A 72089-nucleotide genomic window follows, 5' to 3' on the forward strand; every position below is an offset into this window, starting at 1 on the left:
TTGAAATACTTCTTCGAGCATAAAAAATTGAATACGAGACAAAGGAGATGGATAGAGTTGATCAAAGACTACGACTATGATTAAGTATTACCCGGGAAAGGCTAATGTGGTTGCTGATGCCTTGAGCTGGAAGCATGAAGAAGTAATAGCAACAGTAAAGTCCTACAAGCTGATTGTTAACACAGACCTCTTTACAGAAATCAGCAAGGTCCAGACAGAAGTAACTACAGATGTAGGGTTAATGAAGAAGGAAAGGATCTATGGGCAATAGACTGAGTTGATTGATAATATGCAAGGCGTAAAGATCAGATTCGATCGTATGTGGATTCCGCACCAGGAGAATCTCAGAAGTCGAATTCTGGACGAGGCTCATAAATCTCGATATTCGATTCATCCAGGATCCAACAAGATGTATCAAGACTTGAAGAAGGACTATTGGTGGCCTGGTATGAAGAATGAAGTAGTTGATTATGTCAACAAGTTAAAGCAGAACACCAGAAACCGTATGGGAAGCTACAGCCTCTAGAGATACCCGAGTGGAAATGGGAACACATCACCATGGATTCATAACTACGCTACCGCGTACAGCTAAGAATCATGATACCATCTGGGTGATTGTGGACCGTAGTTCTCACTTTCTGCCAATACGAGAGGCCATCTCGTCAGAAACGTTAGCAAATGTTTTCATTAAAGAAGTCATAGCAAAGCATGGAGTGCCATTATCGATCGTATCCGACAGAGATACTCGTTTCACTTCCCTATTTTGGAAGAGGTTCCATGAAACAATGGGGACTAGGTTGAACATCAGCACGGCGTATCATCCTCAAACAGATGGGCAGTCTGAGCGGACTATCCAAACCCTTAAGGATATGTTACTTGCATGTGTGTTAGACTTTGAAGGAAGTTGGGATGACCATCTTCACTTAGCAGAATTCTCTTACAATGACAGCTATCATTCGAGCATTGATTCAAGATATTGTATGGTAGACATTGTAGAAATCCTGTATGATTGGGAGAGATTGGTCAGAAAGTGTTGGGTAGTTTGGAAGTGGTGCAAGAAACCTCCTCGAGGTTTGATCAAATCAAGGCAAGGATGAAAGCTGCTCAAGACCGTCAAAAGTCTTATGCCGATAAGCGACGACGACCGATCGAGTTTAACGTTGGCGACAACGTGATGCTTGAGGTCTCGCCGTGGAAATGTATCATTTGTTTTAGAAATAGAGGAAAGTTGATTCCAAGGTATATTGGACCATTTGGGATCGTAGCTCGTGTAGGAGAGGTGGCGTATAAGCTCGATCTACCTGAGGAATTGGAAGGGATTCACTCTACCTTTCATGTTTCTCACTTAAGGAAGTGTCTTGCAGACGACACGTTTCACGTTCCGTAAATGGACATAGAGGTAGATGAGCGATTGAATTACATCGAGCAGCTAATTGAAATCGTGGACCGAAAGGACAAGCAACTTTGTCACAAGGTTATTCCATTAGTAAAGGTGATTTGGAAACATCGTAAAGGATTTGATGCAACATGGGAAACAGAGGAAGAAATGCGTAAGTTCTACCCGCAGTTGTTTATGTAATAGATAGGTTTCGGGGACGAAACCTTTTTAAGGGGGAGAGACTTGTAACTTCCGACTTTTAGAAATAATAAATAAAGTAATATTTAAATAAACTTTGTTATTTAATTTCCGTTGAATAAATCATAATATGAGAGAAGGAAGGCTTAAATGGGTGTGGACCTAAAAATAACCATGAACTTAGTAGACTAATGGGCCTAAGGTCCATGAGCTAAGGGTATAAATACCCCTTAAACCTTTCCTAAAACCCTAAATCTCATAATTCCACACCTTTCCATTTTTACCAAACACACACTCTCCCTACCTTGAAACCCGAGAACGAGATCCAAGTTGTTTTAGTGATTCTCTCCTCCAAACGACAAGGAGAATCAAGATCTAGCTCGTGTCAAGACTATAACTCTAAACCGGATTTCGCTTAGAGGTACGTTTGTCGTATAAAGGTTGTGCTTTTGACGTCGGTTCTCCATGAAAATTGGTAGAACCTTAGATCGGGGCCTAAGGGTTGATAAAAATATGAACATGAAATAAAAAAAAATGTGAACTTTGAGAGTCGGGTTCTTTTGACTCGTTAGTTAAGTTTGATGCGTTCATAGATCTAACAAAATTTGGGCTCCTTGTAAACCTAGAGTAAAAGATTGGAGCTTGAAACAAACCAAGTTGGGATGAAGTTTGAAGTGGAAAACGCATTATTTATCGATTTATGGCTATGATGAAGTTTGGTTTTAGACGTGGCATTGTATGTTGTAGCAGTGAGACGACCTATGCCTCAAGTTGACAATTTAATATTCGTTTATGGTATGTGATGATGCTTATGGCTATGATGATGTTAGGTTTACTTTTTAGTCTTTTGACTCGGATTTGACCTTTGGAATTATGATGGTTATGTTTGAGATTCAACCTTTCACATCGATTTATGGCTACGATGATGTTTGTTTGTTTTTTTTTGTTTTTTTTTTATTGAAGACTAGAAATAATGTAAGAGTCGTGTTTCCTAGCCTTTTACATCTCTTTAGCAACGAGTATGCATTTGTGTGTACAAACATTGTTGCTTTCAAGTTGTGACCTTAATAAATGGATCTTCCATGGTTTTGGTTCTTCACACACAGTATTGCTTTGGTACCGCATTCGTTATACAAATAAAAAAGAAAATTTTGAAAATAAAATCATGATATGCTCAAAACAATATTGACATGTTTTACGGTTATAAATAAAGATTATATTGAAACGTAATAAAATAATTCTTGGGATGCCCATTTTATGATAATTATATTATTCGTATTCCTAAAATTTGCTATAATTGATTTATTTAGGAATCAAAGTTAATTATTATTCGTATTCAATATTTCATTTAACTGGGAGGGATGTAAAAGATACACATGCGAGAGTGCATTCAAATGATTGTAATCAAGAGAATCTATTCAATCAAATGTCTAAAACGGTTGATTCAGTCGGCAAACTTAAAACTTCCAATTAATTTATCAATTATCACAAAAACTAACAAACTAAACATATTCAAACAATCATCTACTAAATATAGAAACTTAAACTCAAAACTAGACAAACAAAAATATTAATAAGATGCGATAAATCTCTTTTATATTCTCAGCTTTCTTTTTAATCCTTTCTCTCACCAACTCACGGTCTTGATCCATCTTCTAGATTATATGACTTTTCTATCCTTCACCTGACTCACATTTACATAAATGTACGTTAAAAATAAGTTTTAGACCGATGTTTATAAATTTTGTTCTAGATCTATCACTACTGAGAATTATAATAAATCTTATGATGATAACAAATGTAGGAATTTGTTAGTTGGAAAAGAAAATTTAGTAAATAGAGAAGTTAGCTTTTGCAATCACAACCTTGCATCTACTAATTTATATATATACTAGTTGAAGACCCGTGTAAGACACGGGTTAAAAAAAAAGATGCATATTATTAATTTCAAGATATATTGAAATTTTCAATATTAATTTCTAAGCACATAGAATTGGGAAAAAAATGGTATCCGTTTAGGATTAATTTCAAATATACATTTACAAACATTATGAACATCATATATATACTCAAACAAAACTTAAAATATCATATACTAGATTTTATTTCCCGTATTACGGGGGTTGTTTTACATTATTCGTTTTTAATATTTATATATGTATATTTGAATTTTAGTTTTATTTATTGTAAGAAAATTAATAATAATATACTTGAGATTTAATGATGAAATAGTTTCACAAATAAATGATATATTATAATCCGGTTTAAAAACTATCTGGGTTTGGTGATACCCGTTATCCGTTTATTTTTTTTATTATAAACTTGTTTCTTAATTATAAATAATATCCTTTTTAAATAAAATAGGATATTAATTTTTAGTATATTCCTATTTTATAGGATTTTCATATCAAATATCTGATAAGATTAATTTTTAATATAATGAGATGTTATAACCCATTTAAGAGCTATATGGGTTTGGTGAGACCTTTACCTGTGAATTCGGGTCAAATGCTTGACAAGCCTTCATTTACAAATAAAACAATCTGATGGCTTGAGAGAATGGTTGTTTTACATTTTTCGTTTTTTAATATTTATTTTTTGGATTTTAATTTTCTTTATTGTAAAAAGTTAATAATATACTTAGGATAGAGTGGTTATAGAGGTGGGCGATGATGGTGTGGTGGTGGTGGTGGTAATAGAGGTGGCTGGCTAGCTGGGTGGTGTTAGGATTAGATGCTAGGCTATTATGAAGAAGATGATGAAGTGGAGGCATGGACCCACAACTTTCTAAACAAATGCCACATCACATACCACATTAGTAAAAACATGTCACGTCAACAAAAAAAACTAACAAAGTTAGGGCCCGTTAAGTTCGGGAGTAACAGAAGAAAACAAATAACAAGTTGTGGTTGATGAGAGACAAATCGTTAGTTGGAGGTGTTATCTACCAATAAGTGAAAATTGAGAGTATTAAAAACAAATATCCCTTAAAATAATATTAAATTCATTCTTTGTGTTATATTTTTTTAACCACCCGTTTATTTATACGGATTCTAACATATTTTTAAATAAATCAAAACAAATACTAATTGTTATTCATACGACTAAGCCCTTTTAGGCCATGTGTGGCATCTAGTCCCTTGCTAGAGTGCCTCTTTAATAAGTTGTCCTTTTGAAAATGATAAATTAGAATGGATTTTATACAGTTGCGTAAATGATACAAAAATACTTAGGGGTTTCGACATTATCTCGTAATAAAATATATTTGCCTCTAAACATGGTGAGTGGAGACTTCCAAGTCATTTAGAAGCTTAAATAAGTCACTAATTTGTACGATTTTAGGCGTGCATGTGTTTGTTTTTTCTGCACATAAAGTTTTAATCATGTATCTTTTTTTCGATAAAAATACAAGTAATATGTGAAGGAAGATCAAACAACAGTACAGCACAAAGTGTGGTTTTGGAAACCAATACATCAATAAGCATGTGGGAGCTTAATGTTATATAATTCAACTTTTTATCATAATTGTATCCTAGACTTTTGACCCAGGAGTCTTCCTTTTGGCTTGTTAAAGTCAAGTTATAATTAAAAAGTTAATGTCACTATCATGTGTTGTATTTATGTGTCGTAATAATTATCCAAACTAGTTAACAAAACCCGAGCGTCTCATCGTGAATGCAGCGAGAATGTGATCAGTATGGTTTTGGTTCTTCACACACAGTATTGCTTTGGTACCGCATTCGTTATACAAATAAAAAAAAAAATTTGAAAATAAAATCATGATATGCTCAAAACAATATTGACATGTTTTACGGTTATAAATAAAGATTATATTGAAACGTAATAAAATAATTCTTGGGATGCCCATTTTATGATAATTATATTATTCGTATTCCTAAAATTTGCTATAATTGATTTATTTAGGAATCAAAGTTAATTATTATTCGTATTCAATATTTCATTTAACTGGGAGGGATGTAAAAGATACACATGCGAGAGTGCATTCAAATGATTGTAATCAAGAGAATCTATTCAATCAAATGTCTAAAACGGTTGATTCAGTCGGCAAACTTAAAACTTCCAATTAATTTATCAATTATCACAAAAACTAACAAACTAAACATATTCAAACAATCATCTACTAAATATAGAAACTTAAACTCAAAACTAGACAAACAAAAATATTAATAAGATGCGATAAATCTCTTTTATATTCTCAGCTTTCTTTTTAATCCTTTCTCTCACCAACTCACGGTCTTGATCCATCTTCTAGATTATATGACTTTTCTATCCTTCACCTGACTCACATTTACATAAATGTACGTTAAAAATAAGTTTTAGACCGATGTTTATAAATTTTGTTCTAGATCTATCACTACTGAGAATTATAATAAATCTTATGATGATAACAAATGTAGGAATTTGTTAGTTGGAAAAGAAAATTTAGTAAATAGAGAAGTTAGCTTTTGCAATCACAACCTTGCATCTACTAATTTATATATATACTAGTTGAAAAAAAAAGATGCATATTATTAATTTCAAGATATATTGAAATTTTCAATATTAATTTCTAAGCACATAGAATTGGGAAAAAAATGGTATCCGTTTAGGATTAATTTCAAATATACATTTACAAACATTATGAACATCATATATATACTCAAACAAAACTTAAAATATCATATACAAGATCTTATTTCCCGTATTACGGGGTTGCTTTACATTATTCGTTTTTAATATTTATATATGTATATTTGAATTTTAGTTTTATTTATTGTAAGAAAATTAATAATAATATACTTGAGATTTGATGATGAAATAGTTTCACAAATAAATGATATATTATAATCCGGTTTAAAAACTATCTGGGTTTGGTGATACCCGTTATCCGTTTATTTTTTTTATTATAAAATTGTTTCTTAATTATAAATAATATCTTTTTTTAAATAAAATAGGATATTAATTTTTAGTATATTCTTATTTTACAGGATTTTCATATCAAATATCTGATAAGATTAATTTTTAATATAATGAGATGTTATAACCCATTTAAGAGCTATATGGGTTTGGTGAGACCTTTACCTGTGAATTCGGGTCAAATGCTTGACAAGCCTTCATTTACAAATAAAACAATCTGATGGCTTGAGAGAATGGTTGTTTTACATTTTTCGTTTTTTAATATTTATTTTTTGGATTTTAATTTTCTTTATTGTAAAAAGTTAATAATATACTTAGGATAGAGGTGTTCACGGTCCTGTTTTCGCGGTTTTTAGGTCAAACCGTGAACCAAACCGTTACCGTTAGTACCGGTTTTTTATTTTAGTAAACCAAAACCGAACCGTTGAACTCTAAAGCCGAGCCAAACCGAACCGTTAATAACAGTTTGGTTCCGGTTTAGTTTCGCGGTTTGATCTTGTTCGGTCTTTATATAATATGTCCAAAATAATTCATGATACGTAAATGTTGTACAACTCACAATAATAATTATATAATTTAACAAACATCTTATTTTACCTTTTTAGGATCTCATTTAAGAAAATAAAAGGCCAATTAAAGTTTTTTGCATTTTTTATTTTGGTTATTATCAATATTTGTCAATGTATTTAGTAGTGTATGGGTAAGGTTAAAATGAAAAGCTACTTGAGGTGTGAAAACCCACGAAAATATTATGTAACATTGTTTTTTTTTGTTACATGTAATATATGTTGTAACATTTAATACAAAACATCGAAACATCAAAAAAAATGTTTTGCTATTTTTTAACATTTTTTTTACTAATTTTTGTATATGTTTTCAGGAGAGAGAAAAATTTATATTTATATTTACATTTTTTATTCGCTTTAATTGTGGAACATAAAATTTAAGCATTAACTAAAAATATGTGGCTGAGAATGGGTTTCTAGAGTTTTCACAACTTAAATGGGTTTTCATTTTATACTTAGCCTAGTAGTGTATATGTATATACACCTATATAATACAAAATACTATATATGTCTAGTTATAAATTTACATACACACACACACACACCTATATATATATATATATTATTAAATATTTAAAAAAATACATATAAATAAATCATACGGTCTGGTCCGGTTTTACGCGGTTGGTTTTCGGTTTAGTTCAAACCGTAAACCAAACCGTTCACTACAGTTTGGAAATTTTCAAACCAACCGACCGAGAGTAAAACAGCAAACCAAACCGATGACCGGTTTGGGCAGTTTCGCGGTTTCGAACCGAACCATGAACACCCCTAACTTAGGATTTGATAATGAAAGGGTTTCATAAATAAATAATATGTTATAACCCGTTTAAAAGCTATCTGGATTTGGTGACCCATGACCCGCTTATGTTTTTTACTATAAAATTGTTTATTAATTATAAATAATATCTTTTTCTGTTTAAATTGGATATTAAATTTTAGTATATCCCTATTTTATAGGATTTTCATATCAAATAATTGGTAAGATTAATTTTTAATTTAATGAGATGTTATAACCCGTTTAAGAGTTATCTGGTTTTGGTAAGACTCATACCCATTAATTTGGGTTAAATAAATGAGAGGCCTCAATTTAAAAATCAAGCAATCTGATGGCTTTCATAAAAGGAGGCAGCGATCATATCGCAACATGTAGGATTTTAAGGGTTTCGTTTATATATATTATAGATGCCCTTATAAAGCAATTAAAAATATCATATACGCCCTTACAAAATAATTAAAGTATCATATATACCCCTATTCGTTAATTAACAATTTAAAAAATGACCATTTTATCTTTATTTTTCTAAAATTCCAACGTTCATATATGCCCATTTTTAACGAATAGACAATTCTTCCCATTTTCATTACATAGCGTGTCTGTACCATATGTTATTATTTAAAATTTTGAACAACGTTTCTCATCTTGGACGACAACCAAATCGTCTCTCGTCACTTCAAAATTGCAAACCCTTCGAAGGTTTATTCCATCGAATGGTCTACATTGTAAGCCTTTTATCGCATCTAATATGAAATGGGTATATGTGATATATTAATAAGTTTGTAAGGGTATATATGATATTTTTAGTTTTGCGTTGGTATATATGTCATTTTTAGTATTTGTAAGAGTATATATGAAATTGCCCTGTTTAATTTCATAAAACATTATGAATATTTCAGAAAAAACAATGACTTTTCTAGTTCTCATATCATCTTGATTTAACTTTGTTACGGTGAAGAAAGATTTACTAATTTAAAGTTAAATGCTTGCAGGATTATTAATTTCTAATTTTTCTGGGGGAACAATTTCAACCACCACCATTTTGTTTTCATTTAACAAAGTTAGTATAACGTTTTATAATTTATGATTAGCGCTTTAAAATAAACTTGCAAAAACATTTTTCAAATTCAGCTAGATATGACTATTCCCATAATCGCAGTATATAATCACAATAAATGTATCTCAATATCTTTCTACAAGAATCTTGTTAGGAAGCCACAAATATGCTATGCCCTATGACTCTTTCATCACCTGACAATTTGACAAATTCATTATAATTTCAACAAAAAGATCAATGTCTTGCTGCTAAACCTCGTAGCTTGGTTTTACCCCTGCGTTAAAGACAAATCAACCTAACAGTCTAGTATAGATTCCAAAAAATTTACAAATACTAATCAACCTAACAGTCTAGTATAGATTCCACAAAATTTACAAATACTACACGTTCAAAACTCAAAATGCCCATCGAACTACAAAACTTCAATAAGCCCGTACAAAAGTTTTCCAAAACTGATTGTTAGCAAAGCCTATGAACGAAACAATCCCGTTAACCTGTTAATTGTTTGTCATTCGAAATATGTCACAAAAGTTTTAATAACACCAGAACTACCCATGGTCATAAAAACTGTTTCGTTTATAATAAACATCAAATCGTGATCTGGTAGACTTGCAACCCCTCGACCAAAACGTCTTAGCAAATTGAACCCCTAACAGGTTTGATTTATCTCGACATAGAGCAGCATTTAGATTCCCTGCAGAAAAATTAAACAGTCCTAGTAAATGACATACGTATTTGACATTTAATTTTTGATATCACATACTCATTGTTATTTTTCAAACACACGTCAAAACATCATATAGTATATTAAAAGCTATTTTGGCATAAAAAAGTAACTTTTTTATACGTTAACCCAAATTTATAATTGAACTTTAATCAAAGTAAAAACTAAACTCAAATCTTACGACTCGATCAATTTTCAAAAGTGATGGTTTCCCAAGTTGAGAGAATATCAAGCATGGAAATAGATGTAAAAAGACCACATGCAAATCAAAGACATTAAGAAACAAAAATAATTAACAAACCCACAAAGCGTACTAAGACCATTGATAAATTCAAGGCATACATCCCAAATTTAATAATAACCTACCAGAGTGCCTAATGTAGAGACCGATTGCGAATGTCGAAACATCAACTGTATACTTTAATTTGTTTTATTAAATTCACAAATATTACATACACAATCACCAAATTTTATGACTCTTGGATGTCTAACCCTAAACAAACAGATCAATCAATCCAAAGTTGAAAGTTAACAAACTCAATTGTAAGCAATATTCTAGCATGAAGCCGTTTAAGTTTTAACCCAGGACAAAACAGAGTTAATTTAGTGTTGTGACATTATAATCATAATGCAAGTAGCAATGAGATATATGCAAATATATATATACTAAAATAGGAGCTTCAGTACCTTTCGAATTGTATATTCATCTCCAGTTTATCCAATTTGTTGTACCCGTTTCTCATTTTATTCATCTGCACACAAATGTGATTATTTACCATACACACAAACATCAAACATTAAATACATCATAAATAAACTTTATCAAAAACTAATTTTAAAAGATGGAGAATTACTGAAATCAAACTTGCGAGATGATAAAATTGTAACTGCACATCGGTGTTCCTACAAGAAAAAAGTGTGGGCAGTTGGACACCTAAATTTCGTATTCGCAAAGAACGCCGCTCGAATCCTACCAAAAACATCTCGAGATCACCTTAAAGTACAAAGTCAAACAGGGGATTCAGTCATTCTGAAACGATAAAAAAATAGTTAACATAAATCTCAATAAACATGTAAATGATAAAATCTATAATCAATAAACATCAAACTGAGAATAAATTTTTATCTCTGATTAGGAATTAGGGTTGCGAATGACGAACCAAAGCTTCACAAACAAAAATCGAATGGCCACCAATGTTGAAAACGAACGTCGATTGGAAATCCCCAGACAGAGAGGGCTTAATCCTTTGAATTGAACATGGTGCTTGAGGATGGGGGATTATATGGTATTAAATCTGGATATTTAATATTTCAGATCTTGTGTTTGAAATAGGGAAAGAGAGTGACACAATGAGAAGAAGTTGAGAGAGAAAGCAGAAGCGTTGTGTTGTGTGCCACAATCTAATTTGTCTTAACCCACGTTCTCCATGCACACATACAACACAATCATGCAACTCTCTATTTCATTTACTTTTGTTTAATAATATTAGTAGTGGGTAGTTTTCTTTAAAGTAGTGGGTAGTTTATTTACATGTTTAGTTCTTTTCTTGAAGGCGCTATATAAAATTATAAAGCCTAGCTTGTACCTTACATGGATTATGAATGAAAAATGTTAATTTGATCTAAGTTTCTCTCTACTTTCTATCTGGTTTCCGTCTATTTTCTTTGGGCAATTTGATTAACGATTAGGTTCGTATTAGGTTGTATGGTTGACAAGTCAGCAAATGCTCTCAAATGTTGACACATCAGCTTAGCTCATAAGAAGGGGACATGTGGCTTAAAAGCTTTTCTTTTATTATATAAGGAGATACAAGCGTGATGTTAGAAAATTTTTTTTAAAGAATACAGGGTCTTACAAGGAAAAAAAAAAACAAAATCATTACAAAGCAAATTACAAAGGAAGCTGTTACAATTCAATAAAAAAAAAGTAGTTGAAAAACATACCGAATAGAAAAAGGTACAATTAATAATTTAGACATGATCGCCTGGTAAATATGATATGAACATATATATATCTCACAGAGATAAGCTGATAATATAATTCCTTAAGTTTTGTAGGTAGTATTGGCTAAATTCGTATTGGTTTATGTTGTCTTGTTTGGATTGAATTGTATGATGCATGGATTAGGATATATGAACTTTCATGTCATTTATCCAAAACTGCAGCATTGTACATTATACTAAAAGCCCTCTCAGTGCATTTTCTGAACTTTTCCGGATCGATGAGCCCTTTCTCGGTTCCAACCGCAACCCTTAACTGATCCATGTAACTCATTATAGTCACCGTAAGACTCTGGGAAACGGTTAGCATGATCAAAGCAAGATTAGTTCTTAGTTTGAGAAATGCACTTATGCACGCAACATGGAGAACCAAAATCAAGCAAATACAAGATATAAACAATGGTACCTGGGGAACATTGACAACCATAAAATACAAGCCTTTAACGGGTTGATTCGCAAGGGTCATCTTTTCCACTGGCCCGATCAAATTTGACACCGTCATGCTTGAATTCTTCAACGTGCTGTGAATGTATTCAGCTGTCGCCTTTATAAGCATCGTCACAATATTTTAGCGCAACTAAATTTCAAATATATATATATGGTGATAATATTGTAAATATATATATGAATAATACCTCTGGTCCTCTATATTTTCTCACAGATTCAAGTAGCATTCCAGTGAGATAAACAGCAGACGAGTTTCTCTTTCTCTTGATGATGTTTTGCGTCTCTTGAACGAATTTTAGGGGATCTAAAGACTGATCATATTGGTTTAGTTTCGGCAATGAAACGTGCAAGAAACCGAACTGGTTACCCCACTGAACTTGTGCTTCTTGGTTTTGAACCATCTCATTCACCGACCTGTAACCACCAATAGATCTTGTGTTTAGCAACACTAATGCTGTGGTCCTTGCATTTTTTTCTTTTTCACATGTTGCTTCCATGTATAATCTTGTCCCGAGGAAAATTATTCCGGTAATTACATCGTTTATAGTCTGTTCAAAAACAAATTATCGCTTAGAAATGTTCGGATATGGTAGAAGAATACATTTTGAGCGATGCCATAGTTATGGTAATTAAAACATATCTAATCACTAACATTTTTGTTTACATATTGTGTACACTGTTAGAAAGCAAACATGTAGTAACTGGTTAATAAACTTTATTCATAATGCATTACTCACTCGTCAATACGTTATCGTATTCACCAATGTGTTCATGATAGCTGTAATATTGTGTTCACTACTCATGAGCATACTATGGTGTACATGCGAAGTTTTTTATTTTATTTTTTCTTTTTATACGTTATTATGAATATGACACCAAATAAAAATGTATTCGGTATCTAAACAAATGTGTGTGTTATTAATTTAGTAGGTGAACATGTAGATACATCGAACCAATAAACATTTATGTTATCATAATAAATGGGAACTAATGGGCATCGTAGCCCCCACCACCCCTACCAAGAACAGGATCAGGGTAATAAACCTTTCAGAGTTAATTCATCACTCCCCCTCAAGATATAATATCTTTGAAATAAATTATGGGTAAAAGCTATTAGGAAAAAAGTGTTTTGATAAACCATTAAACAAGCTTCCACATTAGCATGTGATTCTTTAAATACAAAATAAACTAGTTAAAAATTAAAATACAATTCACATAAATAAAAGATACAATGTGTGAAAACTAGGAAACCTAAAAATACAAAAGCATATATATTATCCAAGTTTATGTTATGAATATTACTTTTATAATCATAAACATATAAAGTTTCATGATTAAATGTCTTGTGTATATATATCAAAGGGTATAATTTGTTATTGTATATACAGCAATTGGGTACCATATATTTTTGTGAGCGCTCGAATGAGACCCATCAATCGTTGCCACATTATCAATTCGATCTATTGGGTGTTGAAACATTATTCCACTATCTGATCGGTTGATAAAAACAATTAATTCGCTGTGTGAATTTAATATTCCACGTAGTGTTTAACAATTTCTTCTTTTTATCAAGATTTAGTACGGTATATAATATTAGGTAAAACAAAACGTAAAAACCCTCTTTGTTACTTGTCATACCCCCGTCAACCCACTCTCTAAAATATCAAGTCAAAATTTGTTATATTTCTTCTTTTAGAAAGGAATTTTATTTTAACATGTTTTTTTTAAAGTTCATAACACTTTTTTGAAAAAAAAAACCTTTATAGAAAGTTTTTAAAAAACCATTTAATGGAAACACACTTTCCTTAAAAAAATAAAAATAATTCCTCTAACAAGTATTTTTATTTTTTAATAAAACATAAAACTTTTTTTCAACTCATAAACTCATATTTCACATCTTAACCATGTCTTTACCACCATAGCAAAGTGAGAATATCTAATAAAACTTAATTAAAAAAACATTTTAAATTGTCTCTGAAATTTGTTAAAAAGAAAGGCAATCTAAAAAAATATCAAACAATTAAAAAAAAATACTTTTTTAATAACAAAAAATGTTACTTTAAAAATTCAAAATGTTTTAAGGAAAAAACCTTCAGGAAATTTTTTTTTCTAAAATTAATAATAAAAAAGATAAAAGTAGAAAAAAAAATTACAAAAAAAAAAACACAAAAAAAATAAATAAAATAAATAGATTTGAATTATATTAATGTAAAACTTGAGAGATGACGTGTGTTTAGTAAAAATAAAAAATAAGTGAAACATTTAGCAACACCTTCTAACATTTTTGAATAAACCTTAAAATTTAAACCCTAAAATTCAAATCAAGTCATAACTAAAACTGAAATGGTTTTTAGCTTCAAATCTGTTTTGAAGCCGAACCAAAATTATAAATCAGTTCTTAAATGTTTTAACTTTCTTTTCAGTATTAGTTGATATTAATATATACTAGCTTGTTTATGTAGCTTGTTAGCTTAATTTGTTTAGTGAAGTGATTTTTTACTATTTCTAATGTAGTATGTATATGTGCATATATTTTCTCAACGGGTTTTTGTTTGTTTTAACCTTTTATTTTGTATTTTGGTCATCATGTTACTTTATTCACTACTCCGAAAAGAATAAATTTTAATAATCAGTTATCGTGAGATACATATATTTTTATGAACGACAAATCTCCCATATTCCCACGTTATTACTCCAAACTATATATCCCATGTCGGAAGAAACTAAATAATATTGCAAGTCATATTCTATCTTAGAGAACTTTTAAAAGGCTGCATATTAAGGTGTAATATTGCTCATGCCCTAAAGAGTGTGGTTAGTGGCAATAAATATTCTAAAATGTTTGAGCCTTTTGGCTTTTTAGTGTAATTTGCATGTTTGAACTTTGCTTCTTGTGGCTTCGAAGCTATTCATTTTTTGAAAAAAAAAAGAAAAAAAAGAAAAAAAGAGCAACTCAAACACCCATCAACTTGCTACTACTAAATTTCACTTATATAGTTTACCCCATTTCAAGATTTGTAAAAGGCGAGAGCCTTTACTCTGCAACGAAAATTGAGATGGCTTAATATATTAACTAACATATATGAAACAATGAGACAGATAAAAAGCGTTCTCGTCTTCTCAATCTCCTCTCATAGAATTCTATCTGAAAGCATCTTCAGAACAGATGCCTTCCACCCTCTATCCTATCTCAAGACCATGTTGGTGTCACCTGCCTTATGTACGTCTATAAATGTCCCAATTAGATATGCTCTAACTATAAATTAACTACTAGCATGTACTTATCTTAATTAAATAACAATAAGTCAACTAATTATGTGAGAAAAATACAATACTGAGTAACTTTTTGTCACCCATCTAAATCAAAGGTATGAGCAGTCTTTCATTTTTGTAACCCGTCTGTCGTTCTAACGTGTAACCTTCTGTATCAAAGCTGCCTCAATTTTCATACAGAATTCTTATCTACGAAGCCTATAATCGTTCAATCTAATATCGGTCGCAATCTCAATCTATTTTGTTAGACTGATCAATGTAATAATCATATACGAAAGACATGCTGAAGAAACACTAATCGACCCCGGGCAGATTACGGATAATCTGGGGGTTAAATAAATGTTTCCCACGAGGATGAGGTCCAGCAAAGAAGGTTGTTCTTCAGGTGACCTGCAAAACAGACACCGTAAGCTCGTCACTGAGAAGGGGGGGGGGGGTTCCTCCTTGTGACCACCCTCCGGCGTGATAATCAGACTAGATTGCTCTGAATATAAGTGTATATTAAGAGATTGCTAGAGAAGATAAGATAATGATATATTAGATGATGTCCTTACCATTCCAAGGTGTTGGAGTATTTATAGCCGAATGTAGGTTTCCTAGAAGGTACAGCCGGCTGAATAGTATTCCTGTTCTACCAACAGTGGGCTACGCACAAGCCATGCTGGTTGGTGGATAGGCTGCGGCCGACAGTGACAAGGTCGGCTGTATACTGTTCCTTTACTGCCGGCTATGCACTGTTCCACCAACTGTAGGCTGCGCATGTCCCATAGTAAGGGTTGGTGAGTAGGCAGCGGCTAATAGTGAAAAACAGTACTGGAGGGTGCTCCTCCTCGTACTGTTGTCGGTGAGCTGTCACCCTGTGGTTAGTTCATGGGCTGTTCTGGTCAGATCGTCTGTTTTGCCCATACCTTGGTAGGTATAGTACAAAAGACCTTCCAGAAGCATACGGACTGGCTCGTTTGGGCGGGAGTATTCACGCCTTGCTCATTCCTTCAGGTGACTACTGAAGTAGCAAGAGTTAGTGCCTTGTGCGTGTAGCCTTGCTATCAGTGCGGGTAGCCTTCCCTGATGGCTTGTATCCGCAACTGCGGGAACAAGCGGGGTACTTCACCATTGGGAGGCTTTCCCTGCGGGTACAGCTGGCTTACTGCGCGTAAGGTCTTCTCTGAGCATGGTGGGTCCTGCGGAAGCAGTTGGTCGTTGCGCAGACGTCCCTGTTCAAGGTGAGTCTTGCGGGTCCAACTGGGCTATGCTTGGACCTACCTCTTCAAGTCCCCCCAGTCCAGTGTTCTTCTCATGAATTATTAATAAGTGAGGTGAACTTTTGGACTAGCAAGGGGTTTTGAAAAGGGTTTTTAGTTTTAAGGTTTTCCGTGGGGATTCTTCCCGCGGTTTTCCTAATGTCACGCAGAAATTCCCGACTTTTCTGCTTGATCTTTGGGTATGAAGCGGGTAGGTCTGTAACCTCCTCGCAAGTCAGGAGCGTTGAGTCCCACTTGTGTGGATTCTCCATGGGGTTTTGGTAGTTTTCAACATAGTGATCAATTATGTTAAAACCACCAATTCCATCTTGGAGTTTCAAACAATATAGTTCTCGACGTTCCCCGCCATGCGGGGATGTTATTCCCGTTTCCGCAAGCATGGCCCAGAAGATCCTTCTTGGTTTGAATTCCCTGCGGAGCGCTAAGTATGTGAAGGGTTTTGCCTTGACACTGTACCCGCACTCGTCTTACGGTTACTTTACTTCCAAGGTATTCTTGGCGTCAATTCCCTGCGGGTGCTAAGTATGTGAAGGGTTTTGTCTTAACACTTTACTCGCACCTGTCTTATAGTTACTTGGTTGCCAAGGTAAGGGGTATTTTCCCGCTTTTGAATCTTTTTGAAATTTTGAAATTCGAAGAGTTGGTGAAAGGATAAGAACAGTCCAAACTATTGAAACGTCGTCCGACGGTTTCTTCTGACAGTGTCAGGACGTGCAGGAAGTTATGGCGACGTGACAGTATATGGTCATTCCAGGCGCGAATTTTTTAGGCGCGTGGGCGCGAATTTTCGGGCGCGTGGGCGCGAATTTTCGGGCGCGAAATTACTGGCACGCGTCCTTTCAACAGCTGTTGCCAGCTTGCTTTTTGCCACGTGTCATAGTTTCATTGCACCTGTGATTTCTCTCTCTTCCGCATTAAATTCATCGCATTAATTGCGATTAGTATATAAAGGGGGAGAGGGTCCTTTGTAATCCACACTTTCACTTTTCTCTTCATCTCCAAAACGATTTCCGGCGAATACTCACCTTTTCAGTCGAGCATTCTCTTGAAATCGTTCTCTTTTTCATACCTGCAAGATGTCTTCTGTTCACGATCTTGAGGCTACAGCCCAGGAGGCTGGGGTGTACGCCGAGCACCCGTCATCCACGTCCGACAAGGATGACAAGAGTACTGCTGGCGAGTGCAAGTGTGCTCTGCCTGTCGATCTATATCAGTACATCGTCAGGAAGTTCATGCTCGAGTCTCTCGAGCCTGAGTTTCCTGAACCTCATCAGACGGTGTATGATGCCCCCAGAGGCAAGATCGGGGTATATGCCGCATTCTTTGTCTATTGGAATCTTAGGTTCCCTTTGACAAAGTTTGTGTACCGTGTCCTAGAGAGGCATGGTGTACACCTGACCGAGGTGCACCCGATGGCGATCGCGAAGATTCGCCACTTCGAGTGGGTGTGCCGGATTCTGGGCGTTGAGCCCTTCGTCGACCGCCTGATGACCTTCTACTCTTGGAGGTGCATCCAGGGGTGGTATACTCTGATAACCCGGATCAAGGGTTTGAAGATTTGCGCAACCGAGCGCAGTCTTCGTTCATGGAAGCGGGAGTTCTTTTTTATCTCCGCTCGCGCCATCCCCCTTGCCATGAAGTTCAAGAATGGGCAAGCACTCCCCAGCCTTCACGCCTCCAACTACCAGGAGGCGGAATGGTTCTCAAAGATATCCCGAGTCCAATCTCCGGTTTACCGCTTTGCGGAGTCCGGGATGGTGATGCTCGGGATGAGCCGGGTGTGGAAGGATGCGGATGCGCAAAAGATCCCGATCGTCCTTGAATACGGTTTGAACTCTGTCCCTTACGGTACGCTCTGTCTTCTTTGTTTATATAGGTTTGTCTTCTAACTGTTTTTCTTTTATTTCAGAGGGGAACGACTTGCAGTCGCTCCTGTATCCGCGGGAGGCTGTTAGTCCCACTCGGATGGGTACTCGTGCTCTAGATGAGAACGAGTTGCCCATCCTTGCACAGACGGCGGATCGGTTCGTGGAGGTCTACCCGCCAGGCCACGAGATCCTGAGCGCCAGGCGGCCAGGTAAGGCGTTATTCAACCCTCGACCCCTCAATGCTGAAACCTCTGCTGGAATTCCTCTAATCTTGTGTTCTGATGAGGAATCCGCAGATGGTCCTCCGTTGGTGCGGAAGAAGAAGGCTGCCGGCGGGAAGGGGAAGGCGAAGGTGGCCTCCACTGCCGATCCGGTGCCTCGGTCTGATTCAGAGACCGAGAGCGAGGAGGTGGCGGGGAACCCCGGTGGTGATAAGACCACTGCTCCGGAGGCTGCGGCGACTGTCACCTCCGGAGAGCCCAGGATGACAACGGTGAGCGGCGCGAAGAGGCCGGCTCCATCGGGTTCATCCTCGCCTGTCCGCACTTTTAGGCTCAAGAAAACCCGTAAGTACAAACTTTATTTTTAACTTCATAGCTTTCCATCATTAATACTTATCTTCTTTGTGCAGGCGTGGATGCTACCGCATTCCAGGGTGGAGCGGGGAGGAGTACCTCCGGACCCATGACGGTAGGCTTGGTCAGCCTACCTGAGGCGACGACCCAGGCGGCTGCGCCTGCTTCCGTTGGTCCAGTTGCTCACCCAGTTGAGCCAACTGTTCCAACCGCGATGACATCACCGCCGGCTGTCAGTGCCATATTTACCGCATCTTTCACTGAGCCGGCGGTTACTTTTTCTGCGGACTCCGCAGCGGCGACCACGGTTGTGAGTTCACCTACGGTGAGTTCACCTCCGTTGGTATCTACCACCGCGGCGGCCTTCACCATGCCTCCTCCGTCATCGGCAATGACGGCCGATCCTTCAGGTATGCATGGGGCTTCTCGCCAACCTCTGCCTCCTTCCCATCTACCTGACCTCTTGGACGGATTTCCCTTGGGTTCAGGTGATGGGTTTGGCGGCTATCGGCCTGTTGTTGACCCTACAGGTGCGTAGGGTTCTTTTGGCCTCTTTTTTTTATCATCTTTTCTTAACTGCTTTTTGTTTTTTGCAGTGTCAGATTCCAATGAAGTGTATGTTCCATGATGGAACATCCGCCGAGGAACAACCCTTTGCACACCTGTGGAGTGCGTGGAGTGGGCTCGTCACGCAGCTCCCAGTGGTGCGTTGGGGGAAGCCATGGCTAGCTACCAGGAGGGTAGGCTAACCAATGAGCTTCGGGTTCTCCTGGCCCGGATGCAGCCGCGCGTCGAGCTGCTTTGTCGTGAAAACGACAAGTTAAAAGCAGCTCGTATCCAAGAAGCAGCTCAGGCGCGGGCTGTCCGGGAGGAGAATAGGAGGCTCTCCGCCGCTGCTGCGGAGAAGGAGAAGGCGTTCAAGTCCCTTGAAGTTGAAGTTCAGGCCCGTCTCGAGGCCCGTTCCAAGGCTGCCCAAGCTGTTAACGAACAGCTTCGGCTGGCTAAGGAAACTGCTCGGAACGCAACTGAAAGGGCCACCAAGGCTGAAGCTGTTGCTGAGCCTCTACGCCTCGAGAATGAGGAACTTAAAGCCAAACTAGAGGCACTCCAACAGGCTCATGATGCCTTGGCGATGGAAGACGCGAAGAAGCTCCAAGAGATCCTGGACCAGAGGGGGGTGCTTGACCAGACTGAGCGGAAGCTAAAGGGCGTTGAAGAGGCTGCGGCTAAAGAAGTGTTGCTTGCCAACCTCAACCAAAGTGAAGCCGAACGCGCCCGTAACCAAGGTCAAGCTGCCCTCCAGGAAGCTCTGGTTACCAAGGAATGGCTTCTTCGAGAAGCGTTGTCTCAGGTATGCGTAATTTCATATCTTTACTCTTTTCTTTGCACATGGAAGAGATTTTGACACTTGTATTTTTTCTTGTAGGTTGTGCATCGAGTCTTCACGGACACATCATACGACGATGCCATGAGCGCAGCCCTCAACGCTTCTCATGAGGATGGGGAAAAGGTCGGCTTCCTGCTTGGTCTAGGGTTCGTTGAGAAAGGCATCCCGCCTTCCAACTTCCCTTTGTACGATGTGGATACTGAAGCTGTTTATGACCAAGCAGTGAACCAGTATGCCGCCTTCCCGCATCCGGTGGTGGAGAAGGTGAACGAAGTTGCTGCTGCTGATGATGGGCTAGCTATCCTTAAAGCTTTCCTTGAACCGCCACGCTCTACTGATGGTGCGGGTTCAAGTGGAAGTGGTCCTGAAGCTTGATCCTGAAGATCCCTTTCCACCATTAGAGTAGATTTTTATTTTTGTATAGCTTCTTTTGTATGCGGGTATGCACCCAGCAATCTTTGTAATATTTGAATTTGATGGAATAAAGATTGTGTTAATTCCTTGCCTTGTTTATTTTACGCATGTTTTGATTTGACTTAGCAATTTCTTTAGTACTTAGATAAGTTAACTTTTTAACATGGCAAATTATAAGTTTGTTTCGCTTCCTCTTTCATGATTGTGCGGGTATGGCCGTCACTTACACTTAGTAGGATGGCTTAACTTTACTTATATCTGACCTGCGTGGAAGTTTTCCTCATCTTTTCCTTTGAAATTTTCTAAGTGTTTAGAATAAGTTAACCTTTGAACGTGGTAGATAATAGGTTGAAGTTTTGCCTCCTTTTTCGTGATTGTGCGGGTAAGACCGTCACTTGCACTTAGTAGGATGGCTAAACTTTGCCTACATCTGACCTGCGTGGAGGTTTTCCTTAAACTTTTGAAATTTTTACCGTTGTGTTTATGCGGGTTTTGCCGCCTTCCACACGTAACGACTTACTTCTTCCCATATTTATGCGGTGAATACCGGCACATCAGTGTGGGAAGTTCATAAGTATAAAGGTAAGGCTATCAACACATTGTGAAAGGAGAATCATTTCCATTAGAAGTGGCTCTAGGCCTTTTCTTTACAAGTTTGGAATTGATCTACATATAACATTTGCGTAATTGAGCTCCATTCCATGTTCTTGGGATGGGAGTGCCATCGAGCCTTTCGAGCCGGTATGCGCCCTTTCCCAGAACTTCTTTGATAATGTATGGCCCTTCCCAGACCGGGGCCAGTTTTCCTGGGCGTTGTTGGTTCGAAGCCTCGTTGTTACGCAGTATGTAGTCTCCTACATTGAAGTTGCAGAGTTTTACCCGCGTGTTGTAGTACTTTTGCATTTGTCGCTTGTAGTTCTCTTCACGCACTGCGGCTAAGTCTCTGCGTTCCTCGGTTAGCATAAGGTCTAACCGTCTTTCCGCATCATTGTCTTCTGCCTGAATCAAGACCCTTGGTGAGGGTAAACCAATTTCGACCGGGACCATGGCTTCAGTGCCATAAGTGAGACTGAACGGGGTTTCTCCCGTACTGGCCTTTTTCAGCGTTCTGTTTGCCCAAAGGACGTGCGGAAGCTCGTCCACCCAGCCGGATCTGTGTTCCAAGAGTCTTTTCTTTATGCCTTCGACGATGCTCATATTTGCTCTTTCTACCTCACCATTACCCTGCGGGTGCGCCACTGAGGTAAAAGTGTGGGTGATTTGAAGTTCTTCCAGCCACTTTTGTAGCTTCTTGTCAGCAAAGTTGGTACCGTTATCGCTCACCAAATTCTGTGGAAGTCCAAAACGACAAATAATAAATTCCCAAATAAATTTTTTGATATGTTTCGCGGTTGTTTGGGCTAAGGGTTTTGCTTCTATCCACTTGGTGAAGTAGTCGATGGCTACCACTAGGAACTGAACGTTTCCTGCTGCTGTAGGAAATGGACCTGTCACATCGATGGCCCACTTCTGAAATGGCCATGAAGAGGTGACTGGAACAAGTTCATTCTTCGGGCGGTGCGTGTCGGGTGCGTAGAGCTGACAAGACCTGCATTTTCTGATGTATGCCAGCGCATCCGTATGCATCCCCGGCCAAAAGTATCCGCGTTGTTTAGCTTAGCTACAACAGCGCGTGGACCCGCGTGTACTCCACAGATGCCTTCGTGTACTTCCCTTAGGAGGTAGTCAGCATCTTGGTTGTCCACGCATCTTAAGAGTGGGCCAAGAAAGTTACGTCTGTAAAGGATGTCATCGATGAGTTGATAATTCAGTGCTTTACAGCGTAGTTTTCTTGCCTGTGTTTTTGACTCTGGTAGTGTACCTGCCGCAAGGTATTTTATTATTGGTGTCATCCACGTTTCTGTGCCTGTTTGGATGACACAAATTTCCTTGTGCGGGACCGAAGGTGCCTCGAGGAGTTCAAAGCAGATGTCCTTTCCCAAGTGGGTGAAGGCTAATGATGCAAGCTTGCTTAACGCATCCGCAGATTTGTTTTCACTATGCTTGACGTGTATGACTTTGCAATCGTTAAAATCGCGCATAAGGGTTTTTGCTTGTGCGAGGTACAGGGCCATTGTGTCGTTCACGGCCGTGTACGTCCCGTTGATTTGATTGGCTACTAACATGGAATCCACGTGGGCTTCCAAGTGTTTCACTCCCATCTTACGCGCAATTCTCAGCCCGGCCAAGAATGCTTCATACTCGGCTTCGTTATTCGTACTTGGAAAATCCAGTCGAATAGCGTAAGTGTATTCTTGGCCTGCGGGGTTGGTTAGTTTCAGCCCTGCGCCTGAACCCTCGTTACTGGCTGCTCCATCAGTGTAGAGTCGCCAGACATCATTGATGTCCTGTGCTGGAGAGGGTTGAGCCTCTTCCTGGCACTCTTTTTCCCGCGATGCAGGCACTTCCGCAATAAAGTCGGCCAAAACCTGGCCTTTTATGGCTGGTCTTGGCTTATACCTTATCGCTTATTCCCCCAAATCAATTGCCCATTTGGCTAGGCGTCCCGATAACTCGGGTTTGCGTAGAACGTTTGCAAGTTTGAAGTTGGAGAGAATGGTGATTGGGTGACCCTGGAAATATCGTCTTAACCTGCGTGAAGCGTGTATAAGTGCTAAGACTAATTTTTCGAGGGTAGAGTACCTGGTTTCTACGTCTGTTAGGATACGGCTGACATAATAGATTGGCATCTGGATGCCTTTTCGCTCTACTAGCAGGACTGCCCCGGTTGCTCTATCTGTTGCGGAAAGGTATAGGATTAACTCCTCTCCCGCTTTTGGTGCTGTGAGCGTTGGGAGTTCGATCAAGCGTGACCGAATCTCCTGAAAAGCTGCTTCCGCTTCTGGTGTCCAGCGGAAGTGCGTTTTCTTTAAACAGTTTCTCAACGTTGACACGAAAGGAAACGACTTATCCGCGTGGTTTGCCAAAAAGCGATTAAGTGCCACTAGTCGTCCATTCAGTGTCTGAGCCTGTTTGATGGTAGTAGGTGATTCCATTTTGATAATGGCTTCGACCTTTTCAGGGTTCGCTCTGAAGCCATCTTTAGTGACGATGACCCCCAAGAACTTCCCTTCTTCCATTCCAAAGGCACACTTGCTCGGGTTGAGTTTCATGTTTATCTTCCTAAGCGTGTTGAAAGTTTCTTCGATGTCTTTCAACATCGCTTCTGCGTCAGGGCTTTTGATGACCAAGTCATCCATGTAGACTTCCAAGTTCCTCCCAATTTGGGCATGAAACTGGTTGTCCATCAGGCGTTGGTATGTGGACCCGGCATTCTTAAGTCCAAATGGCATCATTTGGTAACAAAATGTGCCATCGGGCGTCCGAAAAGCGGTTTTGTCCTGATCATCAACGGCCATGTGGATTTGATGGTACCCCTTATACGCATCCAGGAAGCATTTAAGGCGAAACGGTGCTAACGAATCCACCTTAAGATCAATTTCGGGTAACGGATAACAATCTTTGGGGCATGCTTTGTTTAAGTCCTTGAAATCTATGCACATGCGCCATTGTTTGTTATTCTTCGGTACCATAACGGGATTTGCAACCCATGTTTGATATCTGCTAACGCGTACGATGCCTGCGTCAAGGAGTTCCTTGACTTGGGTTCTACACGCGTTAGTTTGTTCTGGCCCCATTACTCTGCGCTTTTGTACGACTGGCGTAACAGCCGGATCGCACTTGAACTTATGCTCTGCCTTACTTCGGGGTACACCAGTCATGTCAGCTGGTGTCCACGCGAAGATGTCAGCGTTTTTCTGTAATAAGCGTTTGAGTAAGGTGCGTGTGGGATCAACAACTGTTGGGCCAATGGTAACGGCCTGGTCAGGGTATTTGCCGTTGAAGGCCCATCTTTCCGGTTCGGTGATGGTTGGTTTAGCCATCTTTGGTTTGGGTTTAGATGAGACAGATGCGATGCATACCTGTGGAATGCCGGTGATCATCGCTACACCCCCAGCTGTTGGCCATCCCATCATGCCGTGGACTGAGGATACCACGGCGTTGAATCTTGCCATCCCGTCTCTTCCGAAGAGAATGTCGTATGTGTGGTGTGGCTTCCTCATCACGACAAAATCCACGTCTTCTGTGCGTGAGTGATTCCCGTCCGTAAGAGTGACGGGGAAAGATAGGATACCCAGGGGGGTGTTTGTGCTGCCGTCGAACCCTTCCATCGAGGCGTAGATAGTTTCCAGGCGTTCCTTGTCTTCGTCATCTAGCTTGTCGAAGAACTGCCTGTACATCACCGTTGACGAGGCGCCGTTGTCAGCAAGAGTGCGAGAAGTGATGTAGTGCCCCAGCTGGCTTTTGATGATGATAGGGCCTTCTTTGCTGGGTCCTCCTGGCACTCGCGGGAAGCGCACCTCAGCTTCCTTCCACGCGCATGGTTCTGTCGCTCGCCTTTTTCTTCCTCTGATCTTGCCATGAACCATGTTGATGCTGATGTCAACGGGCTTTCGTCCGTTGCCTCTGTACCGGTTATCATTCCTTCCTCCCTTCTTGATTGATGCCACAAGGTGTGCAAGTCTTCCATCCTTGACGAATGTTTCAACAATATCCTTCAAGGATGTACACTCCTCCGTACTATGACCTTTTGTCCCGTGGAAGTCACAGGATTTGCTTTGATCCGCATTAGGTCGCTGCCGGATCATTGGAGCTTTTGGCCATGGTAGTTTTTCGGTGGCAAATATCTTCGTGACGCTTTTGGTGAGTGGCGTCCACCGGTGTTTTCGGCTTAAAGGGTGTGTGTTATCTCTTCCGCCAACAAGAGGGTGAGAGCTGGATGAGGTGTCAAAGTTTACCCTTGACTGCCAAATACCTAGCTTCCTCTTTTTGTTCTGCCGGGCGATCCGAACATTGTTTTCTCTAGTCCTTTGCGTGTAGAGGTGTGTACTCTGGGGAAGATCCCTTCCCAGTTGCTTCTCCGTCTCGGCAAAGCGCTTGGCCGCCGTCATGATGGCATCCCATGTCGATGGCATGCCGTCCTTACCCGTCAATGTGCGGATAAGCTCTGGGTATTCGGCGCCCTGGATGAAAGCGGCGCGAACAAGATCTTCACTTATGTTGCCCAGACTCAGCTTTTTGGAGTTGAAGCGAGTAATGAAGTCTAGTAAAGATTCATCCTCCTCTCTAACGCAGTTGAGGATCGTCCACTGTTCTTCAGTATATTTCCTCTGTTGGCTGAAGTGTTGGCTGAACTTGTTCTGGAAGTCCGCCCAATCATAGATGTGGTGGACCGGTAAACGATCGAACCATGCCCTGGCCACTCCAACCAGAGTCATCTGGAACATATAACACCACGTGGGTTCCGTCCAGTTACTGACGGTTGCCCCCGCAATGAATCTGTTCAAGTGGTCGTCTGGGTCGGATAGACCATCATAAGTGCCGATGTTGGACATTTGTTTGGCACTTCTCGGGGCGATTGCTTCCGCAATGTCCCTTGCAAACTTGGACTTTCCTGCATTTGCAGCAGTTGGTCTAAAGGTTTTGGAGAAGTCACGTGGGTTTCTCCCCGCGTTCGTTGGTTTAAAGGTTTCTCCAAAATTCCTTGTCGGTTGGAAGTCCGTTTCCTTACGCTTCCCTTTTGCCTTATGGCGAGGGTTTGCGTCGGTATCGGATTCTTCCCGCTCATCATCCGAGTACTCGCACTCACTGTTCATGTTGAGATGTTGGCGAGTACTGCCGAATTCGTCAGCCTGTTGAAGTGAACGCAAGCGTTCATCCAACTCAGCTTGGAACTTTTTCTGACGTGCTTCGGCCCACGCCTTAACTTGATCGAGTGTTTGGCGAGGGACCCTCGTCCGTTTCTCCAACTGGGTATCAGTGAACCCCAGTGAAATATTGTTTACTGCACTTGTCCCGGCTTGGGTAACCGGGGGTAGTGTTTGTAAAATTTGTATAACCGCCGGTGTTCCCCCCAGTTGCTGGGGTTGTGGTTACCGGGGTTTCTTGGTCACTTACTGGCTTTGGGACTGGAGTAACGTTAACCATTTCTTCAGAAATTTTGAAAAAACTAAGAATTAGTTCTAGCTTTTATGCACGGATGGCGCCAATGAAGAAACACTAATCGACCCGTCTGTCGTTCTAACGTGTAACCTTCTGTATCAAAGCTGCCTCAATTTTCATACAAAATTCTTATCTACGAAGCCTATAATCGTTCAATCTAATATCGGTCGCAATCTCAATCTATTTTGTTAGACTGATCAATGTAATAATCATATACGAAAGACATGCCATTGATCTGCACAATGTAAAATGATTCATATACTTCGAGCCGATCCTAAATATATGTCAAAAATATGATTAAGATATACATGCATGCATGATAAAATCAAAGAACTAAACTTGTTAAATACAACAATACATTTAAGGTGGGTGTCAAACATTAAATGTTATACACATACTTTTAGATAACTGTTGTAACATCAATCAAAATTTGTATAAACTATAAGGGCATAACATTTTGATACTATAACACAAAATATCATTACTAGTCTACACAATTAAGAAGATGTATAATAAATGTGTCATGACTCATGTATGAAAAAATCGCACACACACACACATGTTTGTGTAATTTTGAATCTTTGTATAACGTGATGTGGATATAGATCTGATATGATGCAGGATCTTTAACTATACCTCTTTGTCACATAGAAAATCCGCAGCCCGGCTAATAGTGATCGTGTTAATACTAATTAATGACACCCCTGCTGGCGGTGCACGCATATAATGTATATATGTGTGAACTCTCGGGTGGGCAAAAGTAAAATTGCACTAATTTTGACGTTATTTTACTAATCTCGTGAAAATAACGTTAAAAGTGGGGGAAGGTTATTCAGGCATCATGTGGTGGCGTTGATAGCCGAAAGACAAGGGCACATGCACCAATCAGCCGGTGTCCCGATGATTGAGTGCTATGTGCCTTATGTCCAAGGCTTGATGCAAAACTACTATCGAGCCGGGGGTCTCATCGGAAGCAGCCTCTCTATCCCTATGGGGTAGAGGTAAGGTTGTCTACATCTTACCCTCCTCAGACCCTACCATAGCATTGCTATTGGTGGGATATACTGAGTACGATGATGATGATGATGATGATAAGAAAGCTATTAGTTGAAAATAAATGTTAGCGTGACCACCATTGAACAAAATATTCATTCACAATTTAAATGGGCTGCCCCCATTTAAATACACTCAACTTTCATTCGTTGACCGGAAACACTCTCAACTAGTGAAATGCTTATTAACTAACATGAAACTTAGTTATTTTGATGATTTTTTGAAATGGTTTGAAAGTGTTAGAAGAAAATAAGGTGACAGTTGGGAGTGGTAGTAAACATTTCGTTACTTGAACGTTTTTCCAACCAACAAGTGAAAGTTGAGAGTATTTAAATTCAATAACCCTAATCTAAAACACCGACCCAAACCCTTATCTATCTAACTATGTAAGCATGGTTTTAATAAAAGTATATGTGGGCGGTAACCTTTATACTAAAAGGACTTGACAAATAAATAAGTTAAAAAGACATGTAGACTCATACCACTTGAAGGCTGGACTTAATTTTCTTAATTTGATCCAAGGAGAATGTCATTGTTATTATATTAATCGGCCGAAACTCCACCCCTTCTTCCCCAGAACGTATCGAGGTCTGATTATCTTCCAAGAAACTACTTTTCAAAATGCTCCAACCGAAATCCAAAACCGTGTTTATTGCAACACTTAATGCATGTGGCACAACACTCATTAGGCTCTTAATTTCATTGTCTTGCTTAGTGGATTTTAGAAAGTTGGGAAATGTTAAGGGGAGAGAAGCGTTATCAGCTCTTTGTAGACATGAAAGAAGAGCACCCATAAGAGAGAAACCATCACCAAGTGCGTGGTGAAGTTTGAAAACTAGGCTTCCAGATGCATTGCTTGTTGGGTACTTGAAGATGTGAATTTCCCACAATGGCCTTGTTTGTGGGAGTGGATCCATTGCTATTTTTGATAGGTAATCATTGAAAATATGATCATAAGACTCTGGTGATAATCCTTCTGGAAAAATTGGGACTTTGATATGGTCTTCCCCCTTCACTTCAACTCTCTTCCAGAGCTTGCCTCTGTCTCCATCTTTAACCTGTTAATACAATCAACAGGTCAACTATCCAAACACTGTCTGACATCAAATCAATTCAAACGACTGCCTGAATAGTGACTAGACGTCCATTTTGACCAAAAACCTTTATTTGATATTGCATATGGTCCGAACGGTCGTCCGAAGAGAGGTTGGACGACCGTTTTGAACAGAAATTTTCAATATTTGACAATCAGTGGTCAGACGGCTGTTTTAACCAAAAATTTTCAAAATTTGACTTTTGGGGTTAAAAATTTCCGTTTTAGTGTTTTTTGGACGGTCGTTTGATGGTGAGAAATCAAATGACGGTGGTGCAGCTATAGCATAAGTTGTAAGTAAACTTGGGTTTTACTGGTTAATAAAGAAGTACATAATAAATACCATCTTTGTAGCTCAATAAATCCTAACGAGTCATAATTCAAGAAGTCATTCCACTATCACATGGATTTACACAAATAGTGCACAATTTACAAATTTATAATTTGATTGATTGTTACTTTTTTTTCGATTTTGTCGGTCACTACCAAACAAACATAAGCCATGCAGTACCACTAAATAAACTTGAAAAAGTATATAGAGATAGTACGCTGAAATCTCCTAGAAATTAACTAGACATCCGTATGCTGAAATAGAACATTTCAGTTCATTTTTACACATTAGAATAATGTGTATAAACGAGTCGAAATGCTCTATTTTTTGAATAATAATGATGATCATCAAGATCAAGAGAGAGTAGTTGAAAGTTTAGGTTACCATAATGGAAGAAAAACGAGGGTTAATGGGAAGAAAGACATTGTTGATGAGTGCAAGGCTCGAAGAGTCATCAATGGGGTTCTCAAACTCCAAGATGCTAATGACCGAAACCGAAAGCGCCGAGCTGTTGAAGTACTGCCCGGTTGGGCTCACCGGCTCTGACATTTTCGCATCCTCCGCACATCCTACATTCACCTTCAACTCCATATTTTCTCACTGTATGTATTTGTTTTGCTGTTAATAAATAGTGTTCTACTTGATAAGTATCCGTTGGTCCTTAACACAAAAAAGTGTGAGATATATGTATATATATATATAGCAGTGTGTTGTAATAGATTTCTTTTCTTATGAATTGACTTTGTTAAGGTAAAGGCTCATAGTTAAAGGAGGCACATGCGTAGTTGGTAGCGCCCCATTAAAGAAATACGTTTACGGTTCCATGGAAACATTTAATACGGGACTGGAAGATTTCATTTACTCGTTCCTTTATTAATGTTTTTAACGGCGTTCATAGTTTTTCATAAGTTCAGTTCAAAGTTGTAAAAAGTTATCGTCCGTCAAGCGAAGTTTTGCTGTTCATGGGTGGCCACTGGCCTTTCCGCACGTCGGTACTTATTTGGCCGTTTTATGTGGTGATCATTTTTTTTCTTTTTCGTATAGATCAAGTCTCGTTACAAAAGACTAAATAACCGTAAGAAAAGAAAGAAACTTAAATAGTTTATTTTTGTTTGACAGGTTTTTTTAAAAGTTTTACTTCTAAAATACAAATGTTATGTTATATAAATAAAAAACTATTGGACTATTTTTCACTTTAAAATGTCTCCCTTTATGTGTGGTGAATAATATACTTATGTACCTACATTAGTTTATGTCCTTTTTTTTATAGCATTAGATTAGTTAAGTACTATTTTAGTCAGTGTGGTTATTTAAAAGGGTCCTGCTGTAGACATTCATCACACCCTCTAATACGTTGCGTATAGCCCTATACGCGGCGTATTAGGGGATTTGACATCCTAACCTGCATAAAGCTGGACTAGGTTGTTAAATCATATCTTAATACGCCGCGTATAGATCTATACGCGACGTATTGACTGTTTTGAATTATTAGGCCCGGCTCCCTCCCTCTTCCTCTTACTTTTTAGTATTATATATGCATATGCATGAATTGCCGTGAAACAAACATACACACAACACAATTCTTGATCGGATAATATATATACACAATATCGTGGTTTAACTATTTATTTCTAGAGTCGAACGAGGAGGAGCCGGGTTACGGCGCTAACGATTAGCCTAGCACGTCGTGGTTACCGGACTTGAACCAGGTTTCGTTTTTTATTTATTTAGTATGAAGTCGTTAGTAGTTTTTTTTTTAACTAAGACTTGCTACATTATGTTTTGTTAGGAGTATGTCGACTATGATATTCAGCCTGAACAACCTTACGGACAGGCTAGCTCGTTGGGCTTACCAAATTTGAACCAAGTTTCGTTAGGTATATTTATTTAGTATGAAGTTGTTAGTTGTCTTTTTAACTAAAGCATGCTACATTACGTTTTATTAGGAGCAAATTGGTTATTATATTCAGCATGAATAGTTTTACAGTAACCCTAGCTCGCCAGGCCTGCCAAATTTGAACCAGGTTTCTCGTACTATTACCGTTATTGTTAATTTTTTATTATAGTATTACTAGAATTATTATTAAAATATTAATATTATTATAAAAAAGTTATTGTTATTAAAATATTGTTAATGTATTATTATTATTATATTATTATTATTATTATTATGATTATTTTGATTATTATTACAATCTTATTTTTTGTTATTAAAATATTATTATTATTAAAATATTATGATTCTAAATATATAATTATATTATTATTATTTAATATTATGATTATTATTAAAATATTATTTTTTATATTATTATTAGTATTAAAATATTATTATTATTATTGTTGTTTGATTTTTAACTTATACATGTTAGGAGTATTTCGTGTCGGATTATGGAGGCCAGTTACCTGGTGTTTTTAATAGTCAGCCGTCGTACCAGTCACCTGTTGTCGGGTCGGATTATGGAGGTCAGTCTTCTTCATCGTACCAGATACCAGTAGTAAATGATCTGTTTTACGGAACCCGTTCTTCAATATTCGCTGGTGTTCTCTTCTGCCTTGTCTTTCTTTAAGTCCTCATGAGCAGATGCATCCTTTTGTATCACAACAAACTCACCTTCTTTGTCTACAGAGACATTCTCATATAATTCCACAAACTCCTTTCTATCCTCAAAGACACTCTTAAGTTGTTTTAGGTATTCTTCTTTTTGTTCCTTATCCACTTTTAATGGATACTTGTCATAGAATGGAGGTGGCACTTTCTTGTATTTATCTTCAAGGTTCATCTTCTCTGAGTGTCCCACAATATTCCCAGTGGACACAAGATTTTTAAGAAAGTCCACCCGAATATGTAGTTCAGCGTTCTTAACTTTCTCATCAGTTTACATCATTTTCAGAACATCAATTTCCAGATTCAGCTTGGACTAAACCTTATAGGCTTATATACAGTCTTCCTCTAGGCTTTTGATCTGATTGTCATATGTCGTTTCACTTGATCCATAGACATTCAGAAGTACATCTTTTCTTCCACACTCACACTTCCATTTTCCAATCTCTCTGTTAAGATCATCAATAATAATTAAAAGATCAGAAGTAGAAGGTTCAGTGGTTACCTGAGAGTTTGTTGATTGCCTAACTTCATTGACTTTAGCCATGTAAGCTACATTGGCCTTTTCCATTTCAGCAGCATGATTACTCCAATCAAAATCTCCATCTTGAGGAGTCATAGTTACAACAACATTTCCCTTATCTATATTCTAATTTGTGGCATTAACAGCTCCCCTGTCCTGGGTTCCTTGAATCTGCATTTGACTGTTTCTTTGTTGTTGTGGAATCTGCTGTTGTTGCCTATTCTGTTGATATGGGTTCTGATTCACAAGTTGGACTCTTTGTTGATAGTTCTGTTGATTTTGATTTTGATAAAATTGGGCTTGAGTCACTTGATTTCCAAACTGCCTTGAAAGATTACACTCTTTGGCAAAGTGTCATGGCTGCTGACAGTTGTAGTAGATGGCCTTTGATTTGTCAAATCCAATCCGGTCATTTGGTCCAGCAAATGTTAGTTTTCCAGTTCTATTGTATAGTCTTTTTCTCCTCACTGCCAGCATAGCAGCCTGCCACTTCAGATCCATGTCCTCTAACTCATCTATATCAATTTGCTCCAAATATTCTTGAGTCTGTAAACATGGAGAATAAGGCTTGATCCTTATCCTGAATTCTGAACATATGGAGGATGCCCACTGGTTGTTGATGCACTATCATTGTCCTCAATCATTTGAATGTTAAATCTCTGCTGACTTGCACAACATATAGAGTTTGTCTCTGATGGTTCTTCAACAATTGGGTGCAGCTGTTGAGATCTTGCTGATGCATTGCCCAAAGGAGCCACATTGCATTAGTCACTAGAAAGTTGAGTTTCTCCTCCTTCAACGTATAATTCTCAATTATTTCATGCTCAGCAGCCTACAGGAATGAAATCACATCATCCAACTTAAAGTTGGGGAAATTTGTCTTTCTCTGATAAATTTGTTTGCAGTATACCATTCACCAGATAAAGATGTGAGCAGTTTCTTGTTTAAGTCAATATCAGAGATCTCTAGATCTGTTGTTCTGATTTCATTTACTATTGCCATGAATCTTTGTAGAACTAACTTCAACCTCTCATCATCTTTGAATTTGAATCTGTCAAGATGTTGTTTCAATATATCCTTCTTGATGTCTCTTAGCTTAGCATTTCCTTCGAACATCTCCACAACAGCATCATACATTGCCTTGGCACTAGTGTGATGATTCACGCTGGTCAATATCTCCCAAGATAATCCTAACTTCAACATGGACAGGGCTTTGTCATCCCTACTTTTTCATTTGTCTTTCCAGCACTTATTGGTTCCTTTTGTGTCATTAAGAATATAGGGACCATCTCTAATGGAGTTTCACAGTTTTGTATCGTTGTAGTTCACTGCAGCTTCAAATAGGATTTTCCATTTGATGTAGTTTTCTTGTCCCAACAGCCTTGGTATCTTGTTAGTTGATACTTCTTGTTCATCCATTGGTTACCTTTCTTCAGATCTGGAAACTATTTCACACAATACCCTTTAAAGCTTCAAACTTTGACACTCAAACTTCAATCCCGTGGCTTTCAGAGAGCTTACACAGTTTTGATACCACTTGTCAGGACCGGACCTAGTGCAACACCAATAGTGGTTGACAAGAGAACACTAGATCTAATAACCCAAAGGCCTTCTGAATATACCAGCGGAATCAGTATATTCAAAGATTGGGAATGAAGATTAGTATGAAAGTAAATGATCAGTAATAATGAGAAGCATTAGAGAAAGATTCACTATATCAAAATATATCGTTTTGAATAGTGAAAAGGTTACAAGGAATGTCTGTAGGAATGTGTTCGTGTGGTGACAAAGATGTAGATCGAAATCTATAATCAACGTGAAGGTGCAGAATCCCTAAACGGGATCGAAAATAACAAGGTTTCTCATTATCTTCTCTCTATTTCTTATATATCTCAAGGTTTACAACAAGATATGACAAATATCAGTACATATACGTTCTGGACCAAAGAGTTATGAAAATATATGTCAAAATTACTATTTATCGGGTGATTAGAGCATTTCTGGCGTATATGTTCTCAACCAGTGCATAAGTCGGGCGCATATGTTTCCAGCAGATATGTTTTTAGCGCATATGTTATGCCCCAAAAAAACAGAAAACTGTTTTGCGCATAACTTCTTCGTTATAGCTCCGTTTTATGTGCTGTTTTTGCTCACGTGCTCGTATTCAAATTCTCTATCACTCCATATAATAATATCTTCATTAATACTTCATCTAAAATGATCAAACTTTTAGCTCCTTTAAAGCTCCGCGTATTTTCATTTGACAAAGACGAAAGCAATAGACGTATGCACTAACAGACTCCCCCTCGGATTGCCGAGTCTTTCCATTCAAATTAAGTGCTTTAACATTTTAGCTCTGGGTATCACCTGTCTTGTCAACACATCTCTTTCAAATTATCAATTTCTTCCTTAAGTGCAAAGAACATTTGACATCAAGCTTCAAACAGTTGTTTAAACGTTATCATCTCTATTTGTATAGTCTTTGACACTTTCCAGAACTTAATCTTCAAAAACTCTCCCCCTCAATTCTTGATCATCTAACAGACTCCACCTCAAGCTTCATGTCTTGATGGGACCTGTTACTCATGATACTTGTAAATTGAAAATCTTAATTAACAATGTAAGCATACTCAAAAACTTGTAAAGATTTTTCAACTGTTTGACAATTTACCATCACAAATATCAACAAAAAGTTGTTTATCAAATCCAAATTAATGATCTTAAAAACATTGACATTTAAGTATGTTTCCGATTGATTTTTATAAACTTTTTGTATTCCAACATCAACAGTTGAAAATAAAACGGAAAAAATAAAATCTTTTTGGTTTTAATGAAAAACAATAAAGATAGTAAACAAATGAAATTCAAAGCTATTTACATACATGTAAACCAATACATAATTTTGTGAGTTTGAATAGAAATCATATTGATCAAATTGTCATTCTATCAAAGTTTTATTTTTAGCGTTTATTATGACTGGTGTTAAGTCAGTCATTGGTATTGTTGTCCACCTAAACCTACCAAACAAATGATTCAGGAATTTTTGTGATACATTTAATTGGTTCAATTAAGCTCGAATCTTTTGTGGACCCCACCCATCAGACATAATTTGTATATCTTTATACAGTGAGTTTTTCACATGTACACTTTTTCACTATTTACTCAAAATCGATTAGCTGTGACTCATGCAAAAATAATAAAACAAAACAACTCAAAACGTTAAAATTTTCCCTTAAGATCGGTATTATTACACGCAGATAAGATTCCATTTTAACAAAAATAAAAAATAAAATAAGTTGAAGTTGTATAAGGCTTTAACAATCAATTTGGATAATACCATATTATCACGCGGAGAAAGTCCAAAGCTTTATACGAAACACCAAGAAAATAATGTAGAATATCCAAATCTTAACCATCAGGTCGGATAATCTTATCGCGCAGAAGAAGATCCAAGATTTGAATAAAAATAAAGAAAAAATCAAATAGAATTTCTTTGCAAAATAAAAAGAAAAATAAGCTGAATTTCTTTGCAAAATGAACACATGGACAAACAGCAATCTTTAAACTTTTCATAGATATTAACTAAGCTTCAAGATGCTAATCCATTAGATTCGGCTGTATTTAGGTTTATATCACTTAATTTTCCTTACTTGCTTGTTTTAAAGGCCTACCAATGCACTAATACATTTAAGCACACAGCCTTTTATGCCTACTTTTTACTGGATTTGGGACCAGATGATAAATGTACTATCATCTTCTCTTTTTGCTTCAAAAACTCATTTTTGATTTCCTTCTTTTTTTTGTTAACTCTCTTAAATGTTTTTGAATTTTCTCAAAATTTTTACTCCCCCTAAAATCAAAAACATTATAAAAAATAAACTTTACTGTTTGATGTGGTCTACAGCTATTTTTTAGACCACTTTTAATTAATCGCAATGGCAGCCTCATTAACAAGAATAAACAGTAAAGCAATCCAAAATGGACATGAAAAGCAAACCGTAATGAGCTCCATCTTTCTAGATTTCCTGTGTTTGCCCCGCCCTTCATTAATTTCGCAATGTTTAGCACAACCATGCTCCAATGATAGACATTATGACTTATGGGAGCCCCTGCACACACAGTTTATGAAAACAGAGAAATCCAAGCCCGATTGGTCTTGGACCTCATGACATTTTCAAAATTCTCAACATATTCAGGAGTTTCAGACAAATTTGTTACAACAGAATACTTGATGTCTGAACACTCAGAATTAACATTTAAAACATTTGAATTTTCTGAAGTTTCGGATTTTACAGATATGACAATGTTATCCGAACTTTCAGAACCTTTCTCAACAAAATCTTGTTTGGGTTTGACATTTGAGTCCTTTTTCTTAATGATCCAATGATATAATGTTGACTTGGATCTTTTCACGTAAAATTTTAAACTTTCAAACCTTTTTGTATCATAGTCTTTCAAATAAACAACCTCAACAACTTTAGGTTTGACGTTAAAATTCAAATTAGATTTGACACTTGAGCTCGTATTTTTAGATTTTGAATTTTGAAACTTTTGTTTTCTGTTTTAAGAACATATTGGTTGATTTTAGATGTATCAACATCTGATTTTGGAATGCAAGCGAACTTAGGACTATTCTTATAACAAGAATGTTCCTTAGTTTGCATACATTTCTCTTTTCGAACAAAGAAATCCTAATCGGATCGATTTCGAGACTAGATTTCTTTCTTGCTATCAGATGTTGTACCATGTACGAATTCAACCTTATTAACAAATTTTTATGATTACCATGACCGTGCTTATAACGATTAGGGCACACAAAGAACAGATACTCTGCTTCATTACAATTAAAACATCTTCTCCGATCAACAAACTTTCTAACTGGAGGTTCTTGAACACGATCACGCCCAGTTTTTTTATTTTCAGATTTTAGAGGCTCAGAGGAAATTGGGGTTGGAACTTGCTTATAACCCAAACCATGATCATTATAACCATAGACAACTTCCCCAGATATTTCATCTTTATCTATCTGTTTAGGGAGAATATTTTCCAGGATGAGAGATGCTACTTTGAAACTGTTAAGCTTCAAATCAACCTTTTAATTAACAGTTTGTTTTAACATTAAAATTTGTTTTCTCATTTTGATCAATCTTTTCCCCAGGTGCCTTTTCATATGTTTGAAGCTTAGCATAAGCTTCCTTAATACATTGAAGCTCATTTAGTAAAGAGTCATTGTGAATTTTTAGCAATTTATTCTCCACATCTTTTACTAAACATTCTTTATGAAGTAACTCAAATTTTTCACATGACTTTACGTTATGAATGTTTAACGACTCATGATTAGACTCTGATTTGATTTTAACATAATAATGATCAGAAGGTTCAGAGTGTACCTTGAATAACTTAACCTCCTCGACTTTCACAGTCGGGATGTCTGAACTTTCTGTTTTGACTTGTTTGAGGATAGGTTCAGTTCCCTTAGCTCAGCTTCATCCTCAACCTTAATTTCCCTCAATTCCAATTTCAGAGGATCACAAGTAGACTGACACCATGATTCCAAAACCAATTCTTCATCAAATTCTGAACCACTATCATTATCGAACTTTGGAGTGTTCTAAAATTCTGGCTGTGATAGTTCTTCAGATTTGACAATCTTTTCAGGAAGTTGATCAATCATTTCAAACTTTTCAGAGTGGTCATTTTGAACTTCAATCTCATCATCAACCTTCACAACCTTCTCAGAATTTTCAATTACTTCGTGCATTGTTAGCTTCTCGATGAATTGGGAGAGTTTAAGACTATTGTATTTGTTGGGAACTGATTGTATTAACATAATAATTATACTCCAATCTTCCAGTGAAAGGTCAATGAGTATATCGGCCAATCTATCAATGTATTCGAACTCATGTCTCTCAATTTCGATATGCTTCATTTCGCTCACAAGCTTGCAATATGTCACACCCCGACTAGCACAATGCGGAAGCGTAAAACAGGAATGTAACAGACACCTCTAGTATCAACACATTGTTTATAAAGAAACATTACAAACTAATTTACAATATATTACATTTCTTTGTTCTATCATTGTTTTACAGTCTAGGTGATACAAACAAAACTAGTTCGTTAACTATACATTCTTACTAATAAAGCCCTTGCTTCTATTCACATAGCATCAACCACACACTTCAGGCAAGTAACAGATCGCCCAATCATTCCGATTTAGGTACACCTGAAAAGCAGTTTAAAACGGGTCAACTACTAGAGTTGGTGAGTTTCACGAGTTTCAAGAAAACAGTAATGAGTGTTCACAAGTCAACACTTGTAATCATGAAATAAGTATGTATGTATGTAAATGATGTATGTGATGTAATTATGCTAAGCCTGGACTATTCGTGCTGCGTGCCTCCATTTCCCACGCTCAATCAACCACTGTGGCCCCTTTCCGCCCACAACATGCCCCGGTAGCTATGTCTAACACTACATAGTTGGTTCGTAAAAATTATGGTCAGGTGCAAACGGTTTTGGTGTCTCGGCAAACCGTGCCGGCTCCGTTTGGGTTTGTCAAACCAATAGTACTATTCACAAGCCACCGGCTCGAAGTTAATAACTGTGATCGTGGGGACTTTCGTGTGTTAGCACTTAGATAATTCACATCATCACATGTTTCAGATAAGTATATAGATATAAGCAAACATGCTTTTCACCCCAAAAGTTCGTAAACAGTTTAAAAGTGGCGTCATGAAACTCACGGTTTAGTCGATAATCAGTACTGTATCAGCTCGTGGTTCGTTTGGTCTGCTATCAGTAATCCCTATAATCAATATTATAATAATATTAATATTTTAATATTATTATAATCTCAATACTAATCTGGGCTGTATAACTAATCGGGGTGTAGTTGGGACGCCCAGAAAGTGGCAGTAGGCTTAGGTTGTGATGTTGTTCAATGCCTAATACTTAAAATCGAACTTGGCTCAGACTCCCGATTTCTCAGCTGGGCCAAGTTGTTCGTTTACGCGTTCAGAAAACAGTTATGGGAAAATAAGCTTGAGTAAATGTATTGGTTAATAAAATGATTAAATTATAAAGAAGGATCACATACTGGGGTCCCGGATTAGTCACGGGGCCCGTTTCCGTTTATTCAGTCTGATTTGAGAAGAAACGCGCACAATCCACCAAGATTGTCCAGGTTTCTCATAGAAAAGTTCGTTTTTTACTTAATTAGTCCAAAAATATGATTTTTGATCACTCTTGGTGTTCTGATTTTCCCGCAAGTTCACTAGTCGCGAACTTGCCGGTTTTTATAAAAACTGAATTTGTTTAATATTCAGATTAGCATAATTAATTAACCGTTAATCATTAAATTATGAAAATTTAACCACTTATCAATTAAAATATGTAGATTTTTATAAAAATATTTCTAGAATTTATTTACTGATTTATTAATTTATAAAAATTCATTTTATCAACTATATTTCGCCTGAAAATCGTCCGTCTATCCCAAACAATTTCCAAAAATCCACAAAAATTCCTGAATACTCAATTCATGTCCCAAAACAACCTGCATCAATTCCAGAATGTAAAAAGCTCGTGCAATATTCTTTTCGGCCCAAATTCGGCTGTAAAAATTCACACGAACGTAAATAAACAAAACACCTTTAAACTTCTCCAAATGATCCAAAAATTCATATGTGATCAAAATACATCAAATCTGAGTTCCCAGAAAAATTTCATAATTTTTGAAGTATTTTAGCTATTTTTCCCAAATAAACGTCCCAGTTTGGTAATAAATTCGCCAAATGATCTCGGACGGTCGAAAAATTACCAAATTTGAACAGGGACTCACTGACATGATTCCTGATGTCCCTGAAAAATTTCAAGTCCTAAAAATATTCACATCACAACCTTAACCTAAATAGCCCGTAAGCGAGTGTTTCGGCATTACCTTAGCGGGTTTGGCTCGTTTCCGACCTTTTAATCAAGTTTTCAGGTTCTTGTGCTTCTAAGAAAGCTAGGTACAAGTCCTATATCACAAACCAAGTAATATTTTATCAACATAACAGCCCTTAAGTTAGGGTTTCGGCTAGTGTACAAAAACGAACTTTTGAACCGTAAAAACGTCGTTTCAACCCTTTAATCCGTGTTTATGGCCAAAAAAATTATCAAAACAGGTTCCTTACCATGTGTATGATGAAAACATGTTTATGGACCATTTTTAGGATTTTTACACGGTTAGGAATGATTTTTAGTAACCAAGACATGTTTTTATGGTATTAAACAAGTTTAAACAAGTGTAAAAGTTACTTATTTAAGCTCTTACCTTAGGGTTTTGGAAGTTTTCTGGCTGAAACAGAAGTGGTGTCCAGAGTTTTCCAAGAAATGATGTTAAAAATGGCTTGAATCTAGTTTAAATGTGAAAGAAAAACAAGGGGGGGGGGCTGCTGATTGCGATCGGACCATCATGGGCCCACCATGGGCCCATTTTGGCCCAAGTTTCTGATTTCTCAAGCCCAAATACGAAAAGCCCGGTCCAAATTTAGTTCGGGTTCGGTTTTTGGCACGAAAAACTTATCGGGTGCGTTAAACAACGCGAAAACGAGTGTTTTTCGGCTAGTTTTGTGTAAAATTATAAAAACAGACTATATGTTTGTAAAAATCAAAAATATTTCCACGGATCGCTTAAAACATTTCAAATAAGTGTTTGGTAAGTCTTTTTCGGCTTAACGGATGATACAATGCTTGGTTTGTAACTATCTTTCGCGTTTAAATCTATTGCGGGTGGTTAAACGAGCATGTTTTCGTTTAACTTGTTTGCTATCAAACTAAGACCATATTTCTAATATTTTAGCTTGTATAGATCGTATATCACTTATAAATGCCCCCCCGAGATATCTTGGTCATAACCCGACCCGTTCGGTTGATCGTTCGTTTGTTACGCAACAGGCGTTTATTTGCTTAATCGGTAAATACGTACTGAGGTGTACCTTATTTTGGCTCAAATGTCACACAATATCTTTTGATTAAACGATCAAATGATTTTCCGGTCATCATCTTAAAATCAACAAATTCTTTGTTCAAAACTTTCATTTTGTTTCTTCTCGATGTAGCTTCAATGTTAAACAAACTCGAAAATTCCATTTTGAAAATTTTCAAATTTTTGTGATCTAAATTCAACAAATTTCAGCAACTTTTTGGCTTGTTTAGGCTTGTTTATTAGCATAACAGCAAATTTCAGCAACTTTCTGGTTCGTTTCAGCTCGTTTATCAGCAAAACGGCAAATTTTGGTTCGTTTTAGCTCGTTTTCGAACTTAAACTGTTCGTTTCAGCAATTTCAGCGGTAAACAGCGCGTTTCAGCAAATATCCGCTAGTTTTAACAAGTTTTTCAAAAAATCAGCACGTTTCAGCTTGTTTAATCAACAAATAAGCATGTTTTCAGCACGTTTTTTTACACTTTTCAGCTTGTTTCAGCATGCTTTCAGCCTGTTTCATCACGTTTCAGCAGGAAAATCAGTATTTTCAGCGCGTCTTTGGCCTGTTTCAGCACGTATCAGCTCGTTAATAGCTTGTTTAAACACCAAACAGCAGCAAATTTCAGCAAGCTTTGGTTCGTTTCAGCTCGTTTTTGGTTCGATAACACAGTAGACAGCAAGTTCAGGTTTGTTTCAACCCGTTTATCATGCGAATGCGATCTGTACTCGAATTTTTACGTGTTTAAACATCTGATCTGAACCGAACTAGAATAAAACACCAGAAAAGTTAGTTAGGCAGCAAGATTTTTCAGTTATGGTGGCTGGAAAATATGGTTATACTTGCCGGAAAAGCGGTTATGGCCGGAAATTCGCCGGAATTACATGAAAACAGCCATAAACAAACCGGAAACTTCGAAAACTCAACCGGATATCAAAATAATCATAGATTTGAACTCGAAATTACTCGTAGATGAATCCAAAACAGTTCTAAACGTAAAACATTAACCGATTTCGATGTGAATCAATCAAAAATCAAACCGATTAATACGAACACAAGGAATCAAAATCGAGCACGTTAGAAGTAATGTTTAAGCACGAGATTCAGCGACTAGTTGTAGAATCGAGCACCGAAAGGCGCTAAGCTTTTGGATATGATTTCACTTATCAAATCCAAAACAAACTTTTTAACGAGTTGAGAAATCAATCGAATTTTTGACGTGAAACGAGTGTATCTTGTTATTTTCTTCCGATATCGAGCACCAAAGCTCGTGTACCACTTGTAGGAACGTGTTCGTGTCGTGAACAAGACGTAGATCGATATCTATAATCAACGTGAAGGTGCGGAATCTCTAAACCTGATCGAAAACAACAAGGTTTCTCATTATCTTCTCTCTATTTCTCATATATCTCAAGGTTTATAACAAGATATGACAAATATCACTACATATACATTCTGGACCAAAGAGTTATGAAAACATATGTCAAAATTACTATTTATAGGGTGATTAGAGCATTTCTGGCGTATACGTTCTCAACCAGCGCATAATTCGGGCGCATATGTTTCCAGCAGATATGTTTTCAGCTGCATATGTTACGCCCTAGAAAAACAGAAAACTGTTTTGCACATAACTTCTTCGTTATAGCTCCGTTTTACGTGTCGTTTTCGCCCACGTGCTTGTATTCAAATTCTCCATCACTTCATATAATAATATCTTCATTTATACTTCATCTAAATTGATAAAACTTTTAGCTCCTTTAAAGCACCGCGCATTTTCATTTGACAAAGACGAAAGCAATAGACGCATGCACTAACAATGTCTAGGGTTTCGTGACGGTGGTGGTACGAGGTAGCATAAAAGAGGAATAATCGCTCCGAATGTTATGCTATCGTATTTCGTGAAATATCATCCTTTTATGCATGAAACCTAGGATTATATTTATAGGCCCAGACATTCCTTCTAGAAACCCTAATGATTACATAATGAATAAATTAAATACAAGTGTAAACAGGTCTTCGAGTATGATAATTCCTTGTCGAGCAGACCATATAATACACAACATGCTCGAAACAGGTCTTCGAGCAGACTCTACTTAGAATATTTTCAGTAGAAAATATTCTTCTCCAGCAGACTTCAATCTTCATAACTTATTCTAGCTTTGATCGAATAGGTTCCACGAGCAAGCATGTTCTTCTCAATCTCTTCAATCTTGTCTTATGAATTATTGTGAATAATCTTCAGCATACTCGGGTATAGAAGCTTGCTCGGGATTGAACCATGCTCGAAGGTTATACTTAGAACATTTGAGATATTCTTTTATTGTATCCATGCTCGGCCCACCAAGATGCTCGAAAGACTTGGTTTAAAGCTGGATAGATCAAGTTGTTTGCTCGAATAGCAATCCATACTCGATGAAGAACATCCTTTCTTGACGAAGTGTGGCTTGCTTGAAGCCTTCAACACTTAGAAGAAATTCCAGAAGATAGTCTCATGAGCACAAGACATCATAGTAAAATCGTGCTCGAAAGTCCAAGCTTGCTTAAAGTCCATACTTAGCCATTTCTTTTAGGAGGTTGAGAAGATTCCAATCTTCTTTATAAATTTCTGACTCAACAACTTTTATAACATGCATTTTTAATTTTGTTTTAATTATAGCTTTAAAATACTAACATATATATATATATATATTAAAATTTAACTTCTTATCATACACTCAAAAACATTATTCCTTTGATATATATGCTTTGTTTGTTGTACTTCATGCCTTATTATTTGTATTATTTTCTTTACCTCAATGACTTGCTCGTATCTCTTTCTTTTAACACCTGTTTCTTTTGCAATATGTTTGTTTATCTCTCTCATATGATTAGTCTGCAGATGTTGATAAGGCTCTCATTCTCTCTATCTTTATAATATAATCACCGGTTTCTCTCTAATTTTTTTGTCGCCTCTCTCCAGTTCGTGAATTGTCGGGTTCCATTTTGGAAACCTAGGTGAGGCCAACGCTGTGGCTGTTGCCGGGTTTCTGTTTTCTAACCCTAGGTGGTGGCTGTGGCGGAGAGGGTTGTCTGTAGGTGTGCCGGTGATGTTCTCCGTCGTCCGTGCTCTGATTGCCATTGTTTCCGGGTTCAAATTTGGAACCCTAGGTGGCGGCTGCGGTGGCGGAGACTAGCTAGTTGTTGTAACATTCGTTACTTTTCAAACCCGAACCATTTTAAATTTTTTCGGTTTTGTTCATTAATATATATATATTATAATATTAGTTTTCATTGCGTGTATCTATTCGTTATTGCTTGCGTATTTGAATTCGTTAAACCGAACCATTTGGTCGTTTCGATAGAGTTTTGTTTCTCGTTCGTCATTAATATTATAGTCTTTTGATCAATTATTTAAACTCCGAGTTTAACGATTCGTAATCTAATCGAGTATAATACAAAAACTTTTCATATATATAAAATCTCAAAGATCAGGGTTCAATTGGTAAATTACATTTTAATTTCTATTCAAAATAATACATATTAGTTTTAAAAGAAACATGATAATTGAGGGGCTTAATGTGTAACATTTAATTCAAATTATAATATAATAATAATGATAATATCTTACCAGCCCAACCCCCTTCCCCGTTCCTGATTTCCCGGTGGGAATCTGGCCGGCGAGCCGAGGTTTCCGGTGACCTATAAGGGAATCAAAACGCCAAAATTAACAAACTTTAATTAACCCAACCTCCATCTCCACTAACGTATATCATTAAACGGCCTTAATAACAAGTCATAATGTCGGATTTAAAGGCCCCAACAGCTGGAAATTGATGAAAACGTATTAACAGCCATTAATCAACCAACGGTACCATTGAGACTATAAATAGATCAATCTTCATCATCTAAACTTGCTCATACAAATCAATTACACTAAAACACTCTCTAAAAATAAAATTTTTCCGTCCGAGGATCGTTTTTCGGCGAGGTTCGGTTCACCATCAACAAAGACCAACCATGTAACCATTGAAGAGAATTGGATGGTTAGGGTTTCAATCTATAAGATGAACTTCATATATTACTTATATATATTTTTTTTTCCATCTGAATGTTGATTAGTAAGCTAGCTCAACCGGTTAGACCATGTGTGTAGGGCATGAGATACCCGGGTTTGAACCCAGGTCGGCTCATGTGTGTTTTTTATTAATATTTTTTAAAATCTTTATCTTTAATAATTAAATTTAATTAATATATAATAAACTATTTAAAAACCAAAATAAATCAAACAATATCTTTTTAAACTAAATAAAATTTTTATAAATTAAATGCAAATTATAATTCACCATTTTCCATACAAAACCGATTTCCAAACTCGTTAAACCGTCAACTTTAACTCGTTTTCGTTAATATTAATTCGTTAACGGTAACTATTAAAAATTCGTTAGATTTCGTAGAAAAATCATCAAAACTTGTAACCTATAAATCCACGACATATAAATTCATCATGTTTCTCGTGGTTACGTAAAATTACTAGATAATATTAAAATATTATTAAAACATAAAATATTATTAAAATAATCAAAGACTTTAAAAATAGTAATTAATTACCAATAAATTTATACAATAATTAACCTTATTAATTACATTAAATCGTCATTAAATACTCGTTCTATTTTACTTATAGCTCGTGAGGTTCAACCGATTCGATTCATTTGATTCTTTTCGGCTTTTTGCTTACTTTTCACTTCAAATCAAAGGTGAGTTTCTCACACCCCATTTTTACCTTTTTATTACTTTTGGGGGTAGTATATGCATCCTATCAAATCTACAAGAATGTACACTTTTGCTTACAAACTACAATTCGCTATATGGACTTGTGTGCTATTTGTTTACTTGCACGAAATTACTTACACGTGTTATCCTCAATAAGTATGATCATACGCTCCCCTTTGCACTCAGGTCCATTTTTATCTAGTGGATAGGGGCCTCATTATCCGAGTACGTTGGTTGTTACCATCAGGAAAGGACCTTATTTGCGCGTTTATCTGAGTACGTTGGTTGTTACCATCGGGAAAGGATCTTATTTGCTCGTTTATCACTTGTTCATGAATTGTATGGTTTTTATGTAGTATTTAAACTGTGTGGACTCACCAACCATTAAGTTAGTTGACCGTATTTTATGCATATGCTACAGGTACAATCATAAGGGGTTGAAGCACGAAGACGCTAGTACTAGGTTATCTATAATAATGAACAAGTTGATATAACTGTTATCTTTTATTTATGTATTTGGTTGCTTTGAAATTTGGTGTGCTTGAAATTTAAATGAAATAATGATAATATTGTCACATAATAGTGTCACGCGTGTTTGAACAATCTGTACGTCACACTCAGGTGTTTCCGGTTTAGCCGGGGTGTTACAGATTGGTATCAGAGCCGTGACTATAAGATAGGACATTAGACATAGTGTTCTAGTTATTTATAGTTTATATGTTTAATTGTTTATTTGTTTAGGTTGCATGATTAGAAAGTTATGTGGCCTTTACTTGATTGTTTGAATGCATATACTATTATTGCTATTATTATTATTATTGTTGTTGTTGTTGTTGTTGTTCTTGTTGATTTCAATTACGCCTCACGTATACAAGCGCACACACAAGTCCAAGGCTTAGGCCTAAAATAAGAATTTTCTAAACATTTACAAACGATTGTATTTCAGTTTTTCGATATTTCTTCTTTTTAAACACGGTTTTACGTGGCGGGTATGTAGTAACTGTAAGGGGGGGTGTGCTTGTTTTCCGAACTCTTGACACCAAGGTTCATGAAATCTAAGGATAAGCGATGCACACAAATCTCAATCATCCACGGGACCTGGTTGCTTACCTGGAGAGTTCGGGAAGGGCATGAAACTTGTTAATCCAAAGCATACCACATCAAACGCCATACGAATCGCAACTTTAAGCTTTCAACGTAATCATGCCCTCTTTGTGAATGGGATATGGTTATACTCCTTAGGATGTCATACAAGTCATGGTGGTTCATGCGATGTGTGACTCCGACCCTCAATGTTTTACATTGTATTTAATTAGAAGTCTGAAAAGTCATGGTGATACACGAATACCCGACTTTTGGTTCGATTTGATTGTACATTTTGATTTGTGTGTTTTAACTGAAAGTCTGTCAAGCCGTGGTGATACACGAATATCCAACTTACGGTTCGATTTGATTATGCATTTCTTATTTTTGTTGGAACATACAAGTTATGAAGGCTCATACAAACGTGTGATTCCAAACTTAATTGTTTATATTTTGATTTTAAAGTCATTGGGATATGTGAATCGTTGAGTTTCAATTCGTTTGCCTTATATATATATATATATATTCAATTACTATTTTGGGTTTAAAATTGAAAATTCAAAAAGTCATGGTGATACATGAATGGTTGATTTTCAATTCGTTTTCTTTATTTTAAAATACTCATTATTTTTTCTTATGTTCTGAATCGAAAATACGAAAAGTCATGGTGATACATGAATAGTCGATTTTCAATTCATTTTCTTAATATAATTCGTTTATTATCATGATTTTAATTGAAAATTCGAAAAGTTATGAACACTTGATTTTCAATTCGATTTCACTACTTTATTAAGTTTACATTGAGTTCATATTTTACTTCAAAATTTGATATATTTTTCCTATACCCACTCAAAGATTTATTAGATTATTATTGAAATGCAAAAGATCATGAGTATTTCGATTTCGATTTCAAATTTTGCTTCATCCGATTTCATTTCTTATGATTTATAAAGATTGATTCCGCTTTTAGAAATCTTTTATGTAAAGTTTCTGTTGATTGTTAATACGAATTTCATATTTACGTTCTGTGTCACCTGAATTCTTCACACTTTCGCAACATGTCTTCTTGTTTTCCTTGATGTTGCCCTCGAAACTCAACCCACAAAACGACAATCTAGATCATCAAGTAAATGATCGCAGTGATCCCGGCCATGATTACCACTAACCACAACAATACATTCAACCCTAAAGATATGCCTAAGTCAATCCAAACACACCTCTTGGATACTCAAACCTAACCCAACAGAATACTTATACATGAACCCACCCGCATGCGATTCCACCACTCCGCTACCGAATACTTCAAATTGTGATAATTTCGACCACCTAATCAACCCTAGCCACGTAACTACACCACACAATTGTTTCCACGATCTGTTACCCACCCATTCGTACAAAACCTTCTGCCTTACCCTATGTTGTAGAAAGTCGAGCACAACCGCAAGACGCTGAAAAACCTAACTCGTTTCCGCTATGCGATAACTTACCGTGTTTTTTTTTGTCGTCTTAAAAGTTTATTCTTCTCAGCATCAATAAATATTTTAAAAAAATTAAATAAAATAAAATTGCCATGCATCTTTCCACGTTTATTTATCTTATAAACACCTTTTACGTAAAAATTTCAAATCTCGATTATTTTAAATAGTCAATTAACAAATATTATATATTTATGTATCCATATATATTCACAAAAACATTTCGTTACACGAAGTATAATTAAGATATTTTTCTAAAAGAAATCTCATTTTAATCAAATGGGTTGTTTCCAATATTATTTTCATTATGATCCATACAATCATTATTATTGCTATCAATACTATAATTATTATTATTATTTTCAAAAAAATCATCATCATCGTCACCATCATCATCATCATCATTCAAAAAAAAGATCTTTAAAATAAGAATATTTTTAAATTGTTATAAATTACTCTTATCACCTTTCACTCAATAACCAATTTCTTCATACTTGTTAAGTCCTTGAGTCCCGTTAATATAATATTATCACTATTACAGTTATAATATTTGACGATTCTCCGTAATGTTTTCATAAGACACAACCCGACAGAAAATCTTTTACATTAAAAGGTTTTATAAAGTTTCGCAAACTTTAATACTTACTAAATATTTCTTTGCAAATTATTATTTCTTTGCAAATTATTGTTTCCATCTGAATGTTGATTAGTAAGCTAGCTCAACCGGTTAGACCATGTGTGTAGGGCATGAGAGACCCGGGTTCGAACCCGGGTCAGCTCATGTGTTTTTGATTAATATATTTTTAAAATCTTTATCTTTAATAATTAAATCTACCTATTATAATAAAGTAAAATAAATGTGGACACTTGTCATGTTTTTGTTAATTCTCATAATTTTTTCCCTCCAAAACTAATTTACCCTAATATATGTAATAAATTAATAATTATTCACTTTCCTTTACACTATATTTACATAATATCTATATATTTTTATAAATGTAAATACTAACATATTATTTTACTACATATTTCAAAATACTTGGTAAATTTCAAAAATCAACAACAAATCATGTTTCTCAAATGAAAATTGTTTCGGGTTTTTATGGAACTTAAATTTGATATTATGGGTCAAAAGTTTGTAAATAGATTATTTGGTACAAATTAACTACATTTAGGTTAAAATTTGTTACGGGTCAAAAATGAAAATTTTGAGTATTTTTAAAAGTTTGAGAATGCAAAATAGACTTATCGTCAAATTTGTTATAGGTTCAAAGTGTTGACTTTGAAGTGTCAAAAGCATGAAATTTAGAATTTTAAACATGATTTGGGTTTAAAATTTATTTTTAAGGGCATTTTTTAAAATAATCAAAAGGTTCAGGATTTGGTAAACTGACTATTTTTCCCTCAACTATTAAAATGTGAGAAAAGACTGCGAACACTTTCGACATACCACCCCCATGCCTATTAATGCTTCTAACTTTTATCAATTTTGAAATATTTATGTTAACATTAATTTTTCCTTTAATTGTGATTAGAACGTTGTATGAGAAGCATGTCATGGAAAACTATACTCAAATGAAACAAAATATTCACAAAATTGGATGGGTTAACATGTTATTTTTTATGTTGTCATTATGACAAAGTCGAGAAGCCCCTGAAACTTATCAAAATCTTTTTCATGGTGTAGCTCAGAAAAACATAGCTCTTGAAGAACATCCATTGTTACAATTTAATGTTCTACTTTCCTTTAATGAGTGGTAAATTGATAAATATATCAATAAATGTGACGCTCCTTTTGCATTTAGACTGAGTGATTAGAACTACTATCGTATGAGAAGCTTTATTTCCGAAATTGGTTCATAACCAAAAGTCTTTCAATTATACATATATGGCACCGAGAATGAATTTTTCAATAGAAAGAAATATTCTCGGGTACATTTTTACGTGAGCATTTTTTTATTAAGTTCATTTAAAAAAATAATTTTGTGATATAAATGAAATCAATTTATGTACACATTGTATAGATACAAGCATAGATGTAATACATTTTTTTTCATATACGCTAGTAATTATTTATTTTACTTATAATTTTATAATTTGAATTATCCCGTGTGTGACACGGGCTCTAAAACTAGTTTAATTAATATATAATAAATTATTTAAAAACCAAAATAAATCAAAATAAAATCCTTTTAAACTAAATAAATTTTTTATAAATTAAATGCAAATTATAATTCACCATTTTCCATACAAAACCGATTTCCAAACTCGTTAAACCGTCAACTTTAACTCGTTTTCGTTAATATTAATTCGTTAACGGTAACTATTAAAAATTCGTTAGATTTCGTAGAAAAATCATCAAAACTTGTAACCTATAAATCCACGACATATAAATTCATCATGTTTCTCGTGGTTACGTAAAATTACTAGATAATATTAAAATATTATTAAAACATAAAATATTATTAAAATAATCAAAGACTTTAAAAATAGTAATTAATTCCCAATAAATTTATACAATAATTAACCTTGTTAATTACATTAAATCGTCATTAAATACTCGTTCTATTTTACTTATAGCTCGTGAGGTTCAACCGATTCGATTCATTTGATTCTTTTCGGCTTTTTGCTTACTTTTCACTTCAAATCAAAGGTGAGTTTCTCACACCCCCTTTTTACCCTTTTATTACTTTTGGGGGTAGTATATGCATCCTATCTACAAGAATGTACGCTTTTGCCTACATACTACAATTCGCTATATAGACGTGTGTGCTACTTGTTTACTTGCACGAAATTACTTGCACGTGTTATCCTCAATAAGTATGATCATACGCTCCCCTTTGCACTCAGGTCCATTTGTATCTAGTGGAAAAGGGCCTCATAATCCGAGTACGTTGGTTGTTACCATCGGGAAAGGACCTTATTTGTGCGTTTATCCGAGTACGTTGGTTGTTACCATCGGGAAAGGATCTTATTTGCTCGTTTATCACTTGTTCATGAATTGTATGGTTTTTATGTAGTATTTAAACTGTGTGGACTCACTAACTATTAAGTTAATTGACCGTATTTTATCCATATGCTACAAGTACAATTATAAGGGATTGAAGCACGAAGACGTTAGTACTAGGTTATCTATAATAATGAACAAGTTGATATAACTGTTATCTTTTATTTATGTATTTGGTTGCTTTGAAATTTGGTGTACTTGAAATTTAAATGAAATAATGATAATATTGTCACATAATAGTGTCACGTGTGTTTGAACAATCTATACGTCACACTCAGGAGTTTCCGCTTTAGCCTTGGTGTTACGGTTGTATATAGCTGTCGTAGAGCTACAACGTACAATGCCTGAGTGAAAGGGCTGTCACGGCTCCGATTTTGACTGTTGCCTCTTGATAACGTTTGCATATTTGCTTCTTAGTATGACTTTATAATTAAGTCCATATTATGATTTTATGATGCGATTATCTGAAACTAGGTTCTACTTTTATTTGGTTTTTGTTGTTGGCTCGAAGATATGCTTCGATTCAAAATCTGTGTTAAGTGTTGCTCAGTGATGATGAGCCTAGGCTCATCTAAGAGGCCTTAATTTGTTAGATTGGCTCAATGAATTTTTCAACATATACTAATATGTGTAAACCCAATTAGTTTTGGGTTTTGAAGGCCATGATGACGAGCCCTCATCTGAGCCACGAATTAATTTGGAAACTAGCAGGGTGAGTCAACGATGATGAGCAGAGACTCATATGAGATCTTCTTAATCTTTTGTATGGGCTCTTTTTTTTGTTTGAGTTTGACAAGTGTAAACCTTACATCTTTTTTATGTTGGAACCTAAGATGATGAGCCCGACTTCATCTGGACAACTGTCTCATTTGGAAAATGATATTTAACTCGATGATGATGACGAGGTGACCGTGATCTGAGAGGCGGTCTAAATGACCATTTACAGTTTTGATAATTTAATCTACATTCAACTTTTTAGACACGTTCGGAGACACGTGTTCGTTTTTTCCAACTTAACGCCACCCGCCGCAACGGGGCGGGTCTAAGTACTAGTATATATACAACTAGGTTATTGGCCCGTGCACGACACGGGTGGAAGTATAGAAATCGTCAAGTAAACATGTATACAATTTCAAACGGTAAATTATTTTTTAATATATTTTTTGAAACAACATGATTTTTAATTGCAATTCATATTCATACGCAAACAAAGTACTTAAATACATAAACTTACAAAAAATGACTTTATATAGTAGAATGTCTACGAAGAAAATTTAAAACTTTAAAGCATAAACTTCATAAACTTTAAAAACTAATATTAATATAAAACAAACAAACTTCAATAACATTATTCTGGAAAGCAAGCAAATCAGAATATATATAAGCATCTAGGAAAGATTCCTGATAAGCATCCAAAAATGATTCGATTCTGGAAAGCAAGCAAATCAGAATATAAGCATCTACAAAAGATTCCCAATAAACATCCAAGAATGATTCGGGCTTCTTTTATTCATGGATCAAGAACACAGTTGACGACATAAACATTCATATACCAATCTAACAAACATAGTGACTAACAGACTATGAAAACTGGTTTTACATTTCATGTGAAAAGTCTTGCACCCTCATAAACTGAAGCATATTCAAAGCTTATTTAAGAACCAGAACCAAATCTAAACCTTTTTAAAATGACATGTTTTGACCAGAATCAAATCGTTACGCTTTTAGAATGACCCATTTAAACACGAACCAAATCGATATTTTTTAAATTAACCCGGTATATATGGCCATAACCAAATCAAGCGGTATATATGGCCATAACCAAATCAATGCGATTTTTAAAAGAATGAAATCGATGTATTTTTATATTGACTTGTTGACCCGAACTAAACTGATACCCTTTTAAAATGACCCGTTTTGATCCGAACCAAAGCAAATCATAAACATTTCTAAAATGACTTGTTTTCATAAAAGAAAATAATAACACACTTGCAGATTAAGAAGAAAATGAAGGGTAACACATACAACGTTCTTAGCTTTTAAAATCCTTTCTACCACATGCGAATTCATTATTAGTGGTTGTGAAGATTCAAAAAAGTATAAGTGTAACATCCCGAAATTTCCAAAACAATATTAATTGTATTACTTAATAATAGAGGGAAAGTTTACTCGGGTTATCGGGAAATAAATAAATAGAGTAGGAGTTGGTATGGGTCGGGCTAGTGTTGGGTAATGGATATGGGTTATGGACTTGGGTTATGAAAGAAGAAAGGAGAGTCCATGGGCTTAAGCCCATGATCCCTAAATAAATACCATTAATCACCCTTTAATCCTCATTCTCACATATTCCATACACCACCAAAACACACACAACACCATCTTATAACCCGAACCAAGATCCGAAGGCGAAAACCCGAGCTTGTTGGTGCTGGAACGTCGTGACGGACCAAAACAACATCAAGGCTTAACCGTGTTCGTAGTTCGACTCGTTCAAGGTACGTTTATAGTTAGAAATCGTTCGTATAGGTTCGGTTTGATTTGAGAAATGATAGATCTGAGTTTGTATGGTAAAAACGAATCCAACAAAGCTAATCTTACTAAAAATGGTTATGATTTGATGGGTTAATCGATTGATAAAAAGAACCCGTAACCTATATGCCTAAATCGCACCCTTTAAACATCGATGTTAGGTCGATTTGATGGTTGGGGTTTGTAGGCGCTGGTCAGACGATTACGTGGATACCTAAATCGAGTTATTTGGTTAAGAAACGAAGATGATTAAGGACGAACAGTAGCTGCAGCCGACAACTTCGCCTGCAAGCTAAGTTCGGCTGATGAACTTCGCCTGCAAGCTAAGTTCGCCTGATGACAACTTCGCCTAAAAGCTAAGTTCGCCTGATGACAACTTCGCCTAAAGCTAAGTTCGCCTAAGGGTTAACTTCGCCTAAAGCTAAGTTCGTCTAAGGTTTAACTTCGCCTAAAGCTAAGTTCGCCTAAGGTTTAACTTCGCCTAAAGCTAAATTCGCCTAAGGTTTAACTTCGCCTAAAGTCGAGTTCGATTAGAAAATAAATTATAAACGATAAGTAAAAGTAAGCTAATACTATGCCACCAGATTAAATCAGGCGAGTATTGATACGTGTAACTTATACAGTCAGCCGAGCTCAGTTAAAGAAGGGATTTACAACTATCGGAGGAAGAAGCAGAGTTCAGGTGAGTTTCTAGCCCCATTCATTGTTATGTTTTCGGGGCTGTGTGCATACTCGATGTGTTGTTAATACATTTATCCTAAGTGATAAGTGTATGCCATATGTGATATATGTGATGGATATGAATGATTGCTTGCCGGTACGCGAACGATCTTCGGATATTGCGCGTACTGTCAGGTTAAAAATAAAGGTACGAATATTATATATCGAAGATGTATGAACATTACAAATGAATACTTGTCGGGGCGTGAACGATCTTCGGATATTGCACGTATCGACAAGGGGTATGGTTGTTAAATGAATGATGTAAAGAACGCCTAGAGTGTTCTTATGCTATAATGTAATTATTGTATATGTGAAGTATGTGTATACAGGTACACGAATGGTATGTGAGTTCTACGTTCGACATAGTAAGTTAGGATGGCAAATCCCTCTAGCTTCTGTCGGACATAGACTCGGCTGGTGATGGCGTAGTTAAGGACTGCGGGCCTTATACGTAATGTAGATGATAGATGTAAACGTAGATATGGACGGTGGGCCTTATACGTGTTACAGATAATAGACGACAACGTAGTTAAGGACTGCGGACCTTATACGTATTATAGATAGGCATCAGCATAGGAAAGGACTGTGGACCTTATACGTGCTGTATTTGTAGCATAGGGGAGGATTGCGGACCTCGTACATGCTATGAATTAGGTTGCAACATAGGGAAGGACTGTGGACCTTGTACGTGTTGTGGATGTAGGATGGTATAGGGAAGGACCGCGGACCTTGCACGTACCATGAATGGTGAACATAGGTAAGGACTGCGGACCTTTTACGTGTTCACGACCTTGATTACAGGTATAGACGGCGGACTATGAACGTACTCTCGGTAGACATGATTGTAGATATGTATGTATGTATGGTAGTAAGTATGTATGAAGAACAGAAGGGTAATTAGTTAAGTATGGATATGTATCTTCGGATATGTATGTATGTGTATGTATTGTATGGCGTCCGATTAACTAGAACTCACTCAGCATAGCTGACTTTTAGTATGCACGCAGGTGATCAGACCAAAGAACTAGCATGAGGATGGCACATGGCATGGATTGAACGGCTGGCATCTTAAGATGGAAGAAAAGATGTTTTAAATATAATGATTTGTTTTATAATATCAAAGAAGAGATTGAATGTTTTGTAACGAATGCTTCAAGTAAACGTTTCCGCGAAAGTTTTAATGAACTCTGATTTGTAAGAACTGTGTTTATGAGTAAATCCGACGCTAAAGTAAGGCTACCGGGTTCGGGGCCTTACAATAAGGCGTCAATAACTTCAAAATACTTGAAAGTTGAAACCCATGTGAACGATTCACTTAATTTGTGAACCTTCCATATTATTTAATTTTTCAATAGATACTAAAACCAAACACCGAACAAATTAAATAAAAATTGAAACGAAACTAAATTGAAAAGAAAAACTAAAACAAAACTAAAACCGTAAACCTAAATAAAACCAAATACCAATAAAACTAAAACAAAACAAATGAAATGAAACTGAAAAACTAAAACCGATAAATCTGAAACCGAACCAAAAACAAAAATTGTAAAAACCAAAACAAAAAATGAATAAAGTTAAACACGTCTAAAACAAAACTGAAACGAAACAAATTTATAAAAACTAAAACCGAACAAAAACCAAAAACCGAAATGAAACCAAAATAAGAATAACTACCATGAAACTTTGAAAAGAAAAACCTAATAGTTTTTAATTTATATTGAATTATATATTGAATGTGATTAAGTTGAATGTAATTTATTAATTTTGAATTATTTTATTAATAAAAAATTATGAAAATAAATGTTATTTATGGAAATAGTTATTGTTTTAATAGTATAGTAGATTTGCAACTTTTGTGTGCATAAATATGTGTACATTATGCATAAAGTGTGTTTCAATATTCTTTTTAACTTTTAACCCTATGTTTTCTATGATTAACTTTTAACCCCTGTACCTTTTATCCTTTACAAGTTTGTCACAAACCATTTTTCATTTTTATTTTTAAAACTTTTTTTTTTTAACTTTAGTCTTCAATACTTATCATCTTCTAAAAACTCTGGTCTAAATTGTGAGTTAACTCGCTGCAATGAGCGTGTGCGGTTTAACGTTTTTACGTCTAATTTTCCCCGTTCAACGTTTCAATCATAAGTCGACATAGTTATTATTATGTTTTGCGTTTCAGTCTAATTTTTCGTGTTAACACGTCACAACAGGCGTGCGTAGTTGAACGTTTTTACATCTACTTTTCATTGGTTTACTAGTTCGTCGTGAAGCGGGGGTCCAACACATATATCAACACACAAGTTCGATAAAATGTTTCAACGTTACTTTTTTCATTGTTTTACGACCCCCACCGCAACACGGGGCCTTAATACTAGTTTATATCTATTGATAAATAATGTACATAGCATGTCAAAAAAATTAAAAAGAACCTGTGTTTTTAGAAGAAAAAGAGAAAATGCAATTGAAAACATGCATATGTAAATGAAAACCACAAACTGACAAAATGCAAGTGTTCACCTTGTAATTTTCCAACTACCTTCAGAAAAAGCTAACCTCTTTATATGCGTGTATAATTAAGTGGTTTGGTTTATAAATAGTAATATTGTGTGATTTAACCGCTACTTGATTTTTAATATTTATATAATTACATACTCGCTTGCTTGTTTTGTGTTAAAAGATTAATATATTTTAATAAAAAGTTTTGGGTTTTAGTCTTATTTGATACATTTTAACATGTTTTTATATAAAAAGTTTTTTACACAACTCAAGTTATAACAAAGTAAACTTATTTAAAAATTAAATTATTTTACCTAACAAAAAATTCATTTACTTAAAGCATTAAAACTTTTTCTCCTTCGACCCAAAATTTGTTAATAATTCTAAGAGACGCCCCTTATTCTGTGACATGTGAACCTTGCAGTTAGATGACTTTCGGAACATAAACGGGTATGTGAAATGTTAAACAGGTTATAAATTTGGAAAACGTTGCTTTTGGTATTTGAAATCACAAATGTTGGGTTTGGTTTTAATATAGTTTAGTTATGTTTTTAAAAGGTTTTAACATTTTTTATACTCAAATTTCCGCTGCTTATAAGTTTTGGATGCCAATCTAGTCTCACGCGCCAGTTCATTGGTCGGTCTGTGGCAGGAAGGGACACTAAAGTCATATAAAGAACGGATTAGAGGACATAACGGGTGAAGTGATGATCAAGGACATTGCTGCTTTCTAAAGATGATGGGAAAAAAGAGCAAGAGATTGTGAATTCCATCAAGATTAGTATGATCAAGGATGAGGTTGTATTAACTGAGGACAAGGTAGAGAGCTTGGTTGCGCTACATGGTGAAGACCGAAATGACAAGGTGGATACCATGATAAGATAACTATCAAGTGTTAGAATCTCAAGAATGCAACCACTACGTAGTAGTGTGTTCTATGTTGGAACATAATGAAGAAAATGTGAGCCTGGCTCAAGAAAAAGATTTGGCATTGTTTAATGAACAACATGTCCAAATCAGGATTAAGAAAGAGAATGAAATACTTAATCTATTTAGTTCACATTTGAAGAGGGATATTCAGTAAACAATGAAAAAGAAAAGATAAAGTTTGTTAAATTATGTTTGGATTTTTTGAAAGATATACTGAGTCTTGGTTATCAATTTTGAATTGATTTTATTAGTTTAATAGAGTTTAAGACATAATAGGTCTGTGTCCTTGGTCAGATTTAAATTGTGGGTTTGGTTTCAAGTTTACTTCTTTTTCTTTAACTGCTTCACGTTTAGTCTTTACTCTTTTTTAATAACATATTATTTATTATAATATAACTAGATTTTATCCCCCGTATTACGGGGGTTGTTTTACATTATTCGTTTTCAATATTTATATATGTATATTTTGATTTTAATTTTATTTATTGTAAAAAAGTTAATAATTAATATACTTGAGGTTTGATGATGAAATAGTTTCATAAATAAATGATAGTTATAATCCGGTTTAAAAGCTATCTGGGTTTGATGATACCCATTACGCATTTATTTTCTTTATTATAAAATTGTTTCTTAATTATAAATAGTATCTTTTTTAAATAAAATAGGGTATTAATTTTTAGTGTATCCCTATTTTATAGGATTTTCATATCAAATATTTGATAAGATTAATTTTTAATATAATGAGATGTTATAACCCGTTTAAGAGCTATATGGGTTTGGTGAGACCTTTACCCGTGAATTCGAGTCAAATGTGTGAGAAGCCTTCATTTACAAATAAAGCAATCTGATGGCTTGAGAGAATAGTTGTTTTACATTTTTGTTTTTTAATATTTACTTTTTGGATTTTAATTTTCTTTATTATAAGAAAATTAATAATATACTTAGGGTTTGATAATGAAAGGGTTTTATACAAATATTATAACCCATTTAAAAGCTATCTGAATTTTGTGACCCATGACCCGCTTATGTTTTTTTACTATAAAATTGTTTATTGATTATAAATAATATCTTTTTATTTTTAAATTGTATATTAAATTTTAGTATATCCCTACTTTATAGGATTTTCCTATCAAATAATTGGTAAGAATTAATTTTTAATTTAATGAGATGTTATAACCCGTTTAAAAGCTATATGGTTTTGGTAAGACCCATACACATGAATTTGGGTTAAATCAATGACATGCCTCTATTTAAAATTCAAGTAATCTGGTGGCTTCCATAAAAGGAGGGAACGACTACATCACGACACCTAGGATTTTGGGGTTTTCAATTATATATATTATAGATTTGGGTTAAAAGGGTTGAAAAGACAAAAATGCCCTTCACGGAAGGGCCACATAATATAACGAGATTTTTGGATGGAATTTAGTGCAAAGAACAAAGAATGTACAAAGTTTTCAAAATAAGGATATACACTGTACTTATTGCGGACACGGCATATAATCCCCCGTATAAGTAAATGAGACATAAATAGGAAACTATACCATCTAATATGAAATTATAACTTTTAAAAACTATTAATCTCAACCATTAAAAATTTCAGATTTATTCCTAGATTTCATAGAAAACTATATTTCTTTTTATTTTAATTCATCCATATATACATATATATTTATACTAGATTTTACCCCCCCGTATTACGGGGGTTGTTTTACATTACTCGTTTTTTAATATTTATATATATATATATATACTAGATTTTATCCCCCATATTACGGGGGTTATTTTACATTATTCGTTTTTAACATTTATATATGTATATTTGGATTTTAATTTTATTTATTATAATAAAGTTAATAATTAATATACTTGAGGTTTGATGATAAAATGGTTTCACAAATAAATGATATGTTATAATCCAGTTTAAAAGCTATCTGGGTTTGATGATACGCATTACCTGTTTATTTTCTTTATTATAAAATTGTTTCTTAATTATAAATAATATCTTTTTTAAATAAAATAGGATATTAATTTTTAGTATATTCCTATTTTATTGAATTTTCATATCAAATATTTGATAAGATTAATGGTCAATTTAGTTGTATTTTAGACTTTTAGTTTATGGGAATAGCATATATGTTGATAACATCATATAATGTCGATGGGGATACAATATTAAAAGTTGCGCTGTTAACCGATTGCGTTTTTACATACAAACGATCACCCCTAATACCGGCTAGGGCATTCATTTACACATAAAGCAATCTGATGGCTTAAAAGAATGGTTATTTTACATTTTTTGTTTTTTAATATTTATTTTTTGGATTTTAATTTTCTTTATTCTAAAAAAGTTAATAATATACTTAGGGTTTGATGATGAAATGGTTTCATAAATAAATGATATGTTATAGCCCTTTAAAAGCTATCTGGATTTGGTGACCCAAGATCTGCTTATGTTTTTTTACTATAAAATATTTATTAATTATAAATAATATCTTTTTATTTTTAAATCGGATATTAAATTTTAGTATATCCCTATGTTATAGGATTTTCATATCAAATAATTGGTAAGATTAATTTTTAATTTAATGAGATGTTATAACCCGTTTAAGAGCTATTTGGTTTGGTAAGACCCATACCCATTAATTTGGGTTAAATCAATGAGAGACATTTATTTAAAAATCAAACAATCTGGTGGCTTCCATAAAAAGGGGGAGCGACCACATCGCGACACGTAGGATTTTAAGGGTTTCGTTTATATATATTATAGATAGATAGATATATTTGGATTTTAATTTTATTTATTGTAAGAAAGTTAATAATTAATATACTTGAGGTTTGATGATAAAATGGTTTCACAAATAAATGATATGTTAAAATCCGGTTTTAAAGCTATCTGGGTTTGGTGATACCTATTACCCGTTTATTTTCTTTATTATAAAATTGTTTCTTAATTATAAATAATATCTTTTTTTAAATAAAATAGGATATTAATTTTTAGTATATCTCTATTTTATAGGATTTTCATATCAAATATTTGATTAGATTAATTTTAATATATGAGATGTTATAACCCGTTTAAGATCTATCTGAGTTTGGTGAGACCTTTACCCGTGAATTCGGTTCAAATATGTGAGAAGCCTTCATTTACAAATAAAGCAATCTGATGACTTGAGAGAATGATTGTTTTACATTTTTTGTTTTTTAATATATATTTTTTGGATTGTAATTTTCTTTATTGTAAGAAAGTTAATAATATACTTATGGTTTGATGATGAAAGGGTTTCATAAATAAATGATATATTATAACTCATTTAAAAGCTATCTGGATTTGGTGACCCATGACCCGCTTATGTTTTTTTACTATAAAATTTTTTATTAATTTTAAATAATATTTTTTTTCTTTTTAAATTAGATATTAAATTTTAGTATATACCTATTTTATAGGATTTTCATATCAAATAATTTGTAAGATTAATTTTTAATTTAATGAGATGTTATAGCCCGTTTAAGAGCTATCTGGTTTTGGTAAGACCCATACCAATGAATTTGAGTTAAATCAATGAGAGACCTCTATTTAAAAATTAAGTAATATGGTGACTTCCATAAAATAGGGAAGCGATCACATTGCGACACGTAGGATTTTAGGGGTTTCATTTATATATATTAGATAGATAGATAGATAGATTATAGATGTAGATTATTGCATTCTATAATGTTAGAAAAGTGGACATTGACCAAAAATAATTATGTTGTTAACTTCAGCATAACCGAAGGGTGTTGCTCGCCAAATCATTTATAGAAAAGTCACTGGATCACATTCACTAATCTGAATTCAAAAGTTGAAGATTGCTAAGTTTTGAACATAGAACAAAGCCGAGAATATTGAAGATTGATCATTAAACTTATGGTTATACATTTTAATGGTTGTTTTTGTTTAAAACTTATGGTATTTCATTTAATGTAGAATATCTAAAACATTATCTAGAAACAGTATAGTAACGTTAACCATTTTGAATAACCTTTTCTTTTGATAGCACCGGCTCGTCTCTTATTTAATAGGAGTTGATTGTTCACATTTGTTGGTTTATATATTGACCTATTAAAATAACCTATTATGTGGAGATGACAACAATGACAGTATTCAAGGCGGACCATTGTGATTTAAATGCTTATAGATATGGCCACTACTACAGCATATATAATTTATTGGCAACGTCTAACACGTTATGTCAAACGCCAAAATCGTAGTTGATCCATCCAACCTCACATAAAGTCCTTGCCCATGTGTTATGAGTCACAAAGAAAAGATTCAGTCGAACAATGAGGCCAGAAAATCATTTCCTGTCACCCTTGGGCCCTCGTTTTTTGAATTTGTACATTTAAAAGCATAGTTGGGAAATTATTGAAGGTAATATTTGTATTTATGACTCATCCATATTTGTATACATCAACTGATAGCCGGTGAGCTTTTTATGTCAACCCATGCAAATGGGCACACGTGGGCCTAGGGAGCACTTGGATCTTTAATGTAAATCACGGATGAGTTATTGATTTTAGGTCTAGTCCACTCAAATCCTTAAAACTCTTGCTAAATAGGTGTAGTTAAAAAACTTATTTACTAATTAGATATAGTTTGAAACTTATTTACTAAAATGGGTAAAACATAATTAGTCATTATTGTCATTAAGTTTTTTTTATATAATGTTTTTTTTACTAATTATACTTTTAAACCATGATATTTTAGTTTTAGAGACTGAAGATAATTATGTTTTTTTAAGTCATCATACCATAATATTAATGAATCATAACTTATATATCATATAAAAATATGTTGGTAGAATACCAAATAAACCATAACACATATTTTTAATAGTAAATAATTTAGAGTTTGAACAGGTTGCTTTTGTGGGTTGAACCCGAACACAAAAAGAAGCAAGGTTTGTCCGAAACATCAACCAGAAACAAACAACTGTATTCGTAGAATGACACGAACGGTTTAATATGAAAAAACACTATATTATATTTTGAATAAACTTTAGATAAAAAAAAGTTTATTAGAAAACTTTAGAGTTGCGAGTAGGATTAGTATGTGCTGACTTACCTTGATAATTAAAGTTGCAATTTAGTGTATAACTTATTATTCTCTATTCTCTATTGTAATAAATAAAATAACAAAACGAAATATAGAAGTTAAAAAGAAAGAAGAAAAAATAACATAACATTCGTTCAAAAGAAAAGAAAAGGAAAAAAAATACAATTAGTAAATAATAATATCCATTCTCTCCTGATTTAATTGGTCGAAAGAAATATAATTCCCAAACATCTAAGTAAAAATTAATATTTGATAATCAAAATAATTTTCTCGAACATATTAAATATCATTGTAAATGTTCAGCGCTACATCACAAAGTTCATAATAAATTTTTGCTTTAATAACTATATTGATATTGATTTTTTTCACTATGCTAGTTTGAAAATTCATAATAAAATATTTTATACTTAAAAAATTAACAAACTAATTAGTAAAAAAACATTACATAAAAAAAAGAACTTAATGACAATAATGACTAATAATTATGTTTTACCTAATTAAATTAGGAGAGATGAGAGAGACAAATTAAAAAGTACCAATTTTAGTAAATAAGTTTTAAACTACACCTAATTAGTAAATAAGTTTTTTGACTACACCTACTTGGTAAAAAACTCCTTTATCGAAGACTCCTACAATGGTAGTAAAAAGTATTGAGGGCATATCAAAATTGTAACACCCCGGCTTTAAGCGGAATATGCCCGGGTGCAACACACAGATCACTCGTAAGCTCGTAACACTATTAATAGTGACAATATATTTATTATATTCCATAACTTCGTAAGTACACAAATAGTTTAATAATAAGACAAATAACATTAAATCTAAATGAAACAAATATTATTCATTGAAATAATCCTAAGGCATAACTAGTTTTCTTATCCTAGCACTTCATCATATCAACCTGCAGCACATTGAAAATAATATATTTTGTCAATAACACATGTTGGTGAGTTTTCATAAGTTTTTACGTATATATATATATATATATATATATATATATATATATATAACCCGCGATTCAACAATCGTAATGCAATAAGTATTCAAACGTAAAGTAAATGAAATTAAATAGTGTCGTCCTCCCGTTCATTTAGCCGAAGCTGTTGAAGTTAGGGAAATGAGAACCATCTTACGTAAATGACTGAAGTCGTAACGTTAGACGGCGCAGGTACGTCACGTCGGACCCTCCCACTATGCGTATACGTTCGCGCTTGCATTTGGGTAACTTCCACCATAAAAACAACAAACACGTTGCAAGCAAATTCACGTATAATCATAAACAATATGTACGAATAATATTAACATGTACGGTATAAGTGAATCGGTTTGTAAACAAGCACATAACTAACGAAAGAAAAACTTGTGACATGCTACCCTCAAAATATTATAAATCGTTAAATGGGGTTATGAAGAACTCACGTGTTAAATAAGCAAGAATGAGTAAATAAGTAAAGATGTCTTTAAGCGAGTGAATCGACGGGGTTTGGTTCAATAAGCGACCCTAGATAAATAAATAACTATGATCAATATAAGGTTGAGAAAAGATAAGAAATAGATGGCCGACATGTTCGGTTTATAATTCTTAAATGAAAAGTTTGTTAAAAATATATTTTTGTTCTATTTTTACAATTTAAATGAAATACGCTAGTTATTTGATTTTTAATCAATTTATTTTAGTTTAAAAACATAAAAATAAAGGTTATAATAATTATTAGTTAATTTTAATGATTTCGGTCCGTTTCCGAGCCGAATATTATTTAATAAAACAAGTTTAACGAGTGGTATATGTTTTTGGTCGGACATGAACTAGGTTTTGATTCGGGTTTGTGTCTAACATAATTGAAATGATAAAATGGCGTGACATGTTGGAAAATCTTAGTATTGTTTATTAGTTTTGCAAAAGTTAGTTTTTAACATAAAACTTTTTATATTTTTAACCTAACATTAACGTGCCGACGAGTGATAGTAAAAACACAACCACGGTTGTTAATTTAGAGTGACAACATAATGATGATCACATGATATGTTGTACAGAAATAAGACAATAATTACCTAAGAATGGAATATCAAAGAAGAACTTGAAACTTGGATTTTAGCATCATTTGAAAAGCAAGAACACAATTGAAAATTCAAAGTGTTGTGGTAAATGATTTGTAGAAGTATGAGAGCTTTTATATAGGCTTCAAATCGTTAATAACAAGGTTGAATTGATTAATTGCATAAGCTAGTCATAAGGCTAGTCTTAAGCAAAATTAATCACCAAGTTAATGAGTTTTGACCCAATTTGGTGAAGGAGAAATCTAATTATCAATAAAAAAAAATAGTCTAGGTTCATCCAAGACTTTAAAAAACAAGTCAAAGGGCGGGAATTTAGAGAGGATGAGAAGAAGGCGGTTGACCCGTCTTGAAGGACACCAATAATTATAAATAATTAAATAACACAATCAAATACTCAATAAATACGGAGATTTTATTAATAATCCGAAAAATATTAAAATTTTTAAAATGGTTCGAGTTTTCGAGTTTTTTTTTTAAATCATATATGTCACAGAAATGAAAACATTAGGTATGCTTTTAAATAACCTTAAGAAAAGACAAGTCTATAAACGTCAAAATTCCAAGAATCCGTAATGGAATTCTAAAAAATAGTGTAGCTAAGAATCAATAAGTTCGTTGTATAAAGTTCGAGTACAAGGTGTGCTAATAACTAGCGTATACATCATAATAATTGAAATAACAAAATATTCATTTCTTTTTGTTAATTTTTTATATTTTATTATGTAATAAATTAAGTTAAATGCAATATCCGTTTGCCTCTTTCATAAGCTAAAAAAAAATAAAAAAATAAAAAAAAAATGTAAACAAATGTCATTTCTTCAGGCTATGCACAACATAGCATCATGATAGATATATTTCACCATTCGCTATAACTCATTACATCAGTATCACCTTATCATTTTCTTTATCATTCAACTCACTACTCAACTTATGTTTAAGTGATAGAGAGATTGAGAGTGGTCATCTTACCCCTACTCATCTTTCATCCTCTTTCTTCTTCAAGCAAGTGTCTTATCAGATTTTTCACAATTTCACCCAAATCCATCTTTCAATCACAGAAATTGTTTTAAGTGATTTGTGTATATGTAATAGTTTAATTAGTTATGTTTTTGTTTCTTGGGATTTCACAAAAGTAATTGAGATTACACAACGCGAGTCATGGGTTTTTAGGATTTCATGATCTTTGAAGACATCCATGTATAATAAATAAAAAAAAAAATTGTAAGATAATATAAGACAAAGTCTTGATGGGAACAATAATAGTTTTCAAACATATTGAAAAGCCTCATTTCTGGTTGACAAATTATTGTAATTTAGTTTCGTAGTAATTTATTTTGAAAGGAAATTAACACACACTTCTTACTACCCCGGCCCTTGGCCTAATACAAATTTCAGAAGTTCTTTTAATGTCCAACCCAACTAGAATACAATAGACTCCTATTTGAAGACATCTTTGTATAATAAATACAAAAAAGAAAAAATGTAAGATAATATAATATAAAGTCTTGATTGGGAAAATAATCGTTTTCAAACATATTTAAAAGCCTCATTTCTTGTTGACAAATTATTAATGTAAATTAATGTAGGATCGTAGTAATACATTTTGAAAGAAAATTAACACACTTCTTATAACTAAGTCGCCCAATAATTAAAAGTCGTCTTATATTTTGAGAAATACTTCTAGCCGCTAAAACATTTCTAATGCCCGTTTTATGAGATTAATATGTGTGCGTATATATCTCTCTATCTATAATATATATAAACAAAAAACTTAAAAATCCTATGTGTCGCGATATGGTCGCTCCCCCCTTTTATGGAAGCCATCAGATTTCTTGATTTTTAAATGGAGGCCTCTCATTGATTTAACCCAAATTAATGGGTATTGGTCTTACCAAAACCACATAGCTCTTAAACGGGTTATAACATCTCATTAAACTAAAAACTAATCTTACCAATTATTTGATATGAAAATCCTATAAAATATGAATATACTAAAATTTAATATCCAATTTAAAAAGAAAAAGATATTATTTATAATTAATAAACAATTTTATAGTAAAAAACATAAGCGGGTCATGGGTCACCAAATCCAGATAACTTTTAAACGGGTTATAACATATCATTTATTTATGAAACCCTTTCATCATCAAACCCTAAGTATATTATTAACTTTCTTACAATAAAGAAAATTAAAATCTAAAAAATAAATATTAAAAAACGAAAAATGTAAACAACCACTCTCAAGTCATCAGATTGTTTTATTTGTAAATAAAGGTTTCTCACGCATTTGACCCGAATTCACGGGTAAAGGTCTCACCAAACCCAGAAAGCTCTTAAACGGGTTATAACATCTCATTATATTAAAAATAACCTCATCAAATATTTGATATGAAAATCCTATAAAATAGGAATATACTAAAAAAAATATCTTATTTTATTTAAAAAAAGATTAATTTATAATTAAGAAACAATTTTATAATAAAGAAAATAAACGAGTAATTGGTATCACCAAACCCAGATAGCTTTTAAACCGGATTATAACATATCATTTATTTGTGAAACCATTTCATCATCAAATCTCAAGTATATTAATTATTAACGTTCTTACAATAAATAAAATTAAAATCCAAATATACATATATAAATATTAAAAACGAATAATGTAAAACAACTACCGTAATACGGGGGATAAAATCTAGTATATATATATATATATATGATTAAGTTCATGCGAGAAGTAATCATACTGTAAGAAATGTGAGAAATCATTTCAACCAATCAAAAATTTTCTTTTGCTTTTTTTTTTTAATTAAATGCAAGGATGGTATGGTAAAGATTTAAATTATTATATATGGTAAGTATTAAAGTTTTAGAGTTTCACTTTAATTATTTTATTAATTTATTTATGTGTATATATTATGAAAGTACATTATTATTTTTTATGCGCAGATCAATTATAAGGTCACATTTTATTTTATTTTTTCTAATTTCTTTAGTTTTAATTAAATTAAAAACATAAAGATTATTTGTTATCTCATCATCCTACATTCAGATCGAGCAAATGTTCTTTTATTGATCATATTTTTTTAATCCAAATCTAGTTTTTTTTTAATTATTATCTATATCGGTATCTTATGGATATCATGCTTCATTTTATTATAGTTGTTTTTTAATCGTTTTTTATTATTAAAAAGTCACGAATCATTTATTTAATGTTTGAATTATTTTCTTATTTTATTATAATTATGGTTAATTGATTTCTTATTGAAAAGCTACGAATCATTTTTCTTATATTTTATTCATTTTTTAACCAATCTCTAGTGTGTTGTTAAATATGTGTAGTGTGGGTGCATATTAATTATGTGTAGGTGAAAATAAAATGTACTAACAATTTGTGTAGGCGGATATGAATTGTGTGTAGGTCAATGTTAGTTACGTGTTGGTAAAAATAAATGTAACTAACAATCTATGTAGGCGAATATGAGTTGTGTGTAGGTCAATGTTAGTTATGTGTTGGTAAAAATAAATGTAACTAACAGTCCGTGTAGGTAAAAATAAGTTAACGATTTGTACAAGTGAATATGACTTATGTGTAAATGATTATGCTACTTGTGTAGGTGATTTTTTTATCATTAACCGACATATACATGTTTTTAATAATAAATTTAGAAAAGAAAAGTACTAGAGATTTTAAATAATAAATACCAAATTTTGAAACACAACCTTATAAGATGTAAAAAAAAATAATAATTAGATGTTCATTATTCTAAATGATAAATTTCATTGATTATGTAGGTTATCAAACTTAAAAAATAACTCCAATTTAACGTCTTATTTTAATTTTAGATTAAAAACATTAAATGATGCTATAATCAATTACAAGAAAGTTACCAAAATGCCCCTTTCTTACTAAAATCATTAAAATTAAAGTATTATTAATTACAAGTATGCCATTTTAATTAATAACCATAGATTAAAACACAATCAATGGTCAAGATTTATTTCTCGCACTTCTTACATTAATATGACTTCTCTCTTGAACCATCCCCTATATATATATATATGGGGTAAGGATCCTAAAAGAACCTTTGCAAATTAAGAACTTTGAGAATCATCTTGGACCAATAAAAAAACCTCTAAAAAAATATTTAAAAAAATATAAAAAACGAAAAATTTAAAAAATAAAAAAAAACCAAAATTCTTATATTTCATTCCGGTTTCATTAAAAAAACCAAATTTTTTTTAATTTGTATTATACCTATACACATATATATAATTTCATTTAATCTCTATTACGTAATGTACATATATGTAGGTTATCATTTACCTTAAATTATACATATGTGTATAAAAAAACATATGTGTACATATATGTACATATTATATATATATATATATGCATAATTTAGCTAAGCTGAGAATTTTTTCGGGTTATTTATTTATTTATTTTTTTATTTTTTAAGAAACCGGGATGATAAATAAGAATTTTGGTTTTTTTTCTTTTTTTTTATTTTTGTGTTTTTTTTTGTTTTATGTTTTTTTTAGTTTTGGGTTTTTTGTGGTACAAAATAGTTTCATAGTTCTCAATTCTCAAAAAGTTCTCATATGATCCTGATCCTATACACACACACACACACAGGGGATGGATCTTGCAAGAATTGATATTACACGAGAAGTGAATCTCATTCATTGATTTTGTTTGATCAATGATCATTACTCAAAATGGCACTCTTGTAATTTATTTTCACCGTTTTAATGAACTTTAATACCAAAAAGGGTATGCTAGTAATTTTTATGTATCATCATTAAAAACAAATGTATAACTCATAATTACTTAACTAGTCAATTAAATCTTCCCATTAAAGCCAAAATTAAATCTCTATTTTGAAAATCGTTTAATATTTTTGGTGTACTATCATTTTGAAGGTTTACAAATGCTTCATCTAATCTTATGGAGGATGAATATCTTGTTATTTGCAAGAGTACATTGACGAAACTGTTAAAACCTCCTATATCCATATGATGTCTAGGTACGTACGTACATACATACCTACGTAGGTACGTATGTACCTACGTCCCTACGTGTGTACGCCCCTACGTATGCACATACACACATACATACGTAGGTGCGTACCTACCTACGTCCTTATGTGCGGATGTACCTACATGCCTACGTACGTACGTCCCTACGTGCGTAGGTACCTACGTACCTACATATGTACATGCCTATGTAATTATGTAAATACACACATTCATAAAGTGTATGGCGTACGTATGAGTTTCATATATGTTGTGTAGTATGTTTTTTTATGTGTTAATTTTTATTTCGAGTATGTTCTGTTTGATGCATGGGACAAACAAGAATATAATCATAACATATATCAAATTGATTTTGATATATGGCGTATTCCCAATTCAACCGATGGAATCAAAATCTCAAATCATACACATACACATTCACCAAAAATTTAAATAAATAAAAGCTAAGTTAATATAAATTAATATGTAACTTTCCATGAATTATTACCTGCCATATATAAAACAAACCATTTTTTACAACTATATCCCTATCTATATATAAAAACAAATAATAAAAGAAAATTTGAGATTGGTTCAATTGATTTCTCGCACTTCTCGCAATAAGAGACACTTCTGAAATGAACCAAATCCTATACACACACACATATATATATACATATATATGTAGATATATATACATATATATATATATACATATTTATCTTACATCTTACATAAATAATAAAAGAAAACCCCTAATGCCACATGACATCTCCTAACACATCTCTATCTATGTGGCATTACATAAGGCTTTCTAATCCCTCACTTTGTCACATGTGAACTAATAAATACAAATAAATATAATACATACTAATAACAAATCCAAACTAATACTTAATAAATATTAATAATAAATATGGAATAAAATTAATATTATTGTTACTAATATTATTTGTATCATCATTATTACTATTATAAGTAGCCTTTTAGTAATTAACAAAGAGGTATGAAAAAACAGCAAAGTTGCTAAGGAAATAAGGATCGAGCATCGGAATTTTATAAGTTTCTGAGTGCAAAACAGTATTTTGTCATAGTCAATTTTTTACAATAGAATCAAGGGTTTTAGACATTTGGAAAAATAATGATTTTAGGTTATAATCATTAGAAGGGGAAATTTAAGAACAACGTTTTTTTTTTACTACAAAATATTTTTAATCGATTCATAATTTGATGCAGGGTAGTTTTTTAAAGCATTTTTATTTAAAAAGAGATAACGAGCCAAAGTGTGTTCAACTTTCATGTCATGACTTTGTGGCAAATCTTTGGGGTCAAGACTTTGGTGACATATCCAAATATTGATTTTGGAAATTTAAAATTTGATTTCGGGTTAGATTCAAAGTCAATATTTTTTGTCATGATATTTCATTTGATAGAGGTCAAATTTCTAAAAATAACATTTTC

The 72089-nt window shown here is 34.4% G+C and overlaps 1 protein-coding gene across 1 annotated transcript; it reads right to left on the reverse strand.

Annotated features, from left to right (window-relative positions):
* Positions 1-11764: 11764 nt before the first annotated feature.
* Positions 11765-29967, reverse strand: LOC143536478 (wax ester synthase/diacylglycerol acyltransferase 4-like). The gene is made up of 5 exons (XM_077030461.1): positions 29749-29967; positions 28423-28998; positions 12255-12614; positions 11990-12163; positions 11765-11911 (listed from the first exon to the last, which is right to left on the reverse strand). Exons 1-5 carry the CDS (start codon positions 29953-29955, stop codon positions 11765-11767), a joined length of 1464 nt encoding a protein of 487 aa, XP_076886576.1. The 5' UTR covers positions 29956-29967.
* Positions 29968-72089: the final 42122 nt, after the last annotated feature.

This window comes from Bidens hawaiensis, unplaced genomic scaffold (genome assembly GCF_021521415.1).
Source record: "Bidens hawaiensis isolate Kalapana, Puna unplaced genomic scaffold, B.hawaiensis_p1.1 tig00010810_1, whole genome shotgun sequence".
Taxonomy (NCBI): domain Eukaryota; kingdom Viridiplantae; phylum Streptophyta; class Magnoliopsida; order Asterales; family Asteraceae; genus Bidens; species Bidens hawaiensis.

Coding starts and splice junctions, on each gene's coding strand:
- LOC143536478 (XM_077030461.1), bottom strand. CDS start 29,955: ATGGAGTTGAAGGTGAATGTAGGATGTGCGGAGGATGCGAAAATGTCA. Junction 12,615..28,422: donor TTAAGTCCAGCCTTCAAGTG/GTATGAGTCTAC, acceptor GTTTTTGAACAG/ACTATAAACGATGTAATTAC. Junction 11,912..11,989: donor CTTGTATTTGCTTGATTTTG/GTTCTCCATGTT, acceptor ACCGTTTCCCAG/AGTCTTACGGTGACTATAAT.